This window comes from Saccopteryx leptura, chromosome 1 (genome assembly GCF_036850995.1).
Source record: "Saccopteryx leptura isolate mSacLep1 chromosome 1, mSacLep1_pri_phased_curated, whole genome shotgun sequence".
Lineage (NCBI taxonomy): Eukaryota > Metazoa > Chordata > Mammalia > Chiroptera > Emballonuridae > Saccopteryx > Saccopteryx leptura.
Genome location: NC_089503.1, coordinates 283,628,129 through 283,700,217, shown reverse-complemented (window position 1 = coordinate 283,700,217; position 72,089 = coordinate 283,628,129). Strand labels below are relative to the sequence as shown.

At 37.9% G+C, this 72,089-nt stretch overlaps 1 protein-coding gene across 1 annotated transcript; it reads left to right on the top strand.

Moving 5' to 3' along the window:
* Positions 1–19,986: 19,986 nt before the first annotated feature.
* Positions 19,987–34,781, top strand: MGST1 (microsomal glutathione S-transferase 1). Its single transcript, XM_066361129.1, has 4 exons — positions 19,987–20,133; positions 25,971–26,118; positions 29,220–29,314; positions 34,183–34,781. The coding sequence occupies exons 2-4, from the start codon at positions 25,993–25,995 to the stop codon at positions 34,427–34,429; spliced, it is 468 nt and encodes a 155-aa protein (XP_066217226.1). The 5' UTR covers positions 19,987–20,133; positions 25,971–25,992; the 3' UTR covers positions 34,430–34,781.
* Positions 34,782–72,089: the final 37,308 nt, after the last annotated feature.

Below are 72,089 nucleotides of genomic sequence, written 5' to 3'. Positions count from 1 at the left end.
AAATTTGATTTCTTGTTATGCGTCAATTCTTCCTGACAAATAAGTCAGGTCGGAAGGCCATTTAAGTTTTGAATAAACGTGAAAGTCTCGGTCCATTCAACTTTAAATTCACAGTTTTTGTCTTCCGGTTTTTTTTGGTTGTTTTTTTTGTTTGTTTGTTTTTGCTTCTTCTTTGTAGCCATGTCAGACAGGGCACCTAAAAAAATATTTCATTTTACAATAATAAAGCCACCAACACAAAATAATTACAATTCTTATATTGATGACAAAAATACCTAAAGGATTTGCAGCTGGTTGGAAAAATACAGGTAACTTTATGCTTTGAGTAGATACTTTTGTCACCTGCACGTGACTTGCAGATGCAACTAGCACTAACCACTGCACAATGAAACTGCTGACTGACTCACTCAACTGGTGCATGAATCACGCGTGCCTCCCCCGCGCTGTGTGGCCCGCTGCCTGCCTGCGCCACGTCTCCCATCGCCCAACCTACTGATATTCCCGCATGTACCTGCACGCCCATATGTGGTATTTTGTAGAAGAGCCACACTCAAGGGGCCAAAGAGCCACATGTGGCTCGCCAGCCGTGGTTTGCCAACCACTGCCCTATATTTCTAACTATTCTTTTGGTCACATTGTTCTTAGGTTTTATTTCTTTAACCCTGCTGGCACAAGTTTTGTTTCAGGGCTTGTGGCAGGTGACCAACTACAAAGGAATGTCCAATAAAGTCATGGACGGTTGAAAGTGCTGACAATTGAAAATGAACCAACATCCATAATTGGTAAAAAGCACCCCTGCTCCCAGCGATAGCAACAATCAGCAAATGTCCTGCTACCCTTCCTGCTACCTTAAATCTAATCCCTAAAACATGGTCTGAGTCTGTTACCGATGCTGCTCTCCCTTACAAGACAGCTCGGCAGGTTTCCTTTCAGTAAAGCCTGTTACACTGGTGTTTTGGACTCCGATTGATTCTATCATTTGGTGCTGAAACCCAGGACAGGGTACTAACTGCCTGGATGATCCCTCTTTGCCATCCAAACTTACAACCAGGGAAGCAGTGGGTAGTGGCAGCTCGTCCTGGGCTTACTCCCTGATTCTGTTAGGACGTGTAATTGTAGGTTGATTGGCTGGTGATCTGACCCTGTCCTGAACCCCTGCCAGACCAGAGGTAGGAGAGTTTTTGAAGCTTTCCCAATCTTCGGTAGGCTCCTCTCCTTCCCTCACCCTCACTCTGCTCTCCAAGGTTCACAGTTTGAGAGGCTTCTACTCTGAGCAGCCTGTTTCTATGGACTTCCTCAAAAGTCTAGGTGACTAGCCAGGTTGCTTTCTTCTTCTCTGGAACTGAGGTCTCTGGTGACGATTGGTTTCCTTGCATCTCACACACTCTACTCACAATAATTGAAAGAGTTTGGATGACGTCAGAGTAATGGTGGGGTAAGAAGCAATACCGATAAATCTCCCCCAAAACTCAACAAGATCTTCAACCAGAAACAGAAAAACCTATACTTGGAGCCTCCAGATGCTTCGCAATACACCCGAAGGTATGGTCGAGTGAAAAATTGGCTAAATATATAACGAAATCCCGAAGGAATTAGGGAGTAAGAAATGCTCCGCCTTCCTCACTAACCTAAACAGGGCGGCTTTCTCTGGTAACTGTGAATATAGAAACTGAGGCGGGCAAAGGGGGTGAATAGATCCAGGCCGCGGCACAAACGGCTGAACCAGGCTGTGGCACAGAGATCCAAACCGAGGGAAAACTGATCCTGTGGCAACCCGGGCAATACAAGCTAACACTAGCGCCAAACCCAAACAAAGAAAGACAAGCAGGGCAGCCATTTTACCCGATCTCCTGGTCGGTGCGCGCAGCTACTGGGCGAGAGATTTCTTCCTAAGTCCCGGAAGTGGGTGCCCGTGTTACCCCACAGAGAGACAGAGTCAGGGGCCTTTCTGTGGGCCGAAAGCAGAATCTCTGGGCAGCCCCAGTGCCCTGGGAAAGCCGCGCACGGGAGGGAGCGAGAACTAATTCCAACGGTGCAAATTTTCCGTGCTGGTGGGGGTTTCACTCAGAGGGAAACGCGGCCGGCCTCATATACTGGTTTGCGCGCGCAGATAGTGAATGAGAGATTCCTCCGAGTGCCTTGGCAGTGCGCGCCTGTGTTATCGCACAGAGGGGCAGAGTCAGGGGCCTTTGTGTGGGCCAAAGCAGAATCTCGGGCCGCCCCAGCGCCTTGCAAAAGCCGCGCACGGGGACGGAGCAAAAGCCAATTCCAACGCTGCAACTTTTCCATGCGGTTGGGGGTTTCACTCAGAGCGTGAGACTGCTGGCCGGATATCCTGGTCTGCGCACGCAGATACTGAGCGAGAGTTTCCTCCAAGCACGCCAGAAGTGGGCGCCCACCTGTGTTACCGGACAGAGTGGCAGAGCCAGAGGTCTTTGAGTGGGCAGAAAGCCTGCCTGATTATGCTAGCAGCTCTGACTGACTGAGCCTTACCCAGAGCCCTGTGCTGAGTGGAAATAGAGTAGGGAGTTGCCAGTTCTTTGAGCCTCTTACTATCCAGGTAGAGGCAGCAGCAACCCCATAGCTGGATTATCAGGCTACTAATTGAGGAAGGAAAGACTAGGAGAAAGGCTCCAGGAACACAGACTCTCTCACTGTCGGAGCCTATAAATGCTAATGAGCCTCGACTGCCAACGAGACTAAAGCACAATACATGACATTGCCATAGATACTTATCAACTGCAAACCTCTACCTGAGCGTGCCAAAGGGGCAGAACCCGGGTACAGAGTCACCGACCAGGAAGAGGGAGAGAAAAGAAAAAGCAAGAAGATAACCTCTCAAAATCAAGAATAATCTGCAGACTTTATAACCTATCCCATTTTATTATATTTGTTCGTCTGTTTCTCTTATCTTCATTCTTGATACTTTTTTTCCTCCTCCAATTTGGCCAATTAACTCTCTGCCGGTCTTACTCTCTCCTCTCCTTGAACTACACTACCCATAAGTGTTACATCTCCCATTATCTTTTCTCTCCTCTTCCTTTCTCTCTATGAGGGTTGCACTCCAAAACCCTTAACTCTCTCTCTCTCTCCTTTCTTTTTTCTTCTTTTAGTGGTTCCCTCTTTTTTTCTCTCTCTCTCTTTCTTTTCTCACTCTATATTAGTTTCTTCCTTTCTCCTTTACATCTCCTCTCATTCAAACCTCAATTACAAACAAATTATCTTATCTGGGACTCAAACTTATGTTTGTGGCATTTTGGGGGGTTTTTTCTTCACCTTTTTAACTCACTAGCAGTGCTCCCATCCCTGGCTCTCCATTTTATATAGTTCTTGTTCCACTAAATACAATAGTAATTTTTTAAGTTGTCCCCCCATTTTTCTGTTTTCCTCTTATTCCTCTCATCATAACTCTTAGACAACCAACACCTAAAAGCAAATCATTTTATTCTTGAACCAAATTATTTCCTTATTTGCTTTTTGTGGGTCCATACCCCCCCCTTTTTTTTTCTTTTTCTTTTTTTTCCCTTTTTTTGCCCCTTTATTACTTTTCCTCAATTCAGGCCCTCCATCACAGGCATTGTTTGTTATAATTCACAGTTCACCACAAGATTTTCTCAAGAAAGAGGGGAGAGGAGAGGAGAGGAAAAAAGGAGGGGGGGAATAATTTCCTTTTTTTAAAAGTTTTATTTTATTTTATTTTTCATTTCATTATTAATTTTTTTTAAAAAAAAACTCTTTTCGATTTTTTATTTTTTTATTTTTTTAACTTTTTATTCTTTATTAAATCTCATTAATACTATCAACAAAACCACCCTCAGATGCCATTAAGAAAGAGAAAATCGAATATCATGGATACAAAAGAAAGAGAGGTAACACAGCTAGATGAGGAAAAATCTATGGAGAAAAAATTTAATATATTGGAAACCTTGGAGCTAAATGACAGAGAATTCAAGATAGAAATCCTAAAAATCCTCCGAGATATACAAGAAAACACAGAAAGGCAATTTAGGGAGCTCAGAAAACAACTCAGTGAACACAAAGAATATATGTCCAAGGAAATTGAAACTATAAAAACAAATCAAACAGAGATGAAAAACTCAATTCACGAGCTGAAAAACGAAGTAACAAGCTTAGCTAATAGAACAGGTCAGATAGAAGAGAGGATTAGTGAAATAGAAGACAAGCAACTTGAGGCACAACAGAGAGAAGAAGAAAGAGACTCAAAAATTAAAAAAAATGAGGTAGCCCTACAAGAATTATCTGACTGCATCAAAAAGAATAACATAAGAATAATAGGTATATCAGAGGGAGAAGAGAGAGAAAATGGAATGGAGAACATACTCAAACAAATAATAGATGAGAACTTCCCAAGCCTGTGGAAGAACTAAAGCCTCAAGTTCAAGAAGCAAACAGAACTCTGAATTTTCTTAACCCCAACAAACCTACTCCAAGGCATATCATAATGAAATTGACACAAACCAACAGCAAAGAAAAAATTCTCAAGGCAGCCAGGGAAAAGAAGAATACAACATATAAAGGAAGGCCCATTAGATTATCATCAGATTTCTCAGCAGAAACTCTACAAGCTAGAAGAGAGTGGACCCCAATATTTAAAGTCCTGAAAGAGAGGAACTTTCATCCACGAATACTATATCCATCAAAGCTATCCTTCAAATATGAAGGAGAAATAAAAACATTCACAGATACAGAAAAGATGAGGGAATTTATCATCAGAAAACCCCCACTCCAGGAATTATTAAAGGGGGTTCTCCAATCAGATACAATGAACAAAAAAAAAAACAGAGCAACAAGTAAAAGCTCCAAGAAGAACACAGTAAAACCAAATTTAAACTGTGACAACAACAAAAAGAAAGAGGGGGAGAAGATGGAGATTAACAGTAGCAAAGGACCATGGAGTGCAAAAGTACTCACAAAATAGTTCGCTACAATGAACAGGGTAGGGACCCTTTTCATTACTCAAAGGTAACCACCAATGAAAAAACCACCACAGAAGCACATGAGATAAAAAAGATAGCAACAGAGGAAAGATGTATGGAATACAACCAAATAAAAACAAAAGATAGAAAAACGAAAGAGAAGGATCAAACAAGGCACAAAACTAACAAAAAGCAAGATATAAAATGGCAATAGGGAACTCACAAGTATCAATTATTACACTAAATGTAAACGGATTAAACTCACCAATAAAAAGGCACAGAGAAGCAGAATGGATTAAAAAAGAAAATCCAACTGTATGCTGCCTACAGGAAACTCATCTAAGTAACAAGGATAATAACAAATTCAAAGTGAAAGGCTGGAAAACAATACTCCAAGCAAATAACATCCAAAAAAAAGCAGGTGTAGCAATACTCATATCTGACAATGCTGACTACAAGACAGGAAAAGTACTCAGAGACAAAAATGGCCATTTCATAATGGCTAAGGGGACACTGAATCAAACAGACATAACAATTCTTAATATATATGCACCAAACCAAGGAGCACCAAAATATATAAGACCGCTACTTATTGATCTTAAAACAAAAACTGACAAAAATTCAATCATACTTGGAGACCTCAATACACCGCTGACGGCTCTAGGTCGGTCATCCAAACAGAGAATCAACAAAGACATAGTGGCCTTAAACAAAACACTAGAGCACCTGGATATGATAGACATCTACAGGACATTTCATCCCAAAGTGACTGAGTATACATTTTTCTCCATTGTACATGGATCATTCTCAAGAATTGAACATATGTTGGGCCACAAAAACAACATCAGCAAATTCAGAAAAATTGAAGTTGTACCAAGCATATTTTCTGATCAGAAAGCCTTGAAACTAGAATTCAACTGCAAAAAAGAGGGAAAAAATCCCACAAAAATGTGGAAACTAAACAACACACTTTTAAAAAATGAATGGGTCAAAGAAGAAATAAGTGCAGAGATCAAAAGATATATACAGACTAATGAAAATGACAATACGACATATCAGAATCTATGGGATGCAGCAAAAGCAGTGATAAGAGGGAAGTTCATATCACTTCAGGCATATATGAACAAACAAGAGAGAGCCCAGGTGAACCACTTAACTTCCCACCCTAAGGAACTAGGAAAAGAAGAACAAAGACAACCCAAAACCAGCCGAAGAAAGGAGATAATAAAAATCAGAGCAGAAATAAATGAATTAGAGAACAGAAAAACTATAGAAAAAATTAATAGAACAAGGAGCTGGTTCTTTGAAAAGATCAACAAAATTGACAAACCCTTGGCAAGACTTACCAAGGAAAAAAGAGAAAGAACTCATATAAACAAAATCGAAAATGAAAGAGGAGAAATCACCACGGACACCGTAGATATACAAAGAATTATTGTAGAATACTATGAAAAACTTTATGCCACTAAATTCAACAACCTAGAAGAAATGGATAAATTCCTAGAACAATACAACCTTCCTAGACTGAGTCAAGAAGAAGCAGAAAGCCTAAACAGACCTATCAGTAGAGAAGAAATAGAAAAAACCATTAAAAACCTCCCCAAAAATAAAAGTCCAGGCCCTGACGGCTATACCAGCGAATTTTATCAAACATTCAAAGAAGCCTTGGTTCCTATTCTACTCAAAGTCTTCCAAAAAATTGAAGAAGAAGCAATACTTCCAAACACATTTTATGAGGCCAACATAACCCTCCTACCAAAACCAGGCAAGGATGGCACAAAAAAAGAAAACTACAGACCAATATCTCTAATGAATACAGATGCTAAAATACTAAACAAAATACTAGCAAATCGAATACAAAACATATTAAAAAAAAAATACATCATGATCAAGTGGGATTCATCCCAGAATCTCAAGGATGGTTCAACATACGTAAAACGGTTAACGTAATACACCATATCAACAAAACAAAAAACAAAAACCACATGATCTTATCAATAGACGCAGAAAAGGCTTTCGATAAAATACAACACAATTTTATGTTTAAGACTCTCAACAAAATGTGTATAGAAGGAAAATATCTCAACATGATAAAGGCCATATATGATAAACCATCAGCTAACATCATATTAAATGGCACAAAACTGAAGGCTTTTCCCCTTAAATCAGGAACAAGACAGGGTTGTCCACTCTCTCCACTCTTATTTAATGTGGTACTAGAGGTTCTAGCCAGAGCAATCAGACAAGACAAATAAATAAAAGGCATCCATATCGGAAAAGAAGAAGTAAAGGTATCACTTTTTGCAGATGATATGATCCTATACATCGAAAACCCCAAAGAATCCACAAAAAGACTACTAGAAACAATAAGCCAATACAGTAAGGTCGTAGGATACAAAATTAACATACAGAAGTCAATAGCCTTTCTATATGCCAACAATGAAACAATTGAGAACAAACTCAAAAGAATAATCCCCTTCACGATTGCAACAAAAATAAATAAAATACTTAGGAATAAACATAACAAAGAATGTAAAGGACTTATATAATGAAAACCATAAACCATTGTTAAGGGAAATAGAAAAAGATATAATGAGATGGAAGAATATACCTTGTTCTTGGCTAGGAAGAATAAATATAATCAAGATGGCCATATTACCCAAAGCAATATACAAATTTAATGCAATTCCCATCAAACTTCCAATGACGTTTTTTAAAGAAATAGAGCAAAAATCATCAGATTTATACGGAACTATAAAAAACCCCGAATAGCCAAAGCAATCCTAAAGAAAAAGAATGAAACTGGGCGCATTACAATACCTGACTTCAAACTATATTATAGGGCCACGACAATCAAAACAGCATGGTATTGGCAGAAGAATAGACACTCAGACCAATGGAACAGAATAGAAAGTCCAGAAATAAAACCACATATATATAGTCAAATAATTTTTGATAAAGGGGCCAACAACACACAATGGAGAAAAGAAAGCCTCTTCAATAAATGGTGCTGGGAAAACTGGAAAGCCACATGCAAAAGAATGAAACTGGACTACAGTCTCTCCCCATGTACAAAAATTAACTCAAAATGGATCAAAGATCTAAACATAAGACCTGAAACAATTAAGTACATAGAAGAAGACATAGGTACTCAACTCATGGACCTGGGTTTTAAAGAGCATTTTATGAATTTGACTCCACAGGCAAGAGAAGTGAGGGCAAAAATTAATGAATGGGATTATATCAGACTATGAAGTTTTTGCTCAGCAAGAGAAACTGATAACAAAATAAACAGAAAGCCAACTAAATGGGAAATGATATTTTCAAACAACAGCTCAGATAAGGGCCTAATATCCAAAATATACAAAGAACTCATAAAACTCAACAACAAACAAACAACCAATCCAATAAAAAAATGGGAAGAAGATATGAACAGACACTTCTCCCAGGAAGAAATACAAATGACTAACAGATATATGAAAAGATGCTCATCTTCTTTAGCTATTAGAGAAATGCAAATCAAAACGGCAATGAGATACCACCTCACACCTGTTCGATTAGCCATTATTAGCAAGACAGGTAATAGCAAATGTTGGAGAGGCTGTGGAGAAAAAGGAACCCTCATCCACTGTTGGTGGGAATGTAAAGTAGTACAACCATTATGGAAGAAAGTATGGTGGTTCCTCAAAAAACTGAAAATGGAACTACCTTATGACCCAGCAATCCCTCTACTGGGTATATACCCCCAAAACTCAAAAACATTGATACGTAAAGACACATGCAGCCCCATGTTCATTGCAGCATTGTTCACAGTGGCCAGGACATGGAAACAACCAAAAATCCCGTCAATAGGTGACTGGATAAAGAAGATGTGGCACATATACACTATGGAATACTACTCAGCCATAAGAAATGATGACATCGGAACATTTACAGCAAAATGGTGGGATCTTGATAACATGATATGAAGCGAAATAAGTAAATCAGAAAAAACCAGGAACTGCATTATTCCATATGTAGGTGGGACATAAAAGTGAATCTAAGAGACATTGATAAGAGTGTGGTGGTTACGGGGGGGGGGGAATGGGAGAGGGTAAGGGGGAGGGGGAGGGGCACAAAGAAAACTAGATAGAAGGTGACAGAGGACAATCTGACTTTGGGTGATGGGTATGCAACATAATTGAACGACAAGATAACCTGGACTTGTTATCTTTGAATATATGTATCCTGATTTATTGATGTCACCCCATTAAAAAAATAAAATTATTAAAATTTAAAAAAAAAAAAAAAAGAAAGAGTTTGAGGATGCTCTTCTCTTTCTTTATTCTCAGCCTAACATGGGCTCCTCCCAATCTCAGGCCTCAGAGACTACTCCTTTGGGACGCTCCTCCTTCCTTCCTAACTCCCATGTACTTTCTTTACCTATCATGGGGACCTACCGCGTGGCCCCAATATAAACTACTTTTGATTACAGTACACTCAAAGATCTCAATAATTTTTGCCACTGGACAGGGAAAGCCTCAGAAATTCCCTAGGTACAGGCTTTCTTCTTTCTCCAATCTCTACTTGCCCTCTGTTCCTCTTGCTCAACCTACCAAATACTTTTAAAAAAACCTACCAAATACTTTTAAAAAAACCCCTTTTCCCCTATCCTCCTCCAACTGTCCTCTAAGCTCTGATCTTTTCAACTCCTCTGACCATGTGGCACCACCACCAGCACCTCAATCTCCTCCTCCTCCTGCAAAATCTGACCCTCCTTCTTTCCATCCAGCTGTTCACGCTGTTTGTTTCTTCTGCTTCCTCCCCTCTATGCTGACAAATCCCTGCCATCTAGAGAAACTTAAAAAGGCAGAGTTATCTATTGAGCTGTGTGAATAATCTGTTTTGTCTTTGTCAGAAAATATCTCTAGTATAATTTTAATTGAAACAAGTAAAGCACGCTCATTTAAATTTTTTAATTTATAATTTGTATGTGAAGTCTTTGTTTAATGTGTAACTGTGTCCGTTTCTAAGGCCTTAAACCCATCATTACCAGCCTCTTAAATCAAGGCTTACTTATCCCCATGGATTCTCCCTGCAGTACCCTCATCCTTCCTTTTCAAAAACCTTCAGGGGCTTATTGCCTTGTACAAGACTTATGCCTAATTAATGAGGCTGTAGTTCCCCTCCATCCAGGAATCCCTAATCTCTATACATTACTGTCACATATTCCTCAAACATCAAGGTCCTAGACCTCAAGAATGCCTTCTTTACCATTCCTCTACACCTGTGATGGTGAACCTATGAGTACTAGTTTCAAGATTGCATGCTGCTACATCCTGAGCTAGTGCCTACTCAAACAGGTGTGGGCTGTTTCTGAACCCCTGGGGTAAGACAGTCCACATAAGTTGCTGGGCTGCATTAGTGTCCAGGTAAGTCTAAGTAAAGGCAAACAGAAAATAAGAGTCAGGGTGTAGAGCAGTGATGAGCAATCTTTTGAGCTTGGTGTGTCAAAATTTGCCAAAAATCCGAGCATAACCCGGGTAGTGTGTCACATGTTCCTTATCAGTTGAGGAAGAAAAAGCAAACAGAATAAGGAGAAACTTTACATCTGTTGCTCAAGCTGGGGGTGGTAAATTTAGAGATAGACACATGGAGGCAGAAGTGCTTTTAATTGCAAGATTAAGCCAAAAGGGAAGAGACAGAATGATGTAATTACCTTCAAGTTCAACCAAATATTCACTGTCAGAGGAGGAGTGGTATTGCAATGGGTACATAGTCAGATTACAAGCCAGGCATTGAGGAATAGCCTTTGTAAGTAAGGAAATAGTCATTGGGCAACAGAGATTTCTGGCAAGGAAATCTTCCCTGAGGTCTGGAATAAAAGACATTAAAGACTAGGGTGTTAACAGAGTGTAGGGACTCTAGGATTCAAATTGGGTATACATCACCATCAGGAATTAGGTTAGAGAAATGTAATGCTCTAAAACAGGCATCTCCAAACTATGGCCTGCAGACAGCATGTGGCCCCCTGAGGCCATTTATCCAGCCCCACCCACCCCCGCTGCACTTCCCGAAGGGGCACCTCTTTCATTGGTGGTCAGTGAGAGGAGCACTGTATGTGGAGGTCCTCCAAAGGTCTGAGGGACAGTGAACTGGCCCCCTATGTAAAAAGTTTGGGGACCCCTGCTCTAAAATAATCACAAACAAAAATTAGGACAATATAATATTATAGCCAGAATCATAGATTTAGAAAATGTAGGTTCTGGTAACTAGCTAAGTGATTTTGGACAGGTATTATAATTTTTCTGTGCCTCAATTTACTTTCTGATGATATGGGCATGGACTAGATGAACCTCACAGTTCCATGGGGGTAATTCAAGGATTTCCTAATCAAAGAAACACATATCTGCACTCACTAATCACTAAAGATTTTAGACCATCTGAGAAACTTACACCTGTTGTAAATTATTTTAAATATTAAAGTTCTGTGTTAGATTTTACTTGAAAACAATTCTATTAAAAATATAATTTGAAAACCACTTGAACTGATACTATCAGAGTTTGTTTTTATTATATGAATGTGAGAACTAAGTTTATTTATCCTTCCAGCAAATACCCGTAGACGGTAAGTGTTTTATTGATACCACTTGACAGTATTGGGAAAAAAGGCCTAAAGTATCTTTGGCAAAAGAGGTAACCAAATATTGAATTTCTGATCAAATGTATTTATTATTTTATTTTTTCATTAAAAATAATATTTAATAGATGGACGTTTTCAGAAGCAAAGGGAAGTATAAGGAAGAAAATGGAAGGCATATGGAAGCCTTTAAACCAGAGAAAACAATCAAAACCATCTGCATCTTTCTCCTTCTAGTCCTTGTGTACATTGTTTCTCAACAAAGTTAGGGCCCTATATTTATATACTGTATATTTAAAGATGAGTACAGATAGTCTAGTATGAGTGTTAAAATATAACCAAAGTAATAAAATTACAAGATAAGGTATACATGTTGTAAAGATAGTAAATATAATCAGTTACAAAAGTTTGGAGAGAATGAAATCACTTTTAACTGGGTTTCAAACTAAGGGAAAATAGGAGCTAGGTTAGGCAATTTAGATAGACTGGTGTAAGAAAGAAGCTAATCTAGATAAGACAACAGAGGTGAGGTATAGCAATGAAACAGGTGGTAGCCATGTCAAGTAACCAACCTTAGGTTCTCTAAGCAATACATTTGGACTTTCCCCTTGTCTTCTACTTTCCTTGCCTGGCCTGGAATTCCTATAGAGTTAAAGTATCAATTATTTGTATACTCATTTGTCATTACAATAATTTGGCACTTTTAAGGCATTTCTGAAAGAGATTATAGGGGGTTGAAGCTTCATAGTGTTGAAAGCATCCTGTTACTATGAATATCAATGTAGAGCAAGCTGTTTTCAGATCCCTTGTGAAGCAAGAAGCAACTCTCTTAATCATAACAGAGGGTTTAAACTCAACCCATATCTTTCTTATCCCCTGTGAGTAAGAGAATGGAAAGTTCTTGATCTTACAGACTTTGAGGGCATCGTCATTCACAACTAGTCAGCACTTAAAGATCATATTGTAAAAAAAACCATCCCGCTGAACTTAAATATGTAGACTTCGATATATAGAGATTGCGCTATGAGCAAGTGTCCAAATAAAGACTGAGACTTGATAATAAGGATGCTAAATCAAGGTGCAGCATAGGTTTTGCTGAACAAAAAGAGTAGAACACATAGGAGAAAAATCCATTCTGAATCAAGTTAATCCCAGTTCTTGAATTATTGAATCCAATTATTGCCAGGTTCTTCCTAAGGAGAAACTGGAACTGTGATCAGAGCTTACTGGATGTTTGTTGTTTATGAGTTGCTGAACCAAGACATGCCTGTGCTCAAGGGGCCTCATCCTGTTGGTAGGAGCCCAGCTCAGCACTCCTCATAAGTTTCCAAAGGAAAATTAACTCTCTAAGACTTTCAGGGAATTCGGAGTATATGGGAAAAGAGGAGGACGGTTACATTACACACTGTGCCTGAAATCCTGATAAAAATACTCTTTAGCCACATCTGTTCTTCCTCTGAAATCTCTCTTCTTCCCCAGCCACCTCGTCTCATTCTCAGCCCTTCCTCACTGCTTCTGCTGGCCCGCTGGCTCTGCTTTCTGCTCTAGGAGCCTTCCTGTTTTGATCTCTCATTTATTTACTGTAGAGCTATTTAAACTCTCTCTGGTAGTTGCCTGCTTCTTTTGAGAGAATCAGAAGTTGTAAATTCTAAATTTTCCCTAATACAAATTTTACAAGTTTATATATGCATACTAAAATGTATTGTTTATTTTCAAAATGCTTGCTTAATGATTTTTTTTTTTTTTTGTATTTTTTTGAAGCTAGAAACAGGGAGAGACAGTCAGACAGACTCCTGCATGCGCCCTACCGGGATCCACCCAGCACGCCCACCAGGGGCAATGCTCTGCCCACCAGGGGGCGATGCTCTGCCCCTCCGGGGATTTGCTCTGCCGCGACCAGAGCCACTCTAGCGCCTGGGGCAGAGGCCAAGGAGCTATCCCCAGCACCCGGGCCATCTTTGCTCCAATGGAGCCTCGCTGTGTGAGGGGAAGAGAGAGACAGAGAGGAGGGGGGGGGTGGAGAAGCAAATGGGTGCTTCTCCTATGTGCCCTGGCCGGGAATCGAACCTGGGTCCCCTGCATACCAGGCCGACGCTCTACCGCTGAGCCAACCAGCCAGGGCCTGCTTAATGATTTTTAACAGAGCCTCATAATCTTCAAAGAGGGAAGCTTGAGTTATATATACGTTCTCCTTTGAGTACTGTTACTGTATTAAATGCCTGCAGGTCAAGCTTACCTTGCTATTACAGTCAAGATTTTGACCTGACTTTGATACCTTAGCAGTTGACCAAACCAGGTAAGAAGACTCAATTCCATTTCCCATGTAGTTTATTTTTACTGAAATATTATGTATCTTATAGTTGAGATTGGTCGAAATCATAAAGTTTCTTAAATTCGACTACCAGGTTTGAGTAGAAGAATGCCTAGATTGGTGCTGTGCTTCAGGAAGTCCAAACAGGCAGTGCTATACTGGTGGTGAGAGAAGCTAAAATTGGAGAATCCAGTTACAAACTTGTGGTAATATTTCTGTGCTCACTTCAAAGGCATCCACTAAAGGGAACCTGAGATAATTCTTCAAATGTAATGTAGCCGGTTCAGGCATTTTCTTTTTTCTGAATGATTTGTTATATCCCATTTGGTTTTCTACCTAGAAAAGAACTCTTTTTTTTTAATGTAATAAATTGGAGTTCTCATTTATAAATCATCAATAATAACTATATTAGTATAAATTCATTTTGGAGCATCTGAACACTTTCCTGGGCTGATAAAAAAAAGAAGTATTGAAAATATTTTAGTATTAAATTTAATATTTAAATACAAAATATTTAAAGACAGCAGTATAAGCCATGCTTCCCCTCCTCCCACTTTGTTTTCTAATTATCACATGGCTTTTCAAGGGTATTTAATCTCTGTCTTCAGGTTCCTAATCTATACAAAGAAGATAACACTTGTCCTAAATTATTGTTTTAAGAATGAAATTATTGGTAGAAGAAAAGACAATGGTAGAAAATTGAAGTGCTATAAAAATTTAATGGGATAAAAGCCCAACTTTGTAAACGGAGATTGTTTTGTTCTATGTTCCTAATGCGTTCTAGCTGGCTGCGCTGAAGGGTAAAATACATTTAATTTATATAAAATGTATGTCCCTGTCTAGAAATGTTTGTGATAATGAGTTCCATTCTTGGACTTTGTAAAGCTTGAGAAACATTTGTATTAGATTTATATTACTTCTAAGATAAAAATTTTAGTTGATATAAACTGTTGACTCCCTAAGAGTTTGATTAAATGGCTGTAAGGTATCCAACTGAGATGAGCGAAGTTAGATGTTTTCAGTTTGAGGAAGTTGCTCTCTGTGCACTATAAACACAACCCTTCTTAATACCATTTAATAATCTCAGTGGCAGAGCATCCCTTTCCTAGCACTAATGCCATACTTCAGCCTTGCTTCAAAATTTGTACTGTTGCTCCTTCTGCTATATCTGTTCTAGATGAAAACACGCTTTCATTTTTAGGACTGTCAAATCAGGAGCTTTCACAAGAATTCAAAGATTCACTCTGTTATTGCATATTATAGAACTCATGCCTGTAGCTTGAAAATAGAAGTCTTTGGTGTTGGCATTCGCTTGTTTGACAATTCTGTTCTAAAATTTGAAACTGGTGGTACTGTAAAGTGCCTGTCTGACAATGGTGTACCAGAGCTTAGTCATGCAAAATAATTATTGTTCACGGTTCCTTAGCTGAAGTCAATAGTTTCGTGCAAAACACAACATAATGCAGAGATCTAAAGTTACTAAATCAAATCCGAGAAAAATAAGACTTTTAAAGAGGTCTGGCAGAGAAAAATAGCTTCTACAAGATTTGCCAAGTGATTTCTCTCAGCATGTGGAATGCTCTAATATTTCTAAAAGGGGCTCCATGGTGGAAATGGTGGTAACTTTTATTAGTACGTTCTGCTAATTGTTGTCAGTGAGCTTATACGATGTCAAAGAAACAAAAGCAATTATGGAGATATTAACAAATGGTGCATAGGACATGTTTTCTCAACATGAAATAGTACGTTCAGGTTTGCTTCTGTGAAGTCATTGTTTTAAAGCCTCCAATATATCACTTTCACTGATTACATTAACGTGTGTTTGTAACTAAATTTTTGTGACTGGAGTGACAGGCTACCTCCCCTGGACTTTAGGGTCTATGAATCAGTGTAGTGGTATATGCTGTAAAAGTCAATATTAATTCCACAAATGAAGAATTATGTCCCCACATGGCCAGAAACATTTGCCAGAGAATCTTGGCAAGATTAGGTGTTGTTGCTCAACTGCTTGAAATTAAAGGGATAATGTCCTTCTTAACCCTTGGCAGACTTTTGCACTTAAGAATATCCTTTTTCTGGGAAAACGAACAATCTTTCACTTCCTCAGAAAAGGGAGAAACACAGAAATACATTAGGATTCTGCAGACTTCTCTATAATATATTTACCTACATTTTCTTTCAACACTTTCCTTCTGATGTTAAGATGGAGTCACTAGAAGTGACTATGTCATTATTTTAGGCTTAGCTCATTGCCACCTTTCACCATTAATGGATTTTTAAAAATTTATTTGTTATTGAGGTAGAATTTGTATATATTGAAGTACACAGATTTGAAGCGTGTAGTTCAATGAGCTTTGACCGATGTATATAGTACTCTCATGCAACTAATATCCTAAACATTTTCATCACTCCGAAAAATTTTTTATGGTTCTTTTCAGCCAATCACCACCTTCTCTCACTAGAAATAACCACCTTTCTCATATTTATTACCATAGTTTTATTTGTTTTTAAACTTTATAAAAATGAAATCATATAATATGTAGTGTTTGTCTCTCTTCATTTACTTAATATAATATTGACATTCGATCATGTTATTGTGTGTATCAGTAGTTTATTTTTTTATTGTGATGTAGTTGGTATTTATCTATGAATATATCACAATTTGTATTCCTATTTTTCTGCTGATGGACATTAACATTTTCCAAGTTTTTGGTATTTATGAATAAAGTTGTAAAGAAATTCTTAAACTATTTTTGTGTGTGTGTGTGTGTGCACGTCACTATGTCCTCACTTCTCTTGGGTGATACCCTGAAGTGAAATCGCTGAACGATAGCCTGGGCCTATGTGTACATTTATAAGAAAATAGGAGGCAGTTTTTCTAGTATGGGTGTTCCATTTTATACTTTCACAGGCAACACATGAGAATCCCATTTGTTTCACAAACTCATCAATATTTTATTGTGTCTGTCTTTTTATTCTTGCCATGCTAATATTTGGGTAAAAATATCTCTTTGTAATTTTGAACTGCATATCTCTGAATACATTGAATACCTTTGCATATGCTTCTTAGCCATTAATATATCTTCTCTTATGACGTATCTGTTCAAATCTTTTGTATATTTTGCTATTTTTTATTTTATTTATTCATTTTTAGAGAGGAGAGAGACAGAGAAGGAGAGAGAGGAGAGAGAGACAGAGAGAGAGAAAGGGGGAGGAGCTGGAACCATCAACTCCCATATGTGCCTTGACTGGGCAAGCCCAGGGTTTCGAACCGGCGACCTCAGCATTTCCAGGTCGATGCTTTATGCACTGCACCACCACAGGTCAGGCCTATTTTGCTATTTTTAACTGTGTGTTTTTGCTTCAATTATTTTTACAGGTATTCTTGGTATAATTTGCATACAAGTTCTTTGTTAGATAAATGTATTGAGAATATTCTTTGCCATTCTGTGGCTTGCCTATTCATTTTCTTAATGATATTTTTGATGAGATTTTCTTTTAATGAAGACCAATTTATCAATTGTTTTCTCTTATAGATAATAATTTTTGTGTCTGATTTAAGAAATTTTTGCTTACCCCAAGGTCATAAAGATATATATATATATATTAGATATTTTATTGCATTAATTTTAGTGTATGGTATGAGCTAGGCATTGTTTTTCCATATGGCTATAGACTTGTTGACAACTTTCCTGCTTTGGCATTTTTGTTGAAAATCAATTGACCAAGTAGGATGATTCTGTTTCTGGACCCTATCCTAGTCTTTTGACTTAATTGTTTATCTACATCATATTATCTAGATTAGCTTCCTGAGTCAGGTGCTCCTTTTCTTTTCAAAAGCCTGCTATAAATGCTTATTTGGAACTCTGTGGAGCAAATTTCTTTTTTTTTTTTTTTTTGTACTTTTCTGAAGCTGGAAACGGGGAGAGATAGTCAGACAGACTCCCGCATGCTCCCGACCGGGATCCACCCCGCACGCCCACCAGGGGCAACGCTCTGCCCACCAGGAAGCGATGCTCTGCTCCTCCCGGGTGTCGCTCTGCTGTGACCAGAGCCACTCCAGCGCCTGGGGCAGAGGCCAAGGAGCCATCCCCAGCGCCGGGGCCATCTTTGCTCCAATGGAGCCTTGGCTGTGGGAGGGGAAGAGAGAGACAGAGAGGAAGGAGGGGGGGATGGAGAAGCAAATGGGCGCTTCTCCTATGTGCACTGGCCAGGAATCAAACCCGGGTCCCTGCACGCCAGGCCGACACTCTAACGCTGAGCCAACCGGCCAGGGCCGGAGCAAATTTCAATGCTCACAAAAATCAAGGGATAGGGAACGTGCAGATACTCCAGTACTTTCAGCCTTTTGCATAGTGCATTTTTTGTATCGTGCATTTTCACCAATGAAATAAAAGTTGGTTTTGCACCTCATTTGCATAATTGAACAACTTTCTTTGATTTGTCATTTGCCTTTCTGATGTTTGTTAATAAAAAAAAATCAAATGCTTTTTAAAATTACTTCATATTCATTTTGAAATATCTCCTAATTTTTGTGAGCAGTATATTTAAGTTATAGCTGTCTGTACCTTTTTCTGTAATGTTATCCATAAGATTTGGGCCATATCACTTCATAATAAATGACAAGAGTCTATTAAATGCTAGTAGTACTAAACTCCTGTAGCAAGAATTCCAAATAGTTATCTCAAATTCTGTCCTATTCCAGTTAGTGTTACAGCCAGGTTCTCATGTTCCTTAATAAGGTAGGTGAGTAAATATAGTTTTCAAAAGATACAGACATGAAAATGAAGTGCCAATGTCTTCTGATGCTAGATTTATCATTACTCTTACTAATACGCTTATGCTGAAATTATTCTCAGGCCTGTCATTAATTCCTCTTTCCTAGAGCAAACTGCTAAGTCTTCTTTCCTTTTATGGTAGAACTTGAACTTGTCAGTTGAATCCAAGACAACTAGATCTGGGGGCACCTCTGAAGGGCTAAAGGTGGTAACTGATAGGGTTGCAAGTGGGGGCCATGACCCCCTCCTCATGGATAAAGGGACATTGACATACTAGATGTTCCAGATCACCTTCCCCCCAGGCATCTGTGTGACCAACCCGGGTGTGGAAAGTTCCCTAGCTTATTTACAGTTAATCTTACATAAATCGCTGAAAGCTGCATTTTTCCTTAATGATCACCAGCCCCCACACTCAAATCCCCTATTTAACTCTACCTGTTAGAGAACTGGGGGCTGCTCTCCCTTACAAGACAGCCCGGCAGGTTTCCTTTCATTAAAGCCTGTTACACTGGTCTTTCAGACTCCGATTGATTCTATCAGTAACATTAGGACCAAAAAAGAAAAAAAGGTAGCATACAACACATAGCAGATGGTAAATGTGTGAGAAATATTACCAGGAGAGAAGTAACATAGATTGAAAACATAAATACTTAAACATTTTTAGAAACACAAAGGGCACTACATCTGTAAATATTGTTGTGGGGTTAGGAATCTTGGAAATATCTTTAATGTAGATATTGATGTTAGAATAACCATTCCTTCCTAAAACATTCCCCTAAATGTTTCTGTAAAAACCATTAGATTGACTGTGTAGTGAACTGAACTAGTAAAATCTCCACTTTTATTTTGGATTCTGAACGTGAGGGGACACAATGAGGAAGCAGGTTGTCAGGTGTCACAGATTTGGAGTAATATAGGTGATCTTTATCAAATGCTTACATTGTGTCATTGACAGCCTTGGCCTGGTACAGGGGCCGGAAAGTGAAATTCAACGGAATAGAATGTTATCAATGACTTCTAATTAGTATCCCCCCCATGTAAATTTTCTATAAAGCTTTTCATGCTTTCAAGAGTCAACATTAAGTGGGTTTTTTTTTTTTTACACTGTTTCCATCTAAATAAAAGTTAACGGCCTTTGCCTTGCTTTCCCACCACAATTCTTGAAATGTTGGAGAATACAGAGTTCCCGCACAGTCGCTAGCGTCCCCGCCCCACTGTATAGGACAAATGGCATTTCAGGAACAGCAGCTTCTTCAGGCGCCAAATACAAGGGTACAGAAAAAAGGGAACCAGTAAGCAGGAAAGAAACAGGAGGCGACTTTAAAGGAGGGGCTTGGCGAGGCAGAGAACAAATTAATAGGAAATTAGCCAGAAGGGGCGTGGCGCCCGCGTCCGGTCGGCCGGTGCGCGTTGTGCAAGTCCCCGCAGTTCAGCCACCCGCTTGCTAGGACAGCTTCCCTGCCTCACTGCTGCTGCCATCCACGCACGGTACGTGCCGGAGAGGGGGTGCAGAGGGGGAGGCTGCGGAGAGGGGGTGCAGAGGGGGAGGCTGCGGAGAGGGGGAGGCTGCGGAGAGGGGGTGCAGAGGGGGAGGCTGCGGAGAGGGGGAGGCTGCGGAGAGGGTGGTGGGCGGGACGGGGAAAAGTTGATGGCGGGTGTAGGCTTGAGAGAGGTCTCTCTGCCAGCCTCGCAACTTCTTTGCTCGGTTTAGCTGCTCTTTGCTTTTCAATTGGGTCACAACTTAAAGAAAGTGGTGTTCCTCTACCCTTGTAGGTAAAATTTCCCGTTGTCAGATTCCAGGGATGAAATTTGACAGAGTAATCTTTTCATGTTTAAGTGATTTACTCAATCTTTTTTCTTCATACACTTTGAAAGGCCCCCTTGAACTTTGAGGGAATAAAAAGTACGTGGAAGTTGCCGTCATGTGTATGAAGTCGCTGCAGTTGAAGCAACTTCTGTTCAACCTAAGATTGTAAAATTCTGAAGTGGCTCTTCTTCGTAGTCAAACTGGCCTTTGTACCAAGTGACGAAGGACAGGACTTGTCCTCCCCTTTCATTTGATAAGCTCTTGGACGTTCAGCAAGTTTGAAATAATAATAATAGCAAAGTGCAGGAGGACATGGTTTAGACCGTGATATTTTTATGATCAGTTGACTGGAAAGCTAAGGATGGAACTCCACAGAATGCTCTCCATCCCCCCACCCCTTCCACTCCCCAATCTGGAGGAGGGAGCCATGTGAAAGAAGTAAGAGATGGGGACCTTCTTTGGGTGTGAAAGCCTCAGCTATTATGTTATCTCCGGATTGGGGTGGTGGAGAGAACAGTGTCTTCTATTTACCTGCTTCCTTCGAAGTAGTTCCAAGGCGTGTTGATAGTCCTGGCACCACTCACCATTTTTATTTTGTCTTTTTCCCTGTTCCTACTTCTCCCCAAGGGAGTTTTCCACTGGGCTGTAATAAAGCATTGTCTCTGGTCAGAGGGAGAGTTCCCCAGACTCCCTGCTGCAGCCTAGAGTTTTCAGGGCCTGGCTTGCTGTGAATACCAAGCTGGACACACCCTTTGTCTCCTTGTGGGCTGACAACTGGGAAGTTTGGGAGCTTTGTTGTGTCCAAAATAAAAGGATTATGTGTTGACCATCCTTGGTCACTTTTTAAAATGACAAATTGGTCCACATTTGCGTATTGCTGCCTATGGTAGATAAGAACAATTTTTCTAAGGTTTTTTTTTTTTTTTTTTTTTTTTTTAGAGTAGAATTTTTTAATCATTGGGGCTTGAAAAGGAGGTTCTCAGGCACATTGCCCTGAGAACAGCCTCACCCACATTCCCTCAGAGCTACCGCATTTTCTTCCCAGCACCTGGGCTCTGAAGCATGGGGGACTAACTCTGCAGTTACTTCAGTCTGTTTAGAAAATTCCAGAATTCATAAGAAGCAACAAAAGAGCACTGAGTTATCTAATTCCTTATCACATGGGTAATATTCTTTTGTTGGCTTCAGAAAATATAAAATTGCAGAGTCACGGCCCTGAGCTTGTATGCCCAGATTTTCTGCGTGTTTCACAATATTGACGTAGTGGGGACACCATGAATAGAAGAACTTTGCTCTTTTTCACCAAGAACCTGTAAAGAGAAGAGGAATATTCTTCAGTTGATTGCTGAAGACAACTGGGGTAGGGGAGGGCAAGATAAAAAAGGGATTTGACAGAAAATGCTCCCCTAAGACCAGAGCAATCTTGAGTTGTTTGCCTGAGGCTGGACACACCAGACAGAGTTAAACACCTGAGAAAGCTGGGTTTCAGTGTTGGGTCTGCAATTGTAAATTTGGGTCAGTTAGCCTCTTTACCTCTCTGGGCTTTATTTTCCTTATGTGTTAAAGATGGGGCAGATCTTCCTTGCTGTCACTACAGTAATGTTTTTTAAATCAAGAGAGATCATGTGAAAGCTTCTTGAAAACTCTAAAATGTTATGTTCAGTGCCTAGAACAGCACCAGAGTAGGAGCTTATGTATTATATTTACCCAGTACTGAGAGAGCACTTCCCAGGCCCCAGGACTTTTCTAAGTCCTTTACACTTTACTCATTTAATGCTCACAAGATTCCTGTGAGGTAGGCAGTATCATTAGCTTCATTTTATAGGGAAGGTAATCAGGTCCCCGAGAAGTGAAATTCCAGCTCAGTGGCAGAGTTGAGACCCACCTGCACTCCAGTCTAGCTCCAGAGTCCAAGTGTGCTCAACGTTCTGTCCTTTGAACTCTCAAGGCAGTCACCTTCACATAGGGGACTGAGTGCTGCTCTCTGGCAAGACAGACAGACTGAGGTATTCTCTGTTGTGCCAGCTGGTCATGGGCAATTAAAGAAACAGCACACTATGCCTTGTAACAATTTTTTCTATAATTTCTAACCAAGTTTCATAGTTTTCTCTGCTTACTTTAGATTATTTCTACCTCATTCCTAGGATACTCAAGTGATTTCACATCTTACCCTCTTGTTATTATCACTATACTGCTCTTCTTCCTCCTGGCAACTTTTTCCAGTAAGAAGCTTTCAGTAATTTCGTTTTGAGTGCAGTGCCCAACCGCGATGCAGGCTTAAGGCAACATATTGGCATATTGACTTTTAAAAAAAAGTCTGTATTGGTAGTACCTTATCTCATGCTATAAATGACTGTGCTTTCTAAATGTCTTACCTTACTCCTCTCATCTGGCCCTCGGGTGTGTTGGGAGTGGGAGATGTTGATCTCAGAGGCGGGTCATGGACAAACAGGGTGTAACATCAGAGTCTCAGTGTTGGCCCATCTCCCAAAACCACAGGCCTGAAAAATTCAGCCACATTTTTGGCGATTGTGAAACTCTCTTTGTGTGAGGTCCATTTTCAATGTATTGTTCATATTTAAAGAAAAAGCTCTTCCAACTGCTGACATCTGTGTATTCTTTTTCCACCAACAGTTTTAGAGGGCTTCTACCTTTTCTTTACTCTTTCCATACCAAGTTTTACCTAGGGGGGACATCCTCAGAACTGTTACTTCATTACTAAATAAATTTCATTCTGGGAGCATTAGTAGAGACCTACAAAAATTGTGAAGCGTTTAAAAATTATTGTTAAATAGCTACACTTTCTACTTGATAAACTTAATTTTTTTCTTTTAAATTAACTTCCTCATTGTTCTAGATCTCTTTCCAGAAGTATAAGACTAGGAGTCCCTTATTAAACTAATTACTTGAGCTCTGAGGATAGAGTAGCTTATTCATGACTCTCACCCCTCAGTGCTAGAACCAGTGTAGATAAATGAAATGCTACCAGAAGTATACCTGGCACAGAGAATTTACCTGACATGCTATGCTTTCAAGACTATTGACTTGTGGAGGTGAAGTATTTCAGTATTTCACCATAGGTATTTTGTTTTGTTTTTTTAACTATAGTATATCATTTCTGTTTGCCTAAATATAAGAAGTACATTTTTGGCTTACCCTTCAAAAAAGGAATTACTTAGGAAGCTTTGGTTTATCTACAAAATGGGAATACTAATACCCACCTTGTGAACATAATTGGAAGAGGAAAGAAGTTAACAGGTGTGAAGGGTACCAACAGTGCCAGCCAGAGAGCACACATTCAGTCAGTGTTCGCTGAGTCAGAATTGAGCAGTTTGCAGTCTCTTGAAGGAACCAGGTCAGTATTGTTTGGGTGTAAGATATGAGGTTAGTGATGTGGGTTTGTGTTCCAGCTTGGCTGCTTAACATATCTAATTCCCATTTTCTTCAAATGTAAAATGGATCTAGTTATGAGGATTATAATATTACAGTTACGAAGATTACATAAGGCAATGCACATAAAGTACATGGCCTAGTTGGACTCAGAGTGACACATAAAGGTAAATACATATGTATATTGTATGTGGTTTATATCACATTCATCAGTACCACATAGAAAACTGTAAGGCCAGTAACAGAGAAGAGAAAGATACAGATTTATAGATTATTGGTAAATGGATATAATGATTAGAATTTGATAGAGATCAGTCTAATAAGATTTCATGCAAGCGTTGGGTTTTCAAGGCAGGAATGAACATTGTCTACAAGTGTTTCTCACAAGCTGGTCTGCAGACCGGTCCACCAGAAATGTGCGAGTGAATGAAAGAGTTAGCCACCCTGATATTGTATGAAGATTTTAGACCCAATGATCTCAGTCGAATTTGCTTATGCTCAGGGTGGTTTCTGCCTTAGCAGTCCCCAAAATAATTTTTTCTATTTTCACTGGTCCCCAGGTGTAAAAAAGTTGAAATCCACCAGTCTAGAAGATAGTGTACTCCATGCTAAGCAACTTAAATAGGTTTTTAGCTTGGGTATGAGAAAAGATGTATGTTTATATGAAAATGATAGAAGAATCAAATAGCAGAGCAGATAATAGAACACAAAAAGGTTAAAAAGCATGACTACCAGATAGTGCCAGGAGTTTACATTTTAAGATTTACCCTAGATCCCTAGGCACTTTGACTTCGGTATCACCAGTGTGCCTTAGTTTTACTCCTGAGTACATTCCCAATTATATGTCTGCCTCTAGACTAAGATAGTTACATTAATTTTACTCTTGACATCTTTTAGATGGCAGTAGATGCAGCACGTGAAGTTACCTAAAGAGTTAAGCGAATCCTCCTTCCTTATTCCTTTGATGAAAGTACCATAGTGCCGATTTTTCACCTTATACTTGCGTTGCTATTAATGATGATCATGATCATGGTGATGTGATTCATGGTGATGTGATGAACCTGATAAGGATGTAATACACTTGACTGAGGTTTTCCACAGGCCAAGTGATGTGCTAAGTATATTCCACATGTTATCTCAATTAAATCCTGACAGCCACCATTAAATTGGGAGCTATTACTAGTTCCATCTTATAAATGAAGAAATTCATCCTCAGAGGCCAAATCTCTCAACCAGGGTTAATAACCAAGTGGTGGGATTATAATTCAATTCCTGAAACCTGATATCTTGAGTACTACTGAAATAACAAAAAGCTGTACGTTTGGTTTCTAAAGCAGACAGAACATATATAAGGACATGGGCATTCCTAATCAAACATTAATGGTACTACATTAATGGTACTACATAGTTTAATGTTTCTAAAGAGCTCAGTTTGCCTGACCAGGCGGTAGTGCAGTGGATAGAGCGTCGAACTGGGATGAGGAAGGACCCAGGTTCGAAACCCCAAGGTCGCCAGCTTGAGCGCGGGCTCATCTGGTTTGAGCAAAAGCTCACCAGCTTGGACCCAAGGTCGCTGGCTGGAGCAAGGGGTTACTTGGTCTGCTGAAGGCCCGCGGTCAAGGCACATATGAGAAAGCAATCAATGAACAACTAAGGTGTCGCAATGCGCAACGAAAAACTAATGACTGATGCTTCTCATCTCTCAGTTCCTGTCTGTCCCTATCTATCCCTCTCTCTGTCTCTGTAAAAAAAAAAAAAAAAAAAAAGTAAAGAGCTCAATTCATGAACTCTTGTCTTTTGTGTCCAAACTGGGATTCATTTTGATGTAAAAGTGTGACATCAGACTATCTGCAGCATTTGCCTATTTATTTTGTCTTGTAATAGCTCCTACATATTCATTTTCATTCCACTCATTTGATGTCTTCAAGCTTTATGACATAGAACTAAAGAAAATACTATTTGTTTTGAAAGTTTAGAAAAACATGTTGATTTTTTCTTCTGTAAATAACTCAAGATACTTTAAAGAGCAGTATGGTTAATATTGCAGTACAACACACCAAGTGACCATTAAGTTGTTAGGAGTATTTATGTCTGCTTTTTCTTTATCTTGTCTACATTATTTTTTAAGATTCCAGATCAACATTGAAAAAATGGTTGACCTTACCCAGCTAATGGAAAATGAAGTATTCATGGCCTTTGCCTCCTATACAACAATTGTTCTTTCAAAAATGATGTTTATGAGTCCTGCAACTGCATTCTATAGAATGACAAGAAAGGTAAGAAACTTGAAGGAAATCTTTTTTTATCTTGATAGGGGAGCCCAAAAGTTAGAAATTTGGCTTCAGTAATAGTAGCTTTTAGTTGTAATGAATAAGGGATATGTAAGGGTTAGGAAATAGTTAATCTGCTTGCTTCTCTCTTGCTCTCTTTCCCTCCCTCCCTCTCTCTTTCTTTTTAAAGATTTTATTTATAGATTTTATAGAAAGAGTAGAGAGATAAAAAAGCAGAGGGAGAAATGGGAAGCATCAACTTGTAGCTGCTTCTAGAATGTGCCTTGACTGGGCAAGCCTGGGGTTTCAAACTGGTGACCTTCAAACCAGTGATCAGCATTCCAGGGTAAGGCTCAGGCCACTGTGCCCACCAGGTCAGGCTTGCTATTCTCCTTTAATGGCTCCCTGGCTTTTACTTTGAAATGCAACAAAAAGTTTACCTTTGCAGGAATATAGGGGAAGGCATTCATGGAGAGGAACTTAAAGATTAGAAAAGTTTAAATCACAATAATTGTTTGTAAAAGCCTAGCCACAGGATTTATTGTGAAAAGTTAAGGCCTATAAATTAATTAGAAACTTAGTTCACCAATCACAAATCTTTACTTTGTCTCCTAAGGGAGTCTTTTTTTATAGACAATTCCCAGAGGCAGCTGGTCTCAGAAGTGCCAGGTCATGTCGGGTTTGAAGATTTACCAAGGACACCTGATAGGACCTGTGCTACATCAGGAGAACTTGTGGGGGAGATATGCCTGCAAACTGCAGCCCCACCTTCTGCACAGTGTGATATGATAAACTGTATGAACTTTGCCCCCAAGCCCTATAAAAACAGCCAGCACCTGGAGAGTGTTAAGACATTTTTTTCTGGACAGGAGAAGTTGTCTTCTCAGCTTGCTGACAACTGGAATAAAAGACACTCTAATATCACTCAGATCCATCTTTGTGATTGAATGGCAGCAACAGGCAACTGAAAACCCAGCTTGTTCCAGTAACACTTTTGAGTGTTGGAATTCTGAAAAGCAGTTTTCTTAATTTACTCTTTTATTTTGTAAAGTCTCATGGCCCATTGTTTAATGCTGCCAAAGAAGCATGCAGTCATTTGGTAGAGATGGATTTGATATATTTATGGACCAGGTACTTTCACCCCAAAATGGTAAATGTTTTTTCCATTGGGGATTTTACCTTTTGTCATGCTGTTTTAGCATAGGAAATTTCTGGAGTATCCAAGGTTTCCAAAAAAAAAAAAAAAACTGTCTGTGATTTTGAAGGTAATTTTGCCAACTAGAGTTTACAAAATAGTCATTTTCCAGACAATGAGCTGGTGTTTTTAGCTCTGTTATATGTCAAAGGTACACTTTGGGGACAAAATTAAAGTTCTTATTCCCAATGCATTTGAATTTTGGATACTTTTGACTTCTTAAGTAAATAACATTGCTACCCACCATTGTAAGAATTATTTAAAAATAAAAACTGGAGGCATGCGAGAGAGGGGTAGAAAGATTTGGAGCACATATCCTGTATTCAAACAAGGAGTATGACACAGTGAGGAGAACTGAGTAACTCTACCTTGTCAAAGTTAAGTGATTTTTCTTTGGTGTGGTCCCTGTGCTTATTCAACAATTTCTTTTTCCTGAAAACCACCTATTTCTCTCTCGGTGCCTATCCTGAATTTTGTCCCAACTGTGCCTTGCTGTTATCTAGAGGTCATAGTCCTTCCTAAGGTATTTCTTTATACTGTCTTGAGGTGTAATTCCTTCCCCAAGGATATTTGCATTTTAATGGGGCATATTCCCGAATGTTTAAATCTCTAGTAGGACAAGGTGTTGGAGCAGCAGGCTATAAAACAGGTGCCTACCACCAGGTCCCCACTGTCCTCCAGAAACATAGTGGTACCAAGGATAGCAGAAACGCAGCCTGTCTTACAAGAAAAGGACAAGGGAATTTAAATTGGTAAAGTGCTAGTGATGTGTGCCAGGAGCCATGATGCTCTTTGTGTGTACCGGATCATGAAATCATTTCACATAATTGCTAACATGATCATGTGAGATTCTCATCAGTGTCCTTATTTTATAGCTGAGGAACTGAAAGAAGTGTAAAGTTGCTTACCCAAGGCTTCCCATTTTTACTGAGATTCAAATTCATTTTTGTTTAAACTCAAATTTCATGTACTTGTCATTGTAATACATTTATTTACTCACTCAAAATTTGTTTATTGGCTATCTAGTGTATGCCAGGTATTTATTTAGGGACAAGATTGACAGACCTGACTTCAAGAGCTGATACGGTATCACATTCCTGCCCATCAGTTGTCCTCAACCTCTTTATCTGGATTAAATACTCATATCACATTAAGAAAAATATTAAAATATTCATGAGATTTCTGAGCTTCAATTAAAGCTAATTTGGTAGTTCATGTTTTTATTTATTAATTTATCATAAATTATTAAACAATGGAACATGCTTAAGTATTTTTTAAGTGCATGTTTCAAGTTTCAAGGGATGGGGAAATCATTTCAAACAGCATAATAATTACAGAACATGTGCCCTAGAACATGTGCCTTAGAACATGTACTTTGCATTTATAGGAATAAAATAAACTTTAATACTTCACTATATTATCCAATTCAAAGTTTTAGTTAATTCAGGAGAAGCAGAGGCACATGTAGTCTAACAAAGTACAGAATACAGTTCCTGCGTTTTGCTCTTCCAATCTTTAGCAACTAAACTAACGCTTTCAGATGAGCAATCTAGTAGAAATGTTAATGGCCTTGAGAGAAGGTGCCTGACCATCACTATGAAAAAAATACCAGTCCACCATCATAATAGTCCATGATGACCTAGAATTACACCCTCTTTTCTATTTGCTTCCTTTTCACTATTTTTATACATTGATTTTAATTTAATTTTTTATTTAGGCTTTTCTTTTCAAAAAATATTTTGCACTGCTAGTAAAAATTCAGATTTAAACTATAGGTGCTTTCCTCTCCCCCTCTGTTTGATCTAAATTTTCTTTCAGTAGGAGGCCTGTTCTATTAAAATGAAAATAACTTAAATAGTATACCTCAGTGTTATATGGTATTGGAAAAATCTTTTCTTGTTATTTGGAATAGGTTTTTGCCAACCCAGAAGACTGTGCAAGCTTTGGCAAAGGAGAAAATGCCAAGAAATATCTTCGGGTAGATGACAGAGTAGAACGCGTGCGAAGGTAAACCGTTGCCTGAAATTATTTACTTGGTTAAAGAACTTTGGTCAAGGAGTTCAGTAAGGATGTTTCGGTATTGAAGAAGAAGGAAGAAAAGTCAGTCATTTTATGTAGCCCAATAATAATTACAGAAAATTAAGGATCTGGAAGTCTTCAGCTATCACTACAGTTAACACCTGTTGCCAATTTTGCTGTTCTTCTTTGCACTCTGTGGGGGTTAATAACTTTATTCTGGGTAAGGATATGTCAAAACTAATGACAGGTGGGAGGTAAAATGAGAAGGGTAGATTCTTGCAGTTTTGTTATCTTTCTCCAGAGGTGAGACTGTCATCTTATGTAAAAGGGTGAAGAACTAAGGCATTTTGCATGATTCAGAATATGAGTGCGGGATATAGTTCTCTCACCTCTCTCCTTTGTAGTACTGAGAACTCAATGAACAATGAAAAGCAATAAGCCAAGATGTCATCTATGTAGCTTTCTAACAATATACTTAATATACTTATTTTAGAAGCATGTTAAATTTTATTCTGGAGGTGTTTTTCTTAATTCTTGTCATAAAGTCAGTTACATTGGAAAAACAATTCAGCTTTACTGAGGTATAATTGACAAATAAAATGGGAAGATATTTAAAGTATACAACATTATGATTTGATATATTAATCAAATCATATCCACTGTGGAAGTATTTCCCCACCAAGTTAATTGACACATTTATCATCTTACATATTGACACCCCCATTTTTTGGTGAGGACATTTAAGTCCTACTCTATTAGCAAATTTCAATTATATAATACAGTGTTATCAGCTGTAGTCACCACATAATACATTCTATCTTCAGACCTTATTCATCTTTTAACTAAAAGTTTGTACCCTTTTACAAAACTGCCCTTCTTATCCCCACCCCCAGTCCCTAGCAACCACTTTTATTCTGTTTCTATAAGTTTACCATTTTTTTTAAAGATTTCTTCCACTTGTGATACCATACAATATTTGTCTTTGTCTGTATTATTTTAGCACAATGCCTTCTAGTTTTATTCAAGTCGCTGCAAATGACAGGATTTCTTTTTTTAAGGCTATCCAATATTTCACTGTTTATACATACACTGTATATACCACATTTTTTTAACCCATTCATTCATTGCTGGACACAGGTTCTTCCTATAACTTAGCTGTTATTAATAAAGCTGCAGTGAATGTGAGAATACATACATCTCTTCAAGACAGTGCTTTCTTTTCCTTTAACTATATACCCAGAGTGGGATTGTTGGAGCAGATATTCTTGAAGAACTATATGTTTTCTGTAGTGGCTTTACCAGTTTACATTCCCCAAAAAAGTGTACAAGGACTCCCTTTTCTCCACATTCTTGCCAGCATTTGTTATTTTTTGTCTTTTTCGTGATAACCATCCTAATATATGTGAGATGATAACTCATTGTGGCTTTGATTTGCATTTTCTTGATGATCAATGATATTGAGGCCATTGTATGTTTTCTTTGAAAAAAATGTCTATTCAGATTTTTTTCTATTTTTAAATTGGATTATTTGGTTTTTTTCTTTTTCTATTGAGTTGTATGAGTTCCTTTATATATTTTGGATATTAACCCCATATCAGATATATGGTTTGCAAATATTTCATCCTATTCCATAGGTTGCCTTTCCATTTTATTGATAGTTTTCTTTGCTAAGCAGAAAGAAGCGTGTTAGTTTGATATAATCCTACTTGTGGGTTTTTTGTGTGTTTTGTTTTGCTTTTGTTGCCTTTGGTTTTGGTGTTAAATTTAAAAACATTTATTGCCAACACCCATGTCAAAGAGATTACTCTCCATGCTTTCTTCTAGGATTTTATAGTTTCGGTTCTTACATGCAAATCTTTAATCCATTTGTTGAGTTGATTTTTATATACAGTGTAAGATAAGGTCCATTTTCATTCTTTTGCCTTTGAAAATCCAGTTTTTCCAATACAATTTATTTAATGGAAGCCCTGTTAGCTAGGTGATCAAAGGACCTGTCCTTCGTGCTGCAGGTATAAAAGCTGGAACACAGATGTGGGCATATGCTACCTTTCGAGGAAATAATGGGAGGTGGGCCTTTTTATCTCTTCCCTCTGTCCTGAGTCCCACATAATAACTAGTTGGGACCCAGGAGTGGAAATAGTGTTGGCTATCAAGCGAGGCTCTTTAGTGACCCACCCTTCCTTCAGGTGGAAGTGAAAAAACTGGGATTACAAACATGTATAAAAAGGTCCTCGCAGGGAGATACAAGAGACTGAGTGGGTGACAAGGAGATGGCAGGGATGTGTGTGCCAGCTCCTCCATCTCCAGGAAGGCCTAAGTTGTGGGGTAAGAGGTATAACTTCCTAGGATGTTTAGGTCTATTTCATCAGGGAAGAACTTTGAAGGGTATTAGGATTTAGAAAAAGGAAGAGGAGAGGAGAAATCACGCCAATTTGGGAAAATTTCTTTGTGGGAATTTAGACGCTACTGTATGCTGAGTGGGAAGATCTTTGACTGAGATAAAGGAATCATGAAATGTCTGCTGTGAAGCTTCTTTTGTGGTCAGCCACACCCTAACAATTCTCAAAGACGTGTGGCAACTGTACTCCAGGGCAGGTTGGTACTGAGATCCAAGTGGTTCTGATCTGAGGCAGGGAAGAATGACTGGAATGTCATGAGCATAGAGCAGGGTTGGTGGTAAGGTCAGCCAGATACCAAGGGACATCTGTCTGAAGGAGAGAGGAAGATGGGAACATGAATTATAGGGTAGGGGGAATAGACCCAGGTAGAAAGTGGTCACAAGTAAAGACTGATGTCCACCAGGGATAAAATTGGTAGCCGTCTAAGAATGACACAAAAATGAGGGAAGCTGCCACTCTGGGATGAGCTGTGTCATCTGAGCAGAGAAAGGGTTACAGTGCAAGGGTGATATTGACTACAGTGGGCGCACTGGGAGATCTGGGCAAGTGTGTGTCTGGAACAGGGGCTAAAATGGACAGCACTGAAAATAGCATAAATTAGCAAAGAGTATGAGGGTCTATTGAAAACAGGCCTTTCCAGGACAATAAGGAATATTATCTGTGAGGATATTTTGAGGGCTGAGGATGGGGAAAGAAAATTGATGATAAGAAATAAGGTTAAAAGAGGGAGGTCAGAGAAAAGGAATAGGCCAGGAAGGTCAAAGGGAGCCTTGCCCCTGACCTTCCTTCTCTCTTCTCTCGGGGAAGCGTATTACAGTTCTCCTTACTGTCCTTGGCTTTCCTCTGTTTTAATTCGGCATCCTGTTTTCCAATAACCTAATACAGGCTTCTAAGAGAATTGATTTCCACAGGCTCTTCCTCTTAAAAGTTCTTCTCCAAATTGAAATACCTGACCTTTTAGAATGTTGTAAAGGAGAACACTAACGATCATGATTGAGGTGAAGATCTATCTGTGGTCTCAGAATGCAGAGGACCAAAACCCTCTGGAAGAAGATGAAGCAGGCCCTTCTTTAGAAAAAGGAGTGTTTCTGTTCTTACTTGCCCACTTTACTGTCAGGAAACCTTGGGTTCCATGAAAAAGGAGACAGGAACACTCATATCTTTCTGCTTTGCTTTTATTCAGGAACAAGTAGTTATTTAAATCTTTCAAAACCATTAATTATCTAGGATACTGTCACCTTCTTCATACCTTTATGTTGTCATCATCTCTGTCAGGCAACCTTAGAGATAATCTGTGGAAAACAGAAGAAAGGAAAGGAGGGAAGATAATGATATTGAATATACAGCATGTTGCTATTATATATATATTTTTTTCTAGGTATATATATATATCTTTTTATATATATTATATATATTTATATTTTATTTTATTTTAAATATATATATTTATATTTTATTTTAATATGAAATATTTATATTTTATTTTAAATATATATTTATTTATTTTTGCTAAAAGAGTAACATAAAACAAAAATATTTTTCATTTTGAAATACATATCAATAGCTGATAAACTATAAAATTTTAATTTCTTTTCTAGATTCTAAGCAATTTTTAATTCTGGGGACATAAACAGGAACATCAAATTTTAAAATTAAGTACTTAAAAATATGAAATCAGTAATAGATGTTCACACCTCTGGCCAGAGAAACCTGAGGTGCCATGAATTGGAGGGACACTTGTGGCTAAGCCATGCTTGTTGTTTTCTTCTAGCTGTGGTAGAGGGAACACTTAGGAAACATACCCTTTTTTGTGTTATTATTTTTGTGTATTCTTCCTACTTTGTCCCTCCGCTTAGTGAATTTCTTTTATAATTTGAGGATTCACTGGCTAAAATGTTACCAATATTTAAAAAGTTATTTGTACATTGTGTTATTTGGATGTTGAGAACATGAGATTCTTGATATTAAAATACTAAATTAACTTTTGGCAACCTCTGGTTTGCCACGTGGTTTATTTCAGTAATCATTTTGAAGACTAGAAGAATTGAGGGAGGAATTTAGAAAGATTATAACCAAAAGGATTATCTTCTTTTGGAGGAAGAGTTTTTAGAAGAAGAAACTTGAATTATTATTGTATGAACCCTGGAAGAAAAAGTATTTCATAGTTACAAAAATGAATTGAGTTTTACTATATAGATGCAGTTTTAATATTCTTGAAAGTACAAAATGCCTTCCCTGTCACATGTTGAGATATACTAAGAATAAAAAGAAACAAAAATAATGGGGCATTCTAAATAAAAACCAGGTACATAAGGAAGCAAAGATAAATAAAACAAATTTTTCTTTGAATTTTTAAGATCTATTAACATTTATATTTAGTTTTAGAAGTGAGGGGGAAATGAATATATTTCTGTTAACTTGAAAATTAAAGTTGTACTCATCATCTTTTTTCCACAGGGCCCACCTGAATGACATTGAAAATATTGTGCCATTTCTTGGTATTGGCCTTCTGTATTCCTTAAGTGGTCCAGATCTCTCTACGGCTCTCCTGCACTTCAGACTGTTTGTTGGAGCACGGATCTACCACACGATTGCTTATTTGTTACCCCTTCCCCAGCCAAATCGTGCTTTGGCTTTTTTTGTTGGATATGGAGTTACTCTTTCAATGGCATACAGGTTGCTGAAGAGTAGATTGTACCTATAAGGAGAATCATACAACTCATCATCCAATTATTTTCTAAGAATTCTATGCTTCCAATTTATAATGAATAATTTTTAAGATTTTAAGTGAGAAATTAAGATGGGAAAAACCTAGTGTAACTATTAACATCACCAGTATCCTTTATTCTTGTTATGATTGCGCTAGAAATTGAATGTAATTCTTAAATCTTTCGTCTTGTTATTAAAGTCCTTATTTGTAAATTTTGATTATAATTTGTAACATTCATTCACCATTCCATACTTTAAATATAAAAGGAGTGAGTGCATGTGTGAGAAGAAATCTGTCTTTTATTATTGCTGAAATAAGCATATGAAATAAAGAATTTAAAGAATAATTTTATTTGGCTTTATTTTTCTCAACTGGTATTTCCAAAAGTTTCAAACCTGTGGGAAAGTGGAAAAGTAATACAACGAACTTTTTGTCTTTTACTTCAATTGACTGACTGCTGATGTTTTGCCATATTTTCTCTAGCTCTCTCGCTCCCTGCTTTTTTTGAATAATCCGAAGGTAAATTGTAAATATCAACATATTTCACTCTGAAATACTTCACCATGCATTTCCTGTGAATAAGACAAGTTCTAAATATCACATTAGTATTATCATACCCAAGAAATTTAATTTTAATGCAATATTAAGAAATATATCATTCATATTTAAATTTCCCTAGTTTTCTTAATAATTTCCTTTATAACTGCTTTATTTTTGGATCCAGGAATGAAACAAGAACCACAGAAGCATTTTTTATTCTTTCTAGTTTTTAGTAAAATAAGAGTTCTTTAACTTTCTCTTTTTTCTCTGCCTTTTATATCCTTCACACTGTTTGAGGAGTAGAGGCTGGATGTTTTATAGAATGACCCCTGATCTCGTTGTATTCTATCTGTGATTTTCTCAATTTAGATTCAGATTTTATTGATATTATCTTGTTCACATTACAGCACATTGATAGACCTATACTATCCGTTTGTCCTGTTATGGGGATATTAAATTTGATCAATTCAGAAGGTATGTATTATCAAGCAGATTTATGCATTGTAAAGATATCTTTTTATCTGCTTAGTAATATGTTGGTTGTTAAATTAAGATCTTGAAAATCCTGTTCTATAAACTTTCACTCAATGAAATGGGTTTAGCATCTAATGATGCTCAATTGGTTTCTACATAAAAATATAAATATAGGAGATGACATCAGAGTAATGGCGCGGTAGGAAGTGATACCGATAAATCTCCCCCAAAACTCAACAAGATCTTCAACCAGAAAGAGAAAAACCTATCCTTGGAGCCTCCAGATGTTTCGCAATACACCCGAAGGTATGGTCGAGTGAAAAATTGGCTAAATATATAATCAAACCCGGAAGGAAATAGGGAATAAGAAATGCTCTGCCTTCCTCACTAACCTAAACGGCAGCTTTCACTGGGAACTGAGAATATAGAAACTGAGGCGGGCAAAGGGGGTGAATAGATCCAGGCCGTGGCACAAACGGCCGAACCAGGCTGTGGCACAGAGATCCAAGCCGAGGAAAAACTGTTCCTGTGGTAACCCAGGCAATACAAGCTAACACTCGCACCAAACCCAGACAAAGAAAGACAAGCAGGGCAGCCATTTTCCCCAATCTCCGGGTCGGCGAGCGCAGATAGTGGGCGAGAGATTCCTTCCAAAGCCCCGGGAGTGTGCGTCTGTGTTATCCCACAGAGAGGCAGAGTCAGAGGCCTTTGTGTGGGCCAAAAGCGGAATTTCCGGGCCGCCCCAGCACCCTGAGAGAGCCGCTCACGGGGAGGGAGTGAGAGCCAATTCCAACGCTGGAACTTTTCCGTGCGGGAGGGGGATTCACTCAGAGGGTGAGGTGGCAGCCTGATATCCTGGTCTGCATGCACAGAGAGTGAGCAAGAGATTCCTCTGAGTGCCTCAGCAGTGCATGCCCGTGTTATCCCACAGAGGGGCAGAGTCAGGGGCCTTTGTGTGGGCCGAAGGCGGAATCTCCGGACCGTCCCAGCGCCCTGGGAAAGCCGCGCACGGGAATGGAGCGAGAGCTAATTCCAATGCCGGAACTTTTCCATGTGGGTGGGGGTTTCACTCAGAAGGTGAGGTGGCCGGCCTGATATCCTGGTCTGCGCGCAGATAGTGAGCGAGAGATTCCTCCGAGTGTTTCGGCAGTGCCCGCCCGTGTTATCCCACAGAGGGGCAGAGTCAGAGACCTTTGTGTGGGCCAAAAGCGAATCTCGGGCTGCCCCAGCGCCTTGAAAAAGCCGCGCTTGGGGACGGAGTGAGAGCCAATTCCAACGCTGGAACTTTTCCGTGCAGGCGGGGGTTTCACTCAGAGGGTGAGGCAGCCGGCCTGATATCCTGGTCTGTGCGCGCAGATAGTGGGTGAGAGATTCCTCCAAGTGCCTCGGCAGTGTGCGCCTGTGTTATCCCACAGAGTGACAGAGCCAGAGGTCTTTGAGTGGGCGGAAGCCCCGCCTAATTATGCTAGCAGCTCTGACTGACTAAGCCTCACCCAGAGCCCTGTGCTGAGTGGGAATAGAGTGAGGAGTTGCCAGCTCTTTGAGCCTCTTACTATCCAGGCAGAGGCAGCAGCAACCCCATAGCTGGATTATCAGGCTACTAATTGAGGAAGGAAAGACTAGGAGAAAGGCTCCAGGAACACAGACTCTCTCACTGGCAGAGCCTACAAATGCTAATGAGCTTCATCTGCCAACGAGACTGAAGCACAATACACGACATCGCCATAGAGACTTATCAACTGCAAACCTCTACCGGAGTGTACCAAAGGGGCAGAACCCGGGGTACAGAGTCACCGACCAGGAAGAGGGAGAGAAAAGAAAAAGCAAGAAGATTACCTCTCAAAATCAACAATAATCTGCAGACTTTATAACCTATCCCATTTTATTATACTTGTTCATTTGTTTCTCTTATCTTAATTCTTGATTTTTTTTTCCTCCTCCAATTTGGTCGTTTAACTCTCTGCCGGTCTTACTCTCTCCTCTCCTTGAACTACACTACCCATAAGTGTTTTATCTCCCATTATCTTTCTTTCCTCTTCCTTTCTCTCTATGAGGGTTGCACTCCAAAACCCTTAACTCTCTCTCTCTCCTCTTTTTTCTTTTTTCTTCTTTTAGTGGTTCCCTCTTTTTTTTTCTCTCTCTCTCTCTCTTTCTTTTCTCCCTCTATATTAGTTTTTTCCTTTCTCCTTTACGTCTCCTCTCATTCAAACCTCAATAACAAACAATATCTTATCTGGGACTCAAACTTATATTTGTGGTATTTTGGTTTTTTTTTACTTCACCTTTTTAGCACACTAGCAGTGCTCCCATCTCTGGCTCTTCATTTTATCTACTTCTTGTTCCACTAAATACAATAGTAATTTTTAATTTCCCCCTCATTTTCCTGTTTCCCTCTTATCCCTCTCATCATAACTCTTAGTCAACCAACACCTAAAAGCAATCATTTTATTCTTGACCCAAATTTTTTTCTTATTTGCTTTTTGTGGGTCCATACACCCTTTTATTTATTTATTTATTTATTTATTTATTTATTTTGCTCCTTTATTACTTCTCCCCAATTCAGGCCCTCCATTACAGGCATTGTTTGTTCTATTTAGTACAATATAATTCACAGTTCACCACAAGATTTTCTCAAGAAAGAGGGGAGAGGAGAGGAGAGGAGAGGAAAAAAGGAGGGGGGCATAATTTCCTTTTTAAAAAAAAATTTTATTTTATTTTTTTTATTTCATTATTAATTTTTTTTTAAAAAAAAACAACTCTTTTTTATTTTTTATTATTTTAACTTTTTATTATTTATTAAATACCATTAATACTATCAACAAAACCACCCACAGATGCCATTAAGGAAGAGAAAATCGAATATCATGGATATAAAAGAAAGAGAGGTAACACAGCTAGATGAGGACAAGTCTATGGAGAAAAAATTTAATATATTGGAAACCTTGGAGCTAAATGACACAGAATTTAAGATAGAAATTCTAAAAATCCTCTAAGATATACAAGAAAACACAGAAAGGCAATTTAGGGAGCTCAGAAAACAACTCAATGAACACAAAGAATATATTTCCAAGGAAATTGAAACTATAAAAACAAATCAGAGATGAAAAACTCAATTCATGAGCTGAAAAATGAGGTAACAAGCTTAGCTAATAGAACAGGCCAGATAGAAGAGAGGATTAGTGAAATAGAAGACAAGCAACTTGAGGCACAACAGAGAGAAGAAGAAAGAGACTCAAAAATTTAAAAAAATGAGATACCCCTACAAGATTTATCTGACTCCATCAAAAAGAATAACATAAGAATAATAGGTATATCAGAGGGAGAAGAGAGAGAAAATGGAATGGAGAACATACTCAAACAAATAATAGATGAGAAATTCCCAAGCCTGTGGAAAGAACTAAAGCCTCAAATTCAAGAAGCAAACAGAACTCTGAGTTTTATTAACCCCAAAAAACCTACTCCAAGGCATATCATAATGAAACTGGCACAAACCAATGGCAAAGAAAAAATTCTCAAGGCAGCCAGGGAAAAGAAGAATACAACATATAAAGGAAGGCCCATTAGATTATCATCAGATTTCTCAGCAGAAACTCTACAAGCTAGAAGAGAGTGGACCCCAATATTTAAAGTCCTGAAAGAGAAACTTTCAGCCACGAATACTATACCCATCAAAGCTATCCTTCAAATATGAAGGAGAAATAAAAACATTCACAGATACAGAAAAGCTGAGGGAATTTATCACCAGAAAACCCCCACTCCAGGAATTACTAAAGAGGGTTCTCCAATCAGATACAAAGAACAACAACAACAAAAAAAACAAAGCCACAAGTAAAAGCTCCAAGAAGAACACAATAAAACCAAATTTAAACTGTGACAACAACAAAAAGAAAGGGGGGGGAGAGGATGGAGATTAACAGTAGCAAAGGACGATGGAGTGCAAAAGTACTCACAAAATACTGCTCTACAATGAATAGGGTAGGAACCCTTTTCATTACTTAAAGGTAACCACCATTGAAAAAATCACCACAGAACCACATGAGATAAAAAAGAGAGCAACAGAGGAAAGATGTATGGAATACAACAAAATAAAAACAAAAGATAGAAAAACGAAAGGGAAGGATCAAACAAGAAACAAAACTAACAGAAAGAAATCTATAAAATGGTAATAGGGAACTCACAAGTGTCAATAATTACACTAAATGTAAACGGATTAAACTCACCAATAAAAAGACACAGAGTAGCAGAATGGATTAAAAAAGAAAATCCAACTGTATGCTGCCTACAGGAAACTCATCTAAGTAACAAGGATAAAAAAAAATTAAAAGTGAAAGGCTGGAAAACAATACTCCAAGCAAATAACATCCAAAAAAAAAACAGGCATAGCAATACTCATATCTGATAATGCTGACTACAAGACAGGAAAAGTACTCAGAGACAAAAATGGCCATTTCATAATGGCTAAGGGGACACTGAATCAAACAGACATAACAATTCTTAATATATATGCACCAAACCAAGGAGCACCAAAATATATAAGACAGCTACTTATTGACCTTAAAACAAAAACTGACAAAAATACAATCATACTTGGAGACCTCAATACACCGCTGATGGCTCTAGATCGGTCATCCTAATAGAGAATCAACAAAGATATAGTGGCCTTAAACAAAACACTAGAGCACCTGGATATGGTAGACATCTACAGGACATTTCATCCCAAAGTGACTGAGTATACATTTTTCTCCATTGTACATGGATCATTCTCAAGAATTGACCATATGTTGGGCCACAAAAACAACATCAGCAAATTCAGAAAAATCGAAGTTGTACCAAGCATATTTTCTGATCATAAAGCCTTGAGACTAGAATTCAACTGCAAAAAAGAGGAAAAAAATCTCACAAAAATGTGGAAACTGAACAACATACTTTTAAAAAATGAATGGGTCAAAGAAGAAATAAGTGCAGAGATCAAAAGATATATACAGACAAATGAAAATGACAATACGACATATCAGAATCTATGGGATGCAGCAAAAGCAGTGATAAGAGGGAAGTTCATATCACTTCAGGCATATATGAACAAACAAGAGAGAGCCCAAGTGAATCACTTAACTTCACACCTTAAGGAACTAGAAAAAGAAGGACAAAGACAACCCAAAACCAGCCGAAGAAAGAAGATAATAAAAATCAGAGCAGAAATAAATGAAATAGAGAACAGAAAAACTATAGGAAAAATTAATAGAACAAGGAGCTGGTTCTTTGAAAAGATCAACAAAATTGACAAACCCTTGGCAAGACTTACCAAGGAAAAAAGAGAAAAAACTCATATAAACAAAATCCAAAATGAAAGAGGAGAAATCACCACGGACACCGTAGATATACAAAGAATTATTGTAGAATACTATGAAAAATTTTATGCCACTAAATTCAACAACCTAGAAGAAATGGATAAATTCCTAGAACAATACAACCTTCCTAGACTGAGTCAAGAAGAAGCAGAAAGCCTAAACAGGCCTATTAGTAGAGAAGAAATAGAAAAAAACCATTAAAAACCTCCCCAAAAATAAAAGTCCAGGCCCAGACGGCTATACCAGCGAATATTATCAAACATTCAAAGAAGTCTTGGTTCCTATTCTACTCAAAGTCTTGCAAAAAATTGAAGAAAAAGTAGCAATACTTCCAAACACATTTTATGAGGCCAACATAACCCTCATACCAAAACCAGGCAAGGATGGCACAAAAATAGAAAACTACAGACCAATATCTCTAATGAATACAGATGCTAAAATACTAAACAAAATACTAGCAAATTGAATACAACAACATATTAAAAAGATCATATATCATGATCAAGTGGGATTCATCCCAGAATCTCAAGGATGGTTCAACATACGTAAAATGGTTAACGTAATACACCATATCAACAAAACAAAGAACAAAAACCACATGATCTTATCAATAGACGCAGAAAAAGCTTTCAATAAAATACAACACAATTTTATGTTTAAGACTCTCAACAAAATGGATATAGAAGGAAAATATCTCAACATGATAAAGGCCATATATGATAAACCATCAGCTAACATCATATTAAATAGCACTAAACTGAAGGCTTTCCCCCTTAAATCAGGAACAAGACAGGGTTGTCCACTCTCTCTACTCTTATTTAACGTGGTACTAGAGGTTCTAGCCAGAGCATTCAGACAAGACAAAGAAATAAAAGGCATCCATATCGAAAAAGAAGAAGTAAAGGTATCACTTTTTGCAGATGATATGATCCTATACATTGAAAACCCCAAAGAATCTACAAAAAGACTACTAGAAACAATAAGCCAATGCAGTAAGGTCGCAGGATACAAAATTAACATACAGAAGTCAATAGCCTTTTTATATGCCAACAATGAAACAATTGAGAACGAACACAAAAGAATAATCCCCTTCACGATTGCAACAAAAAAAATAAAATACTTAGGAATAAACATAACAAAGAATGTAAAGGACTTATATAATGAAAACTATAAACCATTGTTAAGGGAAATCGAAAAAGATATTATGAGATGGAAGAATATTCCTTGTTCTTGGTTAGGAAGAATAAATATAATCAAGATGGCCATATTACCCAAAGCAATATACAAATTTAATGCAATTCCCATCAAACTTCCAATGTCTTTTTTTAAAGAAATGGAGCAAAAAATCATCAGATTTATATGGAACTATAAAAAACCCCGAATAGCTAAAGCAATCCTAAAGAAAAAGAATGAAGCTGGGGGCATTACAACACCTGACTTCAAACTATATTATAGGGCCACGACAATCAAAACAGCATGGTATTGGCAGAAAAATAGACACTCAGACCAATGGAACAGAATAGAAAACCCAGAAATAAAACCACATATATATAGTCAAATAATTTTTGATAAAGGGGCCAACAACACACAATGGAGAAAAGAAAGCCCCTTCAATAAATGGTGCTGGGAAAACTGGAAAGCCACATGTAAAAGAATGAAACTGGACTACAGTCTATCCCCCTGTACTCAAATTAACTCAAAATGGATCAAAGATCTAAACATAAGACCTGAAACAATAAAGTACATAGAAGAAGACATAGGTACTAAACTCATGGACCTGGGTTTTAAAGAGCATTTTATGAATTTGACTCCAATGGCAAGAGAAGCGAAGGCAAAAATTAATGAATGGGACTACATCAGACTAAGAAGTTTTTGCTCAGCAAGAGAAATGGATAACAAAATAAACAGACAGCCAACTAAATGGGAAATGATATTTTCACACAACAGCTCAGAAAAGGGCCTAATATCCAAAATATACAAAGAACTCATAAAACTCAACAACAAACAATCCAATAAAAAAATGGGAAGAGGACAAGAACAGACACTTCTCCCAGGAAGAAATACAAATGGCCAACAGATATATGAAAAGATGCTCATCTTCTTTAGTTATTAGAGAAATGCAAATCAAAACTGCAATGAGATACCACCTCACACCTGTTACATTAACTATTATTAACAAGACAGGTAATAGCAAATGTTGGAGAGGCTGTGGAGAAAAAGGAACCCTCATTCACTGTTGGTGGGAATGTAAAGTAGTACAACCATTATGGAAGAAAGTATGGTGGTTCCTCAAAAAACTGAAAATAGAATTACCTTATGACCCAGCAATCCCTCTACTGGTTATATACCCCAAAAACTCAGGAACATTGATACATAAAGACACATGCAGCCCGTGTTCATTGCAGCATTGTTCACAGTGGCCAGGACATGGAAACAACCAAAAGCCCGTCAATAGATGACTGGATAAAGAAGATGTGGCACATATACACTGTGGAATACTACTCAGCTATAAGAAATGATGACATCGGATCATTTACAGCAAAATGGTGGGATCTTGATAACATGATACAAAGCGAAATAAGTAAATCAGAAAAAACCAGGAACTGCATTATTCCATACGTAGGTGGGATTTAAAAGTGAAACTAAGAGACATTGATAAGAGTGTGGTGGTACGGGGGGAGGGGGGAGAGGGAGAGGGAAAGGGGGAGGGGGAGGGGCACAAAGAAAACTAGATAGAAGGTGACAGAGGACAATCTGACTTTGGGTGATGGGTATGCAACATAAGTGAACGACAAGATAACCTGGAGTTGTTATCTTTGAATATATGTATCCTGATTTATTGATGTCGCCCCATTAAAAATAAAATTATTAAAAAATATATATATAAATATATAAACATAAAATTTTATAATATATATATATACAAATCTATAAACCTATATATCCACACAGATTTAGATTTTTTGTCTTAAATGGAATTGTGCATACTTAAAACTTTATAAAGATCAGGCTTTTATATGAACTTTTAAAATGACGGTATTTTTCTTGTACTTGCTATCCAATTTATATTATGTTTTTCTTTCTATCTCTTGATTACTTTTCACTTTAATTACATATTTCTTAAATAGTGCTGTACAAATTTCTCTCCACTTCCTTTTCTAATGTTACACACAGTTTTGCTTATCAATGGGTGTTGACTTCAAGAAAGCTTTGTGGTATATTAATGGAAAAGACCATGAGCTCAGAAGTGACCAGTCCAAATTTCAAAGAGTGGATATGCCTGCTTAATCTCTCTCTCTCTATTCCTTTCTCTCTCTCTCTCTCTCTTTCCCTCCTCTCTCTCTCTCTTTTTTTTTTAGAAGTATGTCTTTTTTTAAAATTTTATTTATTCATTTTAGAGAGGAGAGAGAAAGGGAGAGAGAGAGAGACAGAGAGAAGGTGGGGAGAAGCTGGAAGCATCAACTCCTATATGTACCTTGACCAAGCAAGCTCAGGGTTTTGAACTGGTGACCTCAGCATTTCCAGGTCGATGCTTTATCCACTGCGCCACCACAGGTCAGGCCCCCTCCTCTCTTTCTTTATGCATACCTCCAACCTCCTGTGACCTAAATTTAGGCAACCTATTTATCTTTTCTGATCTGAAGTTTTCCTCAAAACTTTCTTGCAGGTCAAATGATCTATGTATGTTAAACCTATAAAAGGTACTTTCTAAACAATAAAGTATTTCAGTAATTTTTCTTAAGTTAGAGGAGGGGAGATAGATGATAGAATTTCACATGCACCCTGACCAAGATCCACTCAGCAACCCCTGTCTTGGGCTGATGCTTGAGTCAACCAAACTATTTTTAGCACCTAAGGCTGATGGGCTTGGACCAACCAAGCCATCCTCTGCCCCCAGGGCCAATGTTTGAACCAATCGAGCCACTACCTGTGGGAGAGGAAGAGGGAGAAAAGCGGGAGGTGAAAAGGAAGAGAAACTGACCACTTTTCTTGTGTGCTCTAACTGGAATCGAACCCAGAACAGCTATACACCAGCCGATGCTCTATCTGCTGAGCCACTGGCTGAGGCCTCAGCAATCTTTCATTCATGAGCTCTTGAGTGTTTCAGAAGCCTGAGATTTTCCTAGCTTCTTGTGAGATATATGTTTAACCATTGTGTTCTCTAATTGTTTTCTAAAATTTCTGGTAATTTTATGGTAATGCTTCTCAGAGTAGTAGCAAAGTGGATCATGGTTATTGTAGTGGTTATCTATTCAGCCACCGGTGTTTGATATCCATTCTTAGACAACTATCATGATAAAAAATGGCTTTTACTATTATATTCTGAGGCGTAAAAACTAGGTATATGTACAGAACACATATGAGGAAAAATTAAGAAGTCTGGAAATTATCTTTTCAACTTGCAAGTTTAAATAATAGTTATAAAGACAATCTCTAATGGTTTCTAACTGTATTTGCATTCACAAGAGAAGCTGTAGATATTGGGGGATTTATGAATTTTTTGTTTGTGACAGAGAGAGGGATAGAACAGACTGGAGGAGAGAGAGATGAGAAGCATCAATTCTTTGTGGTGGCTCCTTAGTTTCTCACTGATTGCTTTCTCATATGTGCCTTGACTGGGGGGCTATAGCAGACTGAGTGACCCCTTGCTCTAACCAGCAACCTTGGACTCAAGCTGGTGAGATTTGCTCAAACCAGATAAGCCTGTGCTCAAGCTGGTGACCTTGGGGTTTTGAACCTGGGTCCTTCGCGTCTCAGTCTGACGCTCTATCCACTTTGCCACTGTCTGGTCAGGCTGAATAATTTTTAATGGAAAAGGTGGGTGAAGGGAAAAAATATTTCCAAGTCGAGTCTCTTCCACATCAAGGAGTCCCCACCTAATCACATGATATCTGGAACTTTAGAGCGATGTCTGTGCATGAAGTGACCTTAACCCATGATGAGACAGGGAGAAGAGACTGCACAGTGTACATTAACTGTTACCTATGAAGTATGTTGGTTATGTTCATGTTTGTGCCACTTAATTAGATCTCATTAAAAGAGACAATTGTGTTTTATTTACTTTTGTATATGTATCTTTAGTCATGCACACAGCCATACACTGCACGCACACACACATACAGTACTACCACCATCTTTATGGATACTTAGAAATTAAATAATACATTAATTTTTCAAATTTTACTATCTTCCTTTACTAATGCCTTATTCTGTTCTCATCTACCCTAAACCAACTCTATCATAAGTAAGTCAAGATTCTTTCTCAAAAATGAGAAGATACTTATCTGTAATTCTTACAGAGGCATCATCTAGGTAGATAGGAATCTTGCGGGGAGGGTGCAGTGACTTAAATGGGGCTGGAGAGTGGGGCAGGTTTTATCAAAATCTCTATAGCTAGGTCCTATGCATACACACAAATATATATAATATATATATTATGTAGGACATAGCATATTATTTTTTACATTAACTAAAGTAGAATCTTCTTGATAGGTGGGACATCTATAAGATTTACTGATTTGACTTGGGCATGTTAAAGGATAGTGATGAGATAGGAAAACTGCATTTATATCAAGAGGCTGTATAATATTTAAAAAAAAGTTTTTTTTATCAATGCCAATTGGGTGAGTTTCTCTGTTTTGAAGGGTCAGAGACTTACTTTTTCAGGGTTTATATGTGAGTAGGTTTTGAGAAGTAGACTTATAAGAACCAAAACATAAATGAAACTGAAATGTAAACAAGAATAATTGAGAATCCATTAAAACTCAGTCTTGTAATGGTTCTATGGTCTAAATCCCAGCATCAGTCCATTCTGCCTCTGTGGTCAAGCTGCCTTGGAATCTAAACTGTGATCAGAAAGGCTATGTTGATTCTCTCTGAGGGAGCACTGCCAAAGAAACCGAAGTCACTCCATGACTCTGTTCTGCACATTGTAGGTAGTCTTGTGTGGCAGAAAGCATGCTTGGTGAGTATGAGTTTAAAACAAAGAGAGTTAGATGAGTCAAATGGTAAATGGAATAAGGCTAAAATAATCTGACATATCCATTTCAAGTTAGAGGTGATCTCACGAATGTGACTAAAATACTCAAGTCCATTGTCTATAGCAGTGGTCCCCAACCTTTTTTGGGCCACAGACCGGTTTAATGTTAGAAAATATTTTCACGGACTGGCCTTTAGGGTGGGATGAATAAATGTATCGTGTGACCGAGACAAGCATCAGGAGTGAGTCTTAGACATATGTAACAGAGGGAATCTGGTCATTTTTAAAAAATAAAACATTGTTCAGACTTAAATATAAATAAAACGGAAATAATGTAAGTTATTTATTCTTTCTCTGCAGACTGGTACCAAATGGCCCACGGACCGGTACCAGTCTGCAGCCCGGGGGTTGGGACCACTGGTCTATATCACCCTGCATTTATCTTCACACCTGTGAGAACCATCCAAATGGGATTGGCAAGGCCACACTTGACACGAGCCCACTCACCATTGTGTGCACTTTAGACAGACACGTCAGTGCTTCTTTTTATGTTCTTTCTCTCTGTTTCCTTGGCTATATAATCTCTCTTCTGATTAAAACATTCTTTCACCATGTTAAAACAAAGAGTCTACCTCTTGAGTCTTATAGATGGGCCACTAGTGACTTGGCATGTTGATGATTTGTTCAGCTTGGAGATTAACTACCAAAGGGTCGCTATACAACCTCTGGTTCCTGGTTATTAGGGGAACTTCAAGAAACACCTAAGCACTACTCACAGCCACCCTCCCACTCTAACTTTCAATGATTCTGAAGCCAGACGTTTCTCCAGGCAGTGAGAAGAGCATGAAGTTTCTGTTGCCCTAAACATTAAACATTAATTCAGAAAAAGAGACTTGAGCCTAGGGAGTCCTGCATGGCTTCTATAAGCCATTCACCTGAGGAGTCTACTTTATTTTAAAAAAAAAGTTTTTGAGTTGCATACTTGATACACTGACTCTTGGAGGCAGATGGTGAGAAGTGAGGCAATTTGCCATGGGAGTCTCTACAATCCATTTAGAAACAGCAGCACAAAACTCTTATGATCATCTCTCCCCTGCCAACTTGAAATGTCAGTCCTGTGGGAAGCTGATAGGTGTTCCTGCTATCAACTGAAAAAGCCCTCTACACTTGTATCTTTCAGACTATTTTATTCACTGTATATCCTATGTAAACTGTTGGATTTGACAAGGAGGAGTTGTTAAAGGCAGACTACCGGGAAGGGGCTATGTTGGGTTGAATTTGGCACCAATCTCTCATACTTGACAGCTCACGTACAAGATTGGGAATGAGCTATAAGACCTATGAGCCTCCTCAGTCAATGGGTGTGGGCCATAAATCACATTTACTTTAGAAACCTCAGACAGCCTTGCATAAAATAGGAACAATAAAATGGAGAGAGAAGAGCCGAGTGCAAGACGGGCCATTTAAGTTATTGCCTTTTACTGGAGTTTCGGAAAACACGAACCAGGACAATATAGACTATGACACACCACGGGAGATCTGAGTTAACAATTTAAAGAAAATAATCCGAACTTTAAACCTGGGTGACATGATTTTCAATAGCTATAAGCTAAGAGGGAAATTAGTGGAGAGTTAGATTTAGCTTCCTAAAAATCCTCACCTATTAGCCTAAATCATCTATACTCTCTATGTAAACAAAACCAGGTAAAATAAAGAGAAAAGTTAAGGACTGCAACAGTTTTGTATAGTGTAACACTGGATTTCAGAATCTTGACTCTGACACTATTTGGCTGCCTGAGAGAATGGCCAACGTACGGTATTTAACCTTTCATTCTAAATTGGCAAAATTAATTCTTTGTCTACTGTATTACTAATCTTTTGCCACAATAATTCTGTGTAACAATACCCCATGACTCAATGGCTTCTCAATGATTCTGAAAGATTGAGCTAACTTTGGCTGGGTTTGCTCATGTGTCTGCTGGAAGCTATAGGTTGGCCAGGCAGTTCTACTGGGCGTTTCTAGCTGTCTTGTATAACTGAGAATTGCTGGAGCCTGGCTGACTTCAAATGACCTCAGCTAGCATTACTGAGACAACTCAACTCTATGTGTCTCTTTTTCTAGTACTGGGGTCAGAAAACTGTGGTTCATCTACCAAATCCGGCCCAGGGGCTATTTTTATACATAACGTTTTATTGGAACAAAACTGTGCTCATGCTTTTTCATATTTCTTATGGTTTCTTTTGTGGCATGATGGCAGAGCTGAGTAGTTGAACAGTTGCAATAGAGACCACATGGACTACAGAACCAAAAAGATGTACCATTTTTTTTCTTTTGTTTTTTTGTATTTTGTTTTGTATTTTTCCAAAATGAGAAGCAGGGAGGAGGCAGGGAGACAAACTCCCGCATGCGTCCTACCGGGATCCACCCGGCATGCCCACCAGGGGGCAATACTCTGCTCCGCTGGAGCATTGCTCCACTGTAATTGGAGCTGTTCTAGCGCCTGAGGTGGAGGCCATGTAGCCATCCTCAGCACCTGGATCAACTTTGCTCCAATGGAGCCGGACTGTGGGACGGGAAGAGAGAGATAGAGAGAAAGGAGAGGGGGAAGGTGGAGAAGCAGATGGGTGCTTTTCCTGTGTGCCCTGGCTGGGAATAGAACCCAGGACTTCCACACACCAGGTCGACGTTCTACCACTGAGCCAACTGGCTAGGGCCCCATTTGCCTTTTTACAGGTAAAGATTGCTAACCTTGGCTCCAGTAGGCTGGGCTCCATGTGTTATGGCCATGGCAGAATAAGAAAGGACATGGAAATGTGTAAGCACCTGCTGAAGAGTCTGCATTTTTCATATCCACTAAGATGTTAGCAGCCAGAAGAAGTCATAGCTTTGATTGCAGAACTGAAGTGCTAAGAAATAGACTCAATCTCATTAATGAGAAGAATTGTGAAGTCACATGGCACAAGGACAGGAAGGAGTTGAGAGATGAAGAATTTAGACTATTTATACAATCGATCCATGGCACCTGCCTACTTTGTTGTTATTATGAGGTTTAATTCAGACACATGTAAAGCATTTTATACACTTCACAACACTGTAATTAAAACATCATTCATTCTAATGTGTGATAATTGTATCAGGTTAGTAGCAATCTGCTCTATCCTCAGTATGATAGCAATAGTTATAAGTAAATAAAAAATGTGATAGTGGGGGTGTGGACTTGGCCTTCTCATGCTCATTAGCAATGTGCTCCCTTCGGGAGACAGATGGGACAAAGAACAATATTTGGACAGCCTTATTGCCTCTATAATCAAGTTGGTTCCCAAACTGTGCCCAGTCTGTTATTCTGAAATTATCATCTATACCCTGCTCTCAACCAAGTGTTTCATAAGAATTAATCAATTTCTGATAATTGGCATATTGAATAAAAAATAGACAATATTATTACTGGCCCAAATGTAAAATTTTTGTTAGTATTTGCTGTCATAATTGTATATTATCTTTCTATGAATTGTATTAATCCTGAAAATAAGGGCTCTGCTCAGTCCTTGTCTGAGTACTAAATTTATAAACTTGAGAACCAACAGAATCTTGATTTTTCAGAGTTAGGTTCCACTTAGCCCAAATGTCTACACATAAAATAGCAGGAAATATTTTATTCATTGCTTCATAAAAGAAATATCAACAGTGGGCTTCCTATGTGCCAGGTGCTTGGTATATATCAATGCACAAATGAATCCCTAGCTTGTAGAGTTTGTATTCTAGTGGGGATTCTTTAATTTAGGTTTTATTAAGAAAGTAAAAGAATTGTTGAATGGACTAAACCCATCCTATAATGGAAATTATCTATGCCAGAGGCCAGTTGACAAGGGACTGTGGGTCAAATATTCCTGCAACCTATTTTTGTTTGGCTCACAATATAAAATTGGTTTTTTCTAATGAACATTTGCAATAAATTTGTGATTTGAGAACACTACTTTTGAAGCCAAATTAGTCAAAATGCTATCCTTTGAATAAAATTTCATTCTTCTCACAAGTAGATCTGAATTACAAAAACAAAATTTTTCTTTATTATTATTGTTTTTTAATTTCATCAATGCAAAATGTGGAAATTTGTTTTCTTTTTTGTTATACAATATAAGTACCTTTACAACATACTTAATTTTGCCTCTTAACTCACACAGTTTAAACATTTGTTATCTGATCTTTTACAAAATGTTTGTTCATCATTCAGCTATAAAATATAGTAATAGGGGAAAAATACAGAAAGTCCTCTAGTTCTTTTTCACTAAATAACTGTTGCTAGAATTTAATCAGTGACCAAGAAAACAACCTTATTTCAACATTGATCCTCTTGTATTTGGCCCAAGTTATCTATTTTTGTTTCAAATTATTAAGTCCAATATGTATGGTATATACTAGAATATTTGTGATTGTAAGTATCTGCTAAATTTTTAGAAGACTGCTATATTGTTAATTGACCTCTATGTATGCTTCTTCCTTGATTGCTTTGAGTCTGTATCTCCTCTACCCGGTAGCAGAATTTTCTCCATGAGATTGGTACTCTGATATTACAGTGATGGATATTGAAGTTTTAAAACCTGTTTTGCTGGAAACATGTCTTTTTTCTTATAGTAGATATATAGAAATCATGACACTTCCAGTGTAGCACTGCTAAATCACTCAATTCTCAGAAACGGTAGTTAAAACCATTAATGTTTAATCACTTCATACCCAAAGCCAAATAGTTTACAGTAATAGAAAGCAAAATAAGCTATGGCCAAATAAAATTAAATGAAAAACTCAACAGCTGATGAGATCTAATTTAATATTTTTCCCCCCGTTGGGACATTTATGCTCATGGTAGTGATTTTATATTGCGTGCATATAATATAGTCATGGTTATTGTCTTTAAAGTTGCTTCTAGTTTTTTTGATGGGCTTAAATTTATTATATTTTATGGAGAAACACTAGGAAACTCATGACTTCTCATTGCTCTGCCCTACAAATTTTAAATTCACTATTGCAATATCGCTTCAAATTCTTTATAAAAAATGAAACAATAATTATGTTTTGAATTTTGAGTTTAAGTTTTAAAATAGTCAAAATATGAACTAGAATATTTACATAGAGTCCCACATTTAGAAATTTATCCCAAAATTATACCAGTTAAAAACACAAAAGTACTAATGAACAAGGCTATTCATAGACACATCATTCATAATAGCGAAATACTGCAAACAATTTAAATATTCACCAATAGGGAATGATTGAAATAATTATAATGTATTAATGCAGTGGATTGTTATGCAGCTGTATAAAATAATTTTCCAAATCTCTGTATTTACTATTGAATAATATATTTTAAAAATCAATAAAAAATTTTAAAAATCAATAAAAAGACAAATTAAAACTTTAAAAAATATGTAAATATAAGGAGAAAGAGAAATAAATTGTAAGAGAAAAGGATAGAAACTATTTTTTAATATTTTGTTTTGATGATGTAACTTTGAAATGTAATTATTTAACATAATAATTAAATATAAGTAAATACAAAGAGTAACCATCAAACATTGAAAGTTAAAAGAAGGCCCTGGCCGGTTGGCTCAGTGTTAGAGCATTGGCCTGGCATGTAGGAGTCCTGGGTTCGATTCCCGGCCAGGGCACACAGGAGAAGCACCCATCTGCTTCTCCACCCCTCCCCCTCTCCTTCCTCTCTGTCTCTCTCTTCCCCTCCCCCAGCTGAGGCTCCATTGGAGCAAAGATGGCCCGGGCGCTGGGGATGACTCTGTGGCCTCTGCCTTAGGCACTAGAACGGCTCTGGATGCAACAGAGCAACGCCCCAGAGGGGCAGAATATCGCCCCCTGGTGGGCGTGCCGGGTGGATCCTGGTCAGGCGCATGCAGGAGTCTGTCTGACTACCTCCCTGTTTCCAGCTTCAGAAAAATGAAAAAAAAAAAGAAAGTTAAAAGAAAAAGAAAAACCTCAGGGTGTATCCTGTTGATGGCATAACCTCCCACAGAAGAATTCTCTCAAGTGACTTTAATGTAGCAGTTTGATTGTACATTCCTAGTGGAGACAAAAGAACTTAAAAATATTTTTTTCCAGTAATTAAAAGATTGGTGGTGGTGTTGATATTACTCTGAGACCATCGTGTATGTAGTGTGGGATAAAGTAAATGAGTGATTATACTAGTGCCATTGTAAACTAGTATTTGGGGCTTGCAAGAGAGATACAGACATGAAATTAGTTAGGTTAAGTAAAAACTGCATCCTTTCTAATTTGAATTGGAAGTATTAGCTTGAACTTATGATGAGTCTGCAAAAAAAAACACATCAGAAAATGTAAGATGAGAAGATGGCAGCAGAGTAGGCAGACGAACAGACTCCTAGCTCACACCACTGAACTGGATTACAAACTAATTTGTGAACAACCAGCATAAAAAACCAAATCTGGACTACAAGAGCAGCTCTCAAAAACTGAGGAGCAAAGAAGAAGCCACAACAAACCTGGTAGGGAGTACCTGAATCTCCCCTGCTTATAGGAATCTCCCCTTCTAAATGGAAGGGGGGTGGGGCTGAGAGTCTAGAAGGGATCTCACTCCAAGGAAAAAGCGCAGTAAATACTGCTCATAGCTACTTACCTGGCAACCAGGGAACGAGGTGTGTTGAAAGGTCCGGCTTGTCTTCCAAAAAGAAAGAGGAGAGAGAGAGACAGACGGTGAGGTGCAGAGGAATGCAGGGGATGACCTGAAAAGCTGACTCATTCAGTGCTGGAGGTGGCCATAGCTGGGGGAGGGGTTGATCCTTCCACAAAACAAAAGTCACGATGCTTCCAGGGCACAGATCTCCAGACATTTCTGTAGCTCCAACCAGCACAACAAGGCACAGCTGAAAACAAGAAGTGGGGAAAAGGGCCAGTAACTCAGGTCTCCATGGAGATCTGAGATACCCCTCCTCCTAATGAAGCTGAGAAAGCAACCCACCCCAGAGAGATTAACTGGCAGAAGAGGACTTCAGTGTCTCAGGTCACACCCACCGCATTCCTGGATACAGTTTCAAATAAGCCCCTGCTGAGATCAGCAAACAAGACAATCACCTGTTAAGAAAACAAACAAATCAAGAATTCAAAGAGGCCCAAATCCAAAAGTAGATTACAAATAACAGCTGATGCCAACCCAAGAAGACCTAGAAATAACACAATTGAAAACTGGAGGCAGACAATACCAAGCCTAGACTCAACCAGCTCTACAAACAAAACACCCAAACACACAGATATGAGAAGACAGAGAAATGCAATCCAAATGAAACCAAAGAGAAACATCCAGGAAATGAACTGAGTGATATGGAAATAAACAAACTTTTGGATGTGGAGTTCAAAATAATGATTGTAAGGTTGCTTAGGAATCTTAGAACAACAATGGATAGTCATTACAAACACCTAAATAAAGAAATAGTAAGTATAACCCTGGCAGGTTGGCTCAGTGGTAGAGCATCAGCCTGGCATGCAGGAGTTCTGGGTTTGATTCCCAGCCAGGGCACACAAGAGAAGTGCCCATCTGCTTCTCTACCCCACCCCCTCTCCTTCCTCTCTGTCTCTCTCTTCCCCTCCCACAGCCGAGGCTCCATTGGAGCAAAGTTGGCCCGGGTGCTGAGGACAGCTCTATGGCCTCTGCCTCAGGCGCTAGAATGGCTCTGGTTGCAACAGAGCAACACCCCAGATGGGTAGAGCATTGTCCCCTGGTGGGCATGCCAGGTGGATCCCAGTCAGGCGCATGCGGGAGTCTGTCTGACTGTCTCCCCATTTCCAACTTCAGAAAAATACAGAAAAAAAGAAATAGCAAGTATAAAAAAACATATTGAAATATTAAAAAAGAATCAGTCAGAAATGACAAATACAATATCAGAAATGAAGACCATAATGGAAGGAATTAAAAACAGGATGGATAGACCTGAGGATCAAATCAGCAAATTGGAAGACAACTGGAATAAAGGCATGAAAGCAGAGAAAAAAAAAGAAAAGAGACTCAAAAAGTCTGAGGAAACTCTTAGAGAGCTCTGTGACAACATAAAGAGAAATAACATCCTCATCATAGGGGTTCCTGAAGAAGAAGAGAAAGAACAAGGGATAGAGACTTTATTCAATCATATCATAGCTGAAAACTTTCCTAAATTAATGCAGGAGAAACTCTTACAAGTTCGAGAAGCACAGAGAACTCCATTAAAAAGAAACCTACACCAAGACACATCATAATTAAATACCAAAGCTAAGTGATAAAGAGAAAATATTAAAAGCTGCTAGAGAAAAAAAGGCTAACACCTACAAAGGAGCCCCCATAAGGATGACATTAGACTTATCAACAGAAACACTTGAGGCCAGAAGAGAAAGGCAAGAAATATTCAAAGTAATGCAGAACAAGAACCTACAATCAAGATCACTTTATCCAGCAGGTTATCATTTAAAATGGAAGAATAAATAAAAAGCTTCCCAGACAAAAAACAAACAAACAAGAAGTTATTACAACCAAACCAATGCTGCAGGAAATGTAAAGGGGCATGGTGTAAACAAATCAAATTGGGAAAAGAATATAGCAAATGAGGAATAGAGCTCTAAAGAATAAAATGGCAATAAACAACTATAGATCAATAATAACCTTAAATGTAAGTGAATTAAATGATCCAATTAAAAGACAGAGGGTAGCTACATGGATAAGAAAACAGGACCCCAGGACCTGTACATATGCTATCTACAAGAGACACACTTTAAAACAAAACATGCACATAGACTGAAGGTAAAAGGATGGGAAAAAACATTTCATGCAAATGGAAAAGAAAAAAAGATGGGGCAGCAATATTTATATCACACAAAATGGACTTTAAAACAAAGAATATAGTAAGAGATAAAGAAGGCTACTACATAATGATAAAGGGAGCAATCCAACCGAAAGATATAACTATTAAAAATATCTACACACCTAATATAGGAGCACCTATATATATAAAGCAGACTTTGATGGATATAAAGGGTGAGATCAACAGCAATACTATAATCGTAGGGGATTTTAATACCCCACTAACATCGCTAGATAGATCCTCAAGAAAGAAAATTAAGAAAAAAAAGAGCAGAATTAAAGGGCACACTAGATCAATTCGATTTAATAGATATCTTCAGAACCTTTCACCCTAAAGCAGCAGAATATACATTCTTTTCAAGTGCTCATGGTACATTCTCTAAGATTGACCACATGTTAGAGCACAAAAGTGGTCTCAAAAAATTTAAGAAGATTGAAATCATATCAGGCACTTTCTCTGATCACAATGGCATGAAACTAGAAATCAACCACAACAGAAACGCTCAAAAATTCTCAAACACATGCAAACTAAATAGCAGGTTGTTAAATAACAAATGGATTAAGAATGAGATCAAAGAAGAAATAAAAAATTTCTAGAAATGAATGATAATGAGCATACAACAACTCAAAATTTATGAGACACAAAGAAAGCAGTACTGAGAGGGAAGTTCATAGCATGACAGGCACACTTTAAGAAGATAGAAAAAGCTCAAATAAACAACTTAACCCTGCATCTAAAAGAACTAGAAAAAAAAAAAGCAAGTAAAGCCCAAATGTAGTAGAAGGAAGAAAATAATAAAGATCAAAACAGAAATAAATGACATAGAGGCTAAAGAAACAACACAGAGGATCAATGAAACCAGGAGCTGGTTCTCTGAAAAGGTAAACAAGATCAATGAACCTTTAACTAGACTCACCAAGAAAAAAAGAGAGAAGACTCAAATAAATAAAATTAGAAATGAGAGTGGAGAAATAATAACTGACACAACAGAAATACAAAATATTGTAAGAAAATACTATGAAGAACTGTATGCCAAAAAACTAGACAACCTAGATGAAATGGACAAATTCCTTGAAACATACAATCTTCCAAAAATCAATCTGGAACAATCAGAAAACCTAAACAGACCAATTACAAAAATTAAATCGAGGGAGATGATGTCAGATTAATGGCGCTGTAGGGAGCAATACCAATAAATCTCCCCCAAACTCAACAAGATCTTCAACCAGAAACAGAAAAATCTATCCTTGGAGCCTCCAGATGTTCCACAATACACCTGAAGGTATGGTCGGGCAAAAAATTAGCTAAATATATAACCAAACCCCAAAGGTAATAGGGAGTAAGAAATGCTCCGCCTTTCTCACTAACCTAAATAGGGCTGCTTTCACTGGGAACTGAGAGTACAGGAACTAAGGCAGGCAAAGGAGGTGAATAGATCCAGGCCATGCCACAAACAGCCTAACCAGGCTGTGGCATGGAGATCCAAGCTGAGGAAAAACTGTGCTTGTGGCAACCCAGTCAATACAGGCCAGTACTCGCGCCAAACCCAGACAAAGAAAGGCGCTTGGTACAGCCATCCACCCCGATCTCCTGGTCGGCGCGTGCAGATAGTGCGTGAGAGATTCCTCCTAGAGCCCCGGGAGTGGGCACCCGTGTTACCCCACAGAGAGGCAGAGTCAGAGGCCTTTGTGTGGGCTGAAAGCAGAATCTCCAGGCCGCCCCAGCACTCTGAAAAAGCCGCACACGGGGAGGGAGCGAGAGCTAATTCCAATGCTGGAACTTTTCCGTATGGGCAGGGGTCTCACTCGTAGTGTGAGACAGCGGGCCTGATATCCTGGTTGGTGCGCGCAGATAGTGAGCAAGAGATTCCTCCGAGCACACCGGGAGTGCATGCCCGCCTGTGTTACCAGACAGAGGGGCAGAGTCAGAGGTCTTTGAGTGGGCGGAAGCCCTGCCTGATTATGCTAGCAGCTCTGACTGACTGAGCCTTACCCAGAGCCCTGTGCTGAGTGGGAATAGAGTGGGGATTTGCCAGATCTTTGAGCCTCTTACTATCCAGGCAGAGGCAGCAGCAACCCCATAGCTGGATTATCAGGCTACTAATTCAGGAAGGAAAGACTAGGAGAGAGGCTCTGGGAACATGAACTCTCTCACTATCGGAGCCTACAAACGCTAATGAGCCTCGACTGCCAACGAGACTGAAGCCCAATATATGACATCGCCATAGAGACTTATCAACTGCAAACTTCTACCTGAGCGTGCCACAGGGGCAGAACCCGGGATACAGAGTCACCGACCAGGAAGAAGGAGAGAGTAGAAGAAGCAAGAAGATAACCTTTCAAAATCAAGAATAATTCACAGACTTGATAACCTATCCCATTTTATTATATTTGTTCATTTCTTTCTCTTATCTTCATGTCTTGATTATTTTTTTCTTCTTTCAATATGGTCGTTTAATTATCTGCCAGTCTTATTCTCTCCTCTCCTTGAACAATACTACCCATAAGTGTTATATCTCCCATTATCTTTTCTTTCTTCTTCCTTTCTCTCTATGAGGGTTGCACTCCAAAACCCTTAACTGTCTCTCTCCTTTTTCTCTCTCTCTCTTTCTTTTCTCCCTCTATATTAGTTTCCTACTTTCTCCTTTACATCTCCTCTCATTCAATCCTCAATAACAAACAAATTATCTTATCTGGGACTCAAACTTATGTTTGTAGCATTTGGGGGGGTTTTACTTCGCTTTTTTAACTCACTAGCAGTGCTCCCAACCCTGGCTCTCCATTTTATCTACTTCTTGTTCCACTAAATACAATAATAATTTTTTAATTTTTTTCCCCATTTTCCTGTTTCTTTCTTATCCCTCCCATCATATCTCTTAGTCAACCAACAGCTAAATGCAAATCATTTTATTCTTGACCCAATTTTTTCCCTTATTTGCATTTTGTGTGTTGATACCCCTTTCTTTTCCCCCTTTATTACTTCTCCCCAATTCAGGCCCTCCATTATAGGCATTGTTTGTTCTTTTTAGCACAATATAATTCACAGTTCACCACAAGATTTTCTCAAGAAGGAGGGGAGAGGAGAGGAAAAAAGAAGGGGGGGGGGAATAATTTTTTTAATTTTTAATTTTTTTTGAAATTTTAAATTCTTTTCTATTTTTTATTTTTTTAACTTTTTATTCTTTATTAAATCTCATTAATACTACCAAGAAAACCACACTCAGATGCCATTAAGGAAGAGAAAATTGAAAATCATGGATACAAAAGAAAGAGGTAACACAGATAGATGAGGAAAAAAATCTATGGAGAAAAAATTTAGTATATTGGAAACCTTGGAGCTAAATGACAGAGAATTTAAAATAGAAATCCTAAATATTCTCAGAGATATACAAGAAAACCAAAAAATTGAAACTATAAAAACAAATCAAACAGAGATGAAAAACTCAATTCACGAGCTGAAAAACGAGGTAACAAGCTTAGCTAATAGAACAGGCCAGATAGAAGGTAGGATTAGTGAAATAGAAGACAAGCAACTTGAGGCACAACAGAGAGAAGAAGAAAGAGACTCAAAAATTAAAAAAAATGAGATAGCCTCACAGGAATTATCTGACTACATCAAAAAGAATAACATAAGAATAATAGGTATATCAGAGGGAGACGAGAGAGAAAGTGGAACAGGGAACATATTCAAACAAATAATAGATGAGAACTTCCCAAGCCCATGGAAAGAATTAAGCCTCAAATTCAAAAAGCAAATAGAACTCCGAGTTTTCTTACCCCCAACAAACCTACTCCAAGGCACATCATAATGAAATTGGCACAAACCACCGACAAAGAAAAAATTCTCAAGGCAGCCAGGGAAAATAAGATTAAAACATATAAAGGAAGGCCCATTAGATTATCATCAGATTTCTCAACAGAAACTCTACAAGCTAGAAGAGAGAGGACTCCAATATTTAAAGTCCTGAAAGAGAGGAACTTTCAGCCATGAATACTATACTCATTAAAGCTATCCTTCAAATACGAAGGAGAAATAAAAACATTAACAGATACAGAAAAGATGAGGGAATTTATCATCAGAAAACCCCCACTCCAGGAATTACTAAAGGGGGTTCTCCAATCAGATACAAAGAACAACAACAACAAAAAAAACCCCACAAATAAAAGCTCCAAGAAGAACATAATAAAACCAAATTTAAACTGTGATAATAACAAAAAAGGGGGGGGGGGAGGATAGAGATTAACAGTAGCAAAGGACAATGGAGTGCAAAAGTACTCACAAGATAGTGCACTACAATGAAGTGGGTAGGAACCCTTTTCGTTACTTAATGGTAACCACCATTGAAAAAACCACCACAGAAGCACATGATTTAAAAAAGATAGCAACAGAGGAAAGATGTATGGAATACAACCAAATAAAAACAAAAGATAGAAAAACGAAAGAGAAGGATCAAACAAGACACAAAACTAACAAAAAGCAATCTATAAAATGGCAATAGGGAACTCACAAGTTTCAATAATTACACTAAATGTAAATGAATTAAACTCACCAATAAAAAGGCACAGAGTAGCAGAATAGATTAAAAAAGAAAATCCAACTGTATGCTGCCTACAAGAAACTCATCTAAGCAACAAGGATAAAAACAAATTCAAAGTGAAAGGCTGGAAAACAATACTCCAAGCAAATAATTTTCAAAAAAAAAAACAACCAAAAAAAAACAGGCATAGCAATACTCATATCTGATAATGCTGACTTCAAGACAGCAAAAATACTCAGAGACAAAAATAGCCATTTCATAATGGCTAAGGGGACACTGAATCAAGAAGACATAACAATTCTTAATATATATGCACCAAACCAAGGAGCACCAAAATATATAAGACAGCTACATATTGACATAAAAACAAAAACTGACAAAAATAAAATCATACTTGGAGACCTCAATACACCACTGACGGCTCTAGATCGGTCATCCAAACAGAGAATCAATAAAGATATATTGGCCTTAAACAAAACACTAGAGCACCTGGATATGATAGACATCTACAGGACACTTCATCCCAAAGTGACAGAGTATACATTTTTCTCCACTCTTATTTAATGTGGTGCTAGAGGTTCTAGCCAGAGCAATCAGACAAGACAAAGAAATAAAAGGCATCCATATCAGAAAAGAAGAAGTAAAGGTATCACTTTTTGCAGATGATATGATCCTATACATCAAAAACCCCAAAGAATCCACAAAAAGACTACTAGAAACAATAAGCCAATACAGTAAGGTCGCTGGATACAAAATTAACATTCAAAAGTCCATAGCCTTTCTATATGCCAACAATGAAACATTTAAGAACAAACTCAAAAACAATCCCCTTCACAATTGCAACAAAAAAATAAAAAACATAGGAATAAAAATAACAAAGAATGTAAAGGACTTATATAATGAAAACTAAAAACCAGTGTTAAGGGAAATAGAAAAAGGTATAATGAGATGGAAGAATATTACTTGTTCTTGGTTAAGAAGAATAAATATAATCAAGATGGCCATATTACCCAAAGCAATATACAAATTTAATGCAATTCCCATCACAATTCCAATTACATTTTTTAAAGAAATGGAACAAAAAATCATCAGATTTATATGGAACTATAAAAAACCCCGAATAGCCAAAGCAATCCTAAAGAAAAAGAATGAAGCTGGGGGCATTACAACACCTGACTTCAAACTATACTATAGTGCCACGACAATCAAAACAGCATGGTATTGGCAGAAAAATAGACACTCAGACCAATGGAACAGAATAGAAAACCCAGAAATAAAACCACATATATATAGTCAAATAATTTTTGATAAAGGGGCCAAAAACACACAATGGAGAAAAGAAAGCCTCTTCAACAAATGGTGCTGGGAAAACTGGAAAGCCACATGCAAAAGAATGAAACTGGACCTCAATTTTTCCCCTTGTAATAAATTAATTCAAAATGGATCAAAGATCTAAATATAAAACCTGAAACAATAAAGTACATAGAAGAAGACATAGGCTCTAAACTCATGGACCTTGGTTTTAAAGAGCATTTTATGAATTTGACGCCAAAGGCAAGAGAAGTGAAGGCAAAAATTAATGAATGGGACTACATCACACTAAGAAGTTTTTGCTCAGCAAGAGAAACTGATAACAAAATAAACAGACAGCCAACTAAATGGGAAGTGATATTTTCAAACAACAGCTCAGATAAGGGCCTAATATCCAAAATATACAAAAAACTCATAAAACTCCACAACAACCAATCAAACAATCCAATAAAAAAATGGGAAGAGGACATGAACAGACACTTCTCCCAGGAAGAAATACAAATGGCCAACAGATATATGAAAAGATGCTCATCTTCTTTAGTTATTAGAGAAATGCAAATCAAAACTGCAATGAGATACCACCTCACACCTGTTAGATTAGCTATTATTAACAAGACAGGTAATAGCAAATGTTGGAGAGGCTGTGGAGAAAAAGGAACCCTCATACACTGTTGGTGGGAATGTAAAGTAGTACAACCATTATGGAAGAAAGTATGGTGGTTCCTCAAAAAACTGAAAATAGAACTACCTTATGACCCAGCAATCCCTCTACTGGGTATATACCCCCAAAACTCAGAAACATTGATATGTAAAGACACATGCAGCCCCATGTTTATTGCAGCATTGTTCACAGTGGCCAGGACATGGAAACAACCAAAAAGCCCGTCAATAGATGACTAGATAAAGAAGATGTGGCACATATACACTATGGAATACTACTCAGCCATAAGAAATGATGACATCGAATCATTTACAGCAAAATGGTGGGATCTAGATAACATTATATGAAGTGAAATAAGTAATTCAGGAAAAACCAGAAACTGCATTATTCCATACGTAGGTGGGATATAAAAACGAGACAAAGAGACATTGATAAGAGTGTGGTGGTTACGGAGGGTGAGGGGAGAGGGAGAAGGAAGGAAGGAGGGGGCGGGGCACAAAGAAAACTAGATAGAAGGTGACAGAGGACAATCTGACTTTAGGTGATGGGTAAGCAACATAATTGATTGACAAGATAACCTGGACATGTTTTCTTTGAACATATGTACTCTGATTTATTGATGTCACCCTAGTACAATTAATAAAAAAAAAATTAAATCAAAACAGTTATCAAAAAACTCCCAACAAAGAAAAGCCCTGGGCCAGATGGCTTCACAAGTGAATTCTACCAAATATTCAAAGAAGAACTAACTCCTATCCTGCTCAAGCTATTTCACACAATTCAAGAGAAAGGAAGACGCCTGACCTGTGGTGGTGCAGTGGATAAAGCGTCGACCTGGAAATGCTGATGTCGCCGGTTCGAAACCCTGGTCAAGGCACATATGGGAGTTGATGCTTCCAGCTCCTCCCCCCTTCTCTCTCTCTCTCTCTCTCTCTCCTCTCTAAAAATGAATAAATAAAATAAAATTAATTTAAACTTACACAATGTCATATGTCAATTACATCTTCATAAAGCTGGAAAAAATAAATTTAAAAAAAAAAAAAGAGAAAGGAAGACTTCCGTGCTCCTTTTATGAGGCGAGCATAGTTCTGATTCCAAAACCAGGCAAAGACAACACAAAGAAAGAAAATTATAGGCCAACATCGCTGATGAATATTGATGCTGAAATCCTCAACAAAATGTTAGCAAACTGGATCCAACAATATATGGAAAAAATCATACACCATGATCAAGTGGGATTTATTGTGAGGTGGCAAGGCTGGTACAATATTTGCAAATCAATCAATGTGATTCATCATATAAACAAAAGAAAGGAGAAAAACCACATGATAATTTCAATAGATGCAGAAAAAGCATTTGATAAAATACAGCACCCATTCATGATCAAAACTCTCAACAAAGTGGGAATACAGGGAACATACCTCAACATGATAAAAGACATCTATGACAAACCCACAGCCGACAACATAGTCAATGGGCAAAAATTAAAAGCAATCCCTTTAACATCAGGAACAAGGCAGGGGTGCCCCCTTTCACCACTCTTATTCAACATAGTCCTGGAAATCCTAGCCACAGCAATCAGACAAGAAGAAGAAATAAAAGGCATTCAAGTTGGAAAAGAAGAAGTAAAACTATCATTATTTGCAGATGACATAAAATTGTATGTAGAAAACCCTAAAGTCACAGTAAAAAAACTGAACTTGATAAATGATTTCAGCAAAGTGGCAGGATATAAAATTAATACTGAGAAATCAGAGGCATTTTTATACACAAGCAATGAACAGTCAGAAAGAGAAATTAAGGAGACAATCCCCTTTACTATTGCAACCAAAAAAAATTAAGTACATAGGAGTACATTTAACCAAGGAGACTAAAGACTTGTACTTGAAAAATTATAAAACATTGATAAAAAAAATGAGTGAAGATACAAACAAGTGGAAGTATATACTGTACTCATGGTTAGGAAGAATAAACATTATTAAAATGTCTATATTACCCAAAGTGATTTATAAATTCAATGCAATACCAATTAAAATACCAATGACTTACTTTAAAGATATAGATCACATATTCCAAAAATTTATATGGGATCAAAAGAGAACACGAATAGCCTCAGCAATCTTAAAAGAAAAGAATAAAGGTGGAGGTATCACACTTCCTGATATCAAGTTATACTACAAGGCCATTGTACTCAAAACAGCCTGGTACTGGTATAAGAACAGGCATATAGATCAATGGAACAGAACAGAGAACCCAGAAATATACCCACAGCTCTATGGACAACTGATATTTGACAAAGGAGGTAAGGGCATACAATGGAGTAAAGACAGCCTCTTTAATAAATGGTGTTGGGAAAATTGGACAGCTACCTGCAAAAAAATGAAACTAGACCACCAACTTACACCATTCACAAAAATAAACTCAAAATGGATAAAAGACTTAAATGTAAGCCATGAAACTATAAGCATCTTAGAAAAAAACATAGTCAGGAAGCCCTCTGACATCTCTCGCAGCGATATATTTGCTGATTTATCTCCAAGGGCAAGTGAAATAAAAGACAGGATAAACTTTATCAAACGAAAAAGCTTTTGCACAGCTAAAGACAATAAGAAGGGAATAAAAAGACAAACTACACAATGGGAGAACATATTTGACAATATATTTGATAAGTGATTAATAACCAAAATTTATAAAGAACATGTAAATCTCAACAGGAAGATAAACAATCCAATCAAAAAATGGGCAAAAGAAATGAATAGACACTTTTCCAAAAAGGACATGCAGATGGCCAATAGGCATATGAAAATAGGCTCAACATCACTAATCATTAGAGAAATGCAAATTATAACCACAATGTGATATCACCTCACACCAGTCTCAATGGCACTCATTAACAAAACAACACAGAATAAGTGCTGGCCAGGATGTGGAGAAAAGGGAACCCTCCTGCACTGTTGGTGGGAATGCAGAATGGTGCAGCCACTGTGGAAAACAGTATGGAGATTCCTCAAGAAATTAAAAATTGAACTGCCTTTTGACCCAGCTGTCCCACTTTTAGGAATATACCCCAAGAACACTATAGAACTGTTCCAAAAGGAGAAATGCACCCCCATTTTTTGGCAGCATTGTTCACAATAGCGGAGATCTGGAAACAGCACAAGTGTCCGTGAGTGATAAGTGGATTAAAAGCTTTGGTACATATATACTATGGATTACTACTCAGCCATAAGAAATGATGACATCAGATCATTTACAATAACATGGATGGACCTTGATAACATTATATGGAGTGAAATAAGTAAATCAGAAAAAACTAAGAACTATATGAACCCATACATAGATGGGACATAAAAATGAGACTCAGAGACATGAACAAGAATGTAATGGTAAAGGGGGTGGGGGGGAGAGTGAGGAAGGAGAGAGGGGGGGTGGAGTGAATGGAGGGGCACAAAGAAAACCAGATAGAAGGTGACGGAAGACAATTTGACTTTGGGTGAGGGGTATGCAGCATAATCAAATGTCAAAATAATCTGGAGATGTGTTCTCTGAACATATGTACCCTGATTTATCAATTTCACTGCATTAAAATTAATAAAAATAAGAAAAAAAAGAAAGAAAAATATAAGATAAACTTTGTACATTATTTGTCATATCATAAAATAAGGATGCTACTCAGACTATTAGTGTCATCTTAAAAGAATGCCAGGGCCAAAATGAACAAATTGTCTTGTCGTAAACAAGATGACTTGAATATCTGTAAGTATAATAGTTGCAATAAATTGCAAGACATCAAAGATGATTAAATCCATGAGTTCACAAAATATATTTAAGTACATGTATATGCACACATATTATATACATAATATATAAATACAACCATATATAGTCTTTAAAGAAAGTAAGGGATTGTATTATCTTTTAAAACTTTAAAAAAGATAAAGATCTAAGATATTATTTTGCATTTCCCATGCAAAATGTACCTTAGTACAACTAATCATTGTTGAAGGGGAAATGTCTTTTTGCAGAAGCATATCAGCTAAAAATTGAAGTAATAATTTATCTTTTCAATGCCTAATAAATTAATAGATCTACACAATGATTGTCACTGGTTGTTAACATTACAAAAAAGAGGAAAAAAAGAGATTATTTTTTCCTAAATGTAATCTATACCAACACCACCTAAAAAGTTGTATAGATAGAAAAGCCAGCATAAATCTCCATACATCTCTAATTTTGAATACAAATTTATAAAAAAAAATAGAGAAGACAAAAATTATTAGAAGGTGAAGTTAGAAAAGTTAGGACTGAGGAAAAAATTCTAGGACAATCACATTTCTTCAACAAATACTTGAAGTAAAAGATAGAGATAGACAAAAAAAGAGAAGGTAATTTATAGATTAAACAAATCAGAAAGATTTATCATCTCTTAATTTATGAATGTTATTGAAATTCTAACTCAATAAACAAAATAAAAACAAAGTGAAAATAGTAAATAATTGAGGAAATGCAAACATGTTAACATATTGATATTAAATAATTGTTTTTAACATTTTCAGGTGTAATAATGTTATTGAATATGCAAAAAAATATTACTTAGACACATTTCTGAAAAGTTTACAGACAAACAATGTGCAGAGACCACATCTCCAATATAATCTTTGGTTGCCCAAATTTCATTTGGAAAAGGAGAATAAACTTGAAGAAAGAAATTTTTCGAGTTAATAGTTTGAACTGCAGTATGAGTTCAAGTGCGGTGGGAAATTATAATCAAGAAGAGGTTTAAGTGGCATGAATGGAGAGGTTTAAGAGCTTTCTTATCATTAGATAGGTAGGGATAGGTGGGTTGAAGGGAGGACTTTGAGATTACGTTAATTGGGTAATTTTTTAAAAAGCTACATTAGAGTACATGAATTGTAGTATGTAAAATTTGACATCGCTAAACATAAAAGAGGCAAAAAATCAGCAGTAATAGACTTTCTATTTTTTTCTCAGAATAAAATCTGCTGTGAGTTTTACGAGTTAATTTAGACCTAATTTAATTTATTTTCACATCTGTCTGCCTGTGAAGGAGTCAGCTTTTGACAGTGAAAATCTGATGCAACTGTATCTATTTCAGCATCAGTCTGACCATCAAAGGCCAGGAGAGGCTAGCCTCTTCTAAGGCCTTTGTTTTAATCAGTCTGGGTGGTTAGCTTTGAATTGGCCTTGTCATCTTGCTGTGAGGCTCACAAGCAACTCTCATTAAAAGTTCTGCTGATGCTAATTTTTAGATTAGCAAGTTTGGAAGACTGTGTTTAATGTAGTTCATGTATTTTGGAGCTTTGCGTCTTCTCTACCTCTCCATGGTCAGATCCATTTTACAGCCAGCTAGAAAAAGAGTACTGAAGTAATTGCCCATAAAACAAAAGTCTCCCATCTCTATTTGCTCCTCAACACACTGGCAGAAAGAATGTATTCATTGTCTTTTCTCTTTGCTTCATCTGGCTTTCCAGTGACTTGTTAGGTGTGGCCCAGCAAGCGGCCAGTGTGTCTGGCTGCAGTTCAGGTGCTGCAAATCACTATGGACTCCTGAGTAACTGATTTGCAAGGGTGTAAGTAAAGTTCAATAAATGAATCTAAAGCCTCAAGTAGCTTGTTGTTTGGAAAATCTTGGACTCTTTTGAGAGCTTGGTGATTTCCCATTGCCACTAGATGTCCCTGTGTGGCTTTTCTTTTGGTCATCAGTGCTGCATGCTCGGCAAGTTATTTCTGCTCTACTGGATAGGAGAAAGTTCTCCAGTCTTTGAATAGACAGTGGACAGTGGACTGTCATCCAAACTGCGGCCCTACCTACCTTGGCCCTAGTACACTGATTTAGAGTAGGCCATGGCAAAGCTGAAAATTACTCTGAGATTGCACAAGAATTGGGACTATCTCTACAGAGGTCCCTGGATTCTTTCTTACATGAATTCATGAAACTTTCCCCACCTCTTAATCCACTCTTAATAGCCTACACCAAAGCTTTTCAAACTACGTAGAATAAAGGACTAGTTTTTGAAAAATCTCTTTGCACTTCTGATCTCTTGCAGATCAGGTTTTACTGCACATAACCGATTTGCAGTTTGCCTCACATGTAACTCACTATGTGAGTTTGATAACGCCCAAACTGGGTATTTCCTGTTTAATGAAATGAGGTCACCCAGTATGTGCTTGGACGTGACCCTGTGCAGCAATGCCAACTGACTATAAAAGTTTTTTCTGTATTTGTTAGTTTGTTTTTATTTTGTTTCTTTGGTATTTTCTGTTTATTAGATGCCACATATGAGTGAAATCATATGGTATTTGTCTGACTCACTTATTTCACTGAACATAATAATTTTCAGATCCATCCATGCTATTGCAAAAGGTAAGATTTCTTTCCTTTTTATGGCTAATGCAGGCTTTATCTTTTTTCAATTTTTTAAAAGATTTATTGATTTTAGAGAAGAGAAGAAGGGAGATACACAAAGACATTGGTTTTGTTGTTACACTTATTTATTCATTCATTGGTTGATTCTTGTAGGTGCCTTGACCATGGATGGAACCCGCAACCATGGCATATGAGGAGGAAGCTCTAACTGAGCTATCCAGCCAGCATGTAATGCAGACTTTAAATTTCTGTATTGACTTTGTCATTGACTGGCAGCAGTTTGTAGACCATGATTTTTATAAGAGACAGACAGACAGGCAGAGACAGACCAGAAGGGAGAGAGATGAGCAGCATCAACTCATAGTTGCAGCACCTTAGTTGTTCATTGATTGCTTTCTCATTTGTGTCTTGACCTGAGTGGTGACCCCTTGCTCAAATGAACAAAGTTGGGCTCAAGTCAGTAACCCTAGCTAGAGTCATGTCTATGATCACACGCTCAAGCTGGTCACCCCATGCTCAAGCCGGTGAGCCCAGATTCAAGCCAGTGACTTCAAGTTTTGAACCTGGGTCATCAGTGTCACAGGCCAATACTCTATCCACTGCACCACCGCCTGGTCAGGACTGAGGTGCATGTTGAGTGCATTGGTGTAGGTGTTATCCTAAGCCTTAGTCTACATCCTTGACTGAAACTAGTGGAGCATGAGGAACTGCAGACATTCCAGGAAGCTTTAGAAGACTTGGGTAGAGACTCATTCATTGTCCAGAGAGTGTGCTTTGTCCTATCAAAGCTTCTGTTCTAGGCTGGGTCTGGAACTCCCACTGAGCTGCTGCTCTGAGTCTTAGATTAAGGTGACATTAAACAAAAACAATGGGTGATCCCCATCAGTAGCTGCAATGAAAAGAGAATGAGAGTTCTTACAGCCTCTGAACTTTCTTTTTTTATTATTTTAATTTATTAATTTTAATGCAGTAACATTGATAAATCAGGGTACATATGATCCGAGAAAACATCTCTAGATTATATTGACATTTGATTATGTTGCATATCACTCACCCAAAGTCAAAATGTCTTCTGTCACCTTCTATCTGGTTTTCTTTGTGCTCCTCCCCTCCCCCACACCGTCTCTCTCTTTCCTCCCCCCCAACTGCTGTTACCATCACATTCTTGTCCATGTCTCTGAGTCTCATTTTTATGTCCCATCTATATATGGATTCATATAGTTCTTAGTTTTTTTCTGATTTACTTATTTCACTCCATATAATGTTATCAAGGTCCATCCATGTTATTGTAAATAATCCGATGTCATCCTTTCTTATGGCTGAGTAGTATTCCATAGTATATATGTACCAAAGCCTTTTAATCCACTTGTCACTCACGGACACTTGGGGGTGTAATTCTCCTTTTGGAACAGTACTATGGTGTTCTTAGGGTATATTCCTAAAAGTGGGATAGCTGGGTCAAAAGGCAGTTCAATTTTTAATTTCTTGAGGAATCTCCATACTGTTTTCCACAGTGGCTGCACCATTCTGCATTCCCACCAGCAGTGCAGGAGGGTTCCCTTTTCTCCACATCCTGGCCGGCAATTATTCTGTGTTGTTTTGTTAATGAGCGCCATTCTGACAGGTGTGAGGTGATATCACATTGTGGTTATAATTTGCATTTCTCTAATAATTAGTGATGTTGAGCCTATTTTCATATGCCTATTGGCCATCTGCATGTCCTTTTTGGAAAAGTGTCTATTCATTTCTTTTGCCCATTTTTTTATTGGATTGTTTATCTTCCTGGTGTTGAGATTTACACGTTCTTTATAAATTTTGGTTATTAACCCCTTATCAAATGTATTGTCGAATATGTTCTTCCATTGTGTAGTTTGTCTTTTAATTCTATTTTTATTGTCTTTAGCTGTGCAAAAGCTTTTTCGTTTGATATAATCCCATTTGTTTATCCTGTCTTTTATTTCACTTCCCCGTGGAGATAAATCAGCAAATATATCGCTGCAGGAGATGTCAGAAAACTTACTGCCTATGTTTTCTTCTAAGATGCTTATGGTTTCATGGCTTACATTTAAGTTTTTTATCCATTTTGAGTTTATTTTTGTGAATGGTGTAAGTTGGTGGTCTAGTTTCATTTTTTGCAGGTAGCTGTCCAATTTTCCCAACATCATTTATTAAAGAGGCTGTCTTTACTCCATTGTATACTCTTACCTCCTTTGTCAAATATCAGTTGTCCATAGAGCTGTGGGTTTATTTCTGGGTTCTCTATTCTATTCCATTGATCTATATGCCTGTTCTTATGCCAGTAGAAGGCTATTTTGAGTACAATGGCCTTGTAGTATAACTTGATATCAGGAAATGTGATATCTCCCACTTTATTTTTCCTTTTCAAGATTGCTGAAGCGTTTCATGTTATTTTTTGGTTCTATATAAATTTTTGAAATATGTGTTCTATATCTTTGAAGTATGTCATTGGTATTTTAATTGGTATTGCATTGAATTTATAAATTGCTTTGGGTAGTATAGAGATTTTAATGATGTTTATTCTTCCTAACCATAAGCACAGTATATGCTTCCACTTGTTTGTATCGTCCTTGATTTCTTTTTTTTTTTTTTTTCATTTTTCTGAAGCTGGAAACAGGGAGAGACAGTCAGACAGACTCCCGCATGCGCCCGACCGGGATCCACCCGGCACGCCCACCAGGGGCGATGCTCTGCCCACCAGGGGGCGATGCTCTGCCCATCCTGGGCGTCGCCAGATTGCGACCAGAGCCACTCTAGCGCCTGAGGCAGAGGCCACAGAGCCATCCCCAGCGCCCGGGCCATCTTTGCTCCAATGGAGCCTTGGCTGCGGGAGGGGAAGAGAGAGACAGAGAGGAAAGCGCGGCGGAGGGGTGGAGAAGCAAATGAGCGCTTCTCCTATGTGCCCTGGCCGGGAATCGAACCCGGGTCCTCCGCACGCTAGGCCGACGCTCTACCGCTGAGCCAACCGGCCAGGTCCTCCTTGATTTCTTTTATCAATGTTATATACTTTTTTGAGTACAAGTCTTTAATCTCCGTGGTTAAATTTACTCCAAGGTACTTAATTTTTTTGGTTGCAATATTGAAGGGGATTGTTTCCTTAATTACTCTTTCTGACTATTCATTGTTGGTGTATAAAAATGCCTCTGATTTCTGAGTATTAATTTTATATCCTGCCACTTTGCTAAAATCATTTATCGGGTCCAGTAGTGTTTTGACTGCAACTTTAGGGTTTTCTAATACAATATCATATCATCTGCAAATAATAATAGTTTTACTTCTTCTTTTCCAATTTGAATGCCTTTTATTTCTTCCTCTTGTCTGATTGCTGTGGCTAGGATTTCAAGGGCTATGTTGAATAAGAGTGGTGAAAGGGGGCACCCCTGCCTTGTTCCTGATGTTAAAGGGATTGCTTTTAATTTTTGCCCATTGAGTATGATGTTGGCTGTGGGTTTGTCATAGATGGCTTTTATCATGTTGAGATATGTTCCCTGTTTTCCCACTTTGCTGAAAGTTTTGATCATGAATGGGTGCTGGATTTTATCAAATG

Bases quoted from the DNA above. Each gene is read 5' to 3' on its own strand.
- MGST1 (XM_066361129.1), top strand. From the start codon at position 25,993: ATGGTTGACCTTACCCAGCTAATGGAAAATGAAGTATTCATGGCCTTT. The intron at 26,119-29,219 runs GTAAGAAACTTG...TATTTGGAATAG, and splicing joins TCTATAGAATGACAAGAAAG to GTTTTTGCCAACCCAGAAGA. The intron at 29,315-34,182 runs GTAAACCGTTGC...TTTTTTCCACAG, and splicing joins AGAGTAGAACGCGTGCGAAG to GGCCCACCTGAATGACATTG.